This window comes from Apodemus sylvaticus, chromosome 15 (genome assembly GCF_947179515.1).
Source record: "Apodemus sylvaticus chromosome 15, mApoSyl1.1, whole genome shotgun sequence".
NCBI classification, from domain to species: Eukaryota; Metazoa; Chordata; class Mammalia; order Rodentia; family Muridae; genus Apodemus; species Apodemus sylvaticus.
In genome coordinates, this window is record NC_067486.1 from 54,711,364 (window position 1) to 54,781,231 (window position 69,868).

The 69,868-nt window shown below is 39.3% G+C and overlaps 1 protein-coding gene and 1 pseudogene across 1 annotated transcript; both read left to right on the forward strand.

The window, feature by feature from the left end:
• Nucleotides 1-1,856, forward strand: part of LOC127665638 (uncharacterized) — a 2,891-nt pseudogene extending 1,035 nt beyond the window's left edge.
• An 18,328-nt stretch (nt 1,857-20,184) lies between these two features.
• Nucleotides 20,185-57,612, forward strand: LOC127666344 (OX-2 membrane glycoprotein-like). Its single transcript, XM_052159168.1, has 5 exons — nt 20,185-20,212; nt 26,991-27,329; nt 28,502-28,801; nt 55,848-55,962; nt 57,495-57,612. Exons 1-5 carry the CDS (start codon nt 20,185-20,187, stop codon nt 57,610-57,612), a joined length of 900 nt encoding a protein of 299 aa, XP_052015128.1.
• The last annotated feature ends 12,256 nt before the right edge of the window (nt 57,613-69,868 follow it).

Here is a 69,868-nt window from a genome sequence, read left to right on the forward strand (position 1 = left end):
TTTGCCATTCTGATAGTGATGTAAGATGGAATATCAGAGTCATTTTGATTTGCATTTCCCTGATGACTAAGGATGCTGAACATTTCTTTGTGCTTCTTGGCCATTTGAGATTCCGCTATAGAAAATTCTATGTTTAGCTCTATACTCCATTTTTAATTGGGTCATCTGGCTTTTTTTTAATGGAGCATAAGAAGCAACTAACATGGTAATCATAAGGCAGAGAGACAAGTGTTATTAGAATACTGCACAGAAGTATGTGACTATATATCTGTATATCTCTTAACAATTGATCTCATTTTCAGAGTCTTCACAGGGGATAAAGCATAACACTGGAGGAATGGCTGTCCTGGTTGGGGGACAACATTTGGAATGTAACAAATAAATAATTAACTCAAAGAGAGGGAGAAGGAGAGAGAGAGAGGGAGAGAGAGAGGGAGAGGGAGAGGGAGAGGGAGAGGGAGAGGGAGAGGGAGAGGGAGAGGGAGAGGGAGAGGAGAGAGAGAGAGAGAGAGAGAGAGAGAGAGAGAGAGAGAGAGAGGAGAGGTGTCCTGTCCCGGGAGGAAAGGTGACCATCTTCAGCAACTTCACAAGTCTAGCATATGTTGAGCAAATCACCTGGCAGAAAATCCAAGGCACTTTTGCTCAAAATATTGCCACTTACAGCCATAAATATGGAGAAATGATTCTCACACTATAAATAAATAGGCAGCAGTACAAGATCCTGGAATCCAGTGCCTCCTTCACGATTATCCAAGGAGTGACATTTGAAGATGAAACCTGCTACAGGAGTCTAGTTAACATTTTTCCACAAGGCAGCCATGGAGGATAAATCTGCCTTAACATTTTAAGCAAATAACCCCTCCTCAAGAGTCCCATAGTAGAGGGGTAGACATTGTAGAGTTATAGTGTTCAAGAGTTTCCATTGTCAAGAGAAAGAAAGTTAGATAATAAAATACTGATGATGATGAGTCCAAGTAACTTAGACAGGACAGAAACAATGGCGGCCACTGGACAGGGTGTGCTCAGGCAGCGCCTTCTCTCGCGTCATGGCATCTCTTTACATTATGCTTCACTGACTTCCATTCAAAGGGGGAAAAGCAGGAAGAGTATCATAGCATTGTCACTAAGCAAAGGCAGAGATATGAGAAAAGAAAGAGAAAGCAGTCAAGCACAGGAAAGGTAGGGTTCTCCAGTCTTCAAACAAGCAACATATCACAGTACTAGTGGGAACCTTAGAGTTCCTCCTTATGCCTCTGTAATTATGAAGTGCTGGGTTGTATATAATTTATAGATGTGTGGAACTTGAGACAGCAGTCAATGGACAGAGAAAAGATATTGGAAGTTTTTGACATCCATCAGGAGGTATCAGATAGAGATATGTTTTCAGCATTTGTGTGTCATATATTGTGGGAATCACACCCTCTCACAGCAGAGAATTTGGTATGACTTGCTTTTGTAATAATTTTGTTTCCCTCTCTTTGCCTCAGCTGTATCTGAGCTGGTAACTGAACTCCAGTCTACTCCTGGCTCTGAAGATCTTCATGACCTTCATTATTCAGCCTGCCCCTGGAATCTCCATTTACCTTTTACAAGTCACATTACATCTACCACAAGAGTACTGTGCTCCAAATACCAGTGGCACAGAGACTAAAATCTACAACATCTCTTTGAAAACTGTGAGGTCTCTGGGTCTCTAGAACCTGGTAGTGTCCACGATGCAACCTGAAAGATATGAAGAGAAGATAGTCCTTTGTCAGTCAAACAAGGAGGTAAGTAAAAGTGTCAGTGAAGTTGAAGGGTGCTACTGGTGCTGGGAAAACAGCTTAGTCTGTGAAACGCTTGCCATGAAAGCATGAATCCAAGTTTGATGCCCAGCCCCAACATGAAAAGCCAAGCGTGAGTGTTTCCTCATCATCTTAGTGCTGGGGAGGCAAAGACAGGCAATCCCTGTGGTTCATTGCCTAGGCAGCCTAGAATAATCAGAGACCCTCTGCTCTCAGGGAAAGTCTCTAGGATAAAATAATGATAACAAAAACACAACTCAGACATCTCTGCTTGATATCTGGCTTTCATAGCATATAAATTGACAAAAACACATGCAGACATGTAAGCACACAGACATATAAGTACATACAGAAGCACAACCAATATAGTGTCCACACATGATTAAGGAATCATACAAAGACAATGGGTAGCACTCAGGAGGTAGAAGTACAGGGAGCTATGTGAGATCAGGGACAGCCTGGTCTGCATATGTATATAAAGGAAAGAGTATCTGTAAAAAAAATTGTCATTCATACTTTTTTTCACTGTTAGTAACCTTTCTTTATTGTTTAAAAGTCCTACAAATTGCTCTACAATTATTTACATTCTGTCAGACTTTTTTTGCAATTTTTTATTAGGTATATTCTTTATTTACATTTCAAATGCTATCCCCTTTTCTGGTTCCCTCCTCCCCCGAAAATCCCATAAACCATATCCCCTTCCCCAATCAACCCTCCCCCACTTCCCTGTCCTGGTATTCCTCTACACTAAGGCATCAAATCTTTCCAGGACCAAGGGCTTCTCCTCCCTTTGGTGTCTAACAAGACCATCCTCTGCTGCCGATGTGTCTGGAGCCATGGGTAACTCCATGTGTACTCTTTGGTTGATGGTTTTGTTCCTGGGAGCTCTGAAAGTACTGAGTGACTCATATTGTTGTTCCTCCTGTGAGGCTGCAAACCCCTTCAGCTCCTTAGATCCTTTCTCTAGCTCCCCTACTGGGGACCCTGTGCTCACTTCAATGGCTGGCTAAGAGTGTTCCCCTCTGTATTTGTCATGTACTAGGAGAGTCTCCCAGGTGATAGCTATTTGCAGCTCTGGTCTGCCAGCACTTGTGGGCATCCACAATAGTGTCTGGATTTTGTAACTGTATATAGGATGCATCCCTGGGTGGGATAGTCTCTGGATTGTCTTTCCCTCAGACTGCTCAAACTTTTGTCTTTGTATCTCCTTCTGTGGGTATTTTTTTCCCTTTCTACAAAGGACCCAAGGATCCATACTTTGTTCTTCCTACTTCTTGGGCATCATTTGATATGTGAATTGTGTTGTGGGTATTCCAAGCTTCTAGGCTAATATCCACTTATCAATGAGTGCATACCATGGGTGTTCTTTCGTGATTGGGTCACCTCACTCAGGATGATATTCTCTAGATCCATCCATTTGTCTAAGAATTTCATGAATTCATTGTTTTTAATGGTTGAATAGTACTCCATTGTATATATATACCACATTTACTGTATCCATTCCTCCTTTGAAGGGCATCTGGGTTCTTTCCAGATTCTGGCTATTATAAATAGGGCTGCTATGAACATAGTGGCGCATGAGTCCTTGTTACATGCTGGAGAATCCTCTGGGTATGCCCAAAAGTCGTATAGCTGGGTTCTCTGGTAGTTTTATGCCCAGTTTTCTGAGGAACCACCAAACTGATTTCTAGAGTAGTTGTACTAGCTTGCAACCCCACCAGCAGTGGAGGAGTGTTCCCTTTTCTCCACATCCTCACCAGCACCTGCTGTCTCCTGAGTTTTTCATCTTAGCCATTTTATTTCATTCATACTTTTTTGTTTTGTTTTTCCTTTATTTGAGGCTTGTTAATAGCCATTCTCTCTCTCTCTCTCTCTCTCTCTCTCTCTCTCTCTCTCTCTCTCTCTCTCTCACACACACACACACACACACACACACGATAGACAGATAGATAGATGATAGATAGACAGACAGACAAACAGACAGATAGATTGAAAGAAAGAAAGAAAGAAAAAAGAAAGAAAGAAAGAAAGAAAGAAAGAAAGAAAGAAAGAAAGAAAGAAAGAAAGAAAGAAAGAAAGAAAGAAAGAAAGAAAGAAAGAAAGAAAGAAAGAAAGGTAGAGGATAGATAGATCATAGATAGATAGAGGATAGATGGATGTATGGATAGATAGATAGATAGATAGATAGATAGATAGATAGATAGATAGATAGATAGAGATAGATAGAGAGGGGAACTCTCATCCCAGTCCCTCCTCTGCACCCCACCCAATTCGTTTACTCAGAAAAGGGATGGCCTCCCATGCCATGCCAGCTTTGGCATATCAAGTTACGGTAAGACAAGTATCATCTTTTACTCTTGAGATTAGACAAGGCATCCCAGTAGGGGGAAAGGGTCCTAAAGGCAGGGAACAGAGTCAAAGACAGCCCCTGCTCTAGCTGTTAGGTGTCCTACATAAAGACCAAGCTACACAACTGTTGCAGAGGTGCTATGTCAGTCAGTCCCATGCATGCTCCTGGTTAGCAGTTCAGTCTCTGTGAGTCCAGGTTAGTAGATTCTGAAGGTTGTCTTGTGGTGTTCTTGATACATTTTGATACTTCAATCCTTCTTCCCCCCCTTCCATAGGATTTTCCCAAACTCTGACTAATGTTTGGGTGTGGGTCTCTGCATCAATTTCCATCAGTTGCTGTGCAAAAGTCTTTTTGATCATGGTAGGCTTCTGTCTGCAAGTGTAGCAGAATATCACTAACAGTGTCAGGGATGGGCTCCATCTCATGGCATGGGTCTCAATCTGGACAAGTCACTGGTTGGCCCCTCCCTCAATAGCTGCTCAATCTTTACCTCTGCACATTTTGTAGTCTAGAAAAATTGTAGGTCAAAGGTTTTGTGGTTGGGTTGGTGTCCAAATCCTTCCACTGGAAGTTTTAACTGGTTACAAGAGATGGACTGTTCAGGCTCCATAACTTCCATTTCCCAAAGTTTTATCTAGAGTCATCCACATATATTCCTGGGAAATGTATTGCCCTAGGTTTCTAGCTTGTATCAGAGATGCCAGCCCGTTCTAGTTGTCTTTTCCAGTAATCTCTCCCTCCATCCTTCTCCAACCTTGCATTCTTAGTAAAAAAATCAAGTGTCATCCTGTTCCCACACCCAACCCCATCCAGTGTCTCTGAATTCCTGCCTGATGTCTATTCTATTTCTTATTCTCAGTGAAATTCATGTGGCCCCATGCACACTTGGGTCCTTGTTGTTAAGTAGCTTTTTGGGGGTTCATGGATTATATCATGTTTGTCCTTCTGAGTCTGGGTTACCTCCCTTGGAAAGGTCTTTTCTAGTTCCATCTATTTGCCTGCAAATGTAATGATTTTGTTCTTTTTAATAGCTGAGTGATATAACATTGTGTAAATGGTCCACATTTACTTTGTCTATTTTCTGGTTAAGGGGTTTTGAAATGTTATTTCTGCTTTCTGGCTATTACAAAAAAGAATCTGTGATGAACATAGTTGAGTGTTTTGTGGTATATGGAAGATTGTTTGGGTATATGCTCAGGAATGGCATCTCTGGATATTGGGGTAGAACTATTCCCAATACTTTTAAGGGAGTGCTATAATTATTTTCAAAAAGGTCTTAGCCATTCTAATTGGTATGAGATGGAATCACAGGGTTGTTTTGATTTGCATTTCCCTGATGACTAACATTTCTTTAGGTGCTTCTCAGCCATTTGGTATTCCTCAGTTGAGAATTCTTTGTTTAATTCTGTATCCTATTTTTAATAGGGTTATTTGGTTCTCTGGAATCTATCTTCCTGAGTTCTTTGTATGTATTGGATATTAGCCCTTTGTGAGATGTAGGTTTTTAAAGATCTTTCCCCAATCTGTTGGTTACTTTTTGTCCTGTTGACAATTTGCATTACATAATTTGCAATTTTATGAGGTCCTATTTGTAGATTCTTGATCTTAGAACATAAGCCATTGCTGTTATGTTCAGGAAATTTTCTCTATTTCCATGTGGTCGAGGGTCTTCCCCACTTTCTTTTCTATTAGCTTCAGTGTACCTGGTTTTATGTGGAAGTCCTTGATCCATTTGGACTTGAGCTTTGTACAAGGAGATAAGAATGGATATTGATTTGTATTCTTCAACATGCTGACCTCTAGTTGAACCAGCACCATTTTTTTTGAAAATGCTGTCTTTTTTTTTCCCACATAAGCAAATGCAACCAAGAGGAGTAGATGGTAGGGAATAATCAAACACATGGCTGAAATCAACCAAGTAGAAAAATCAAAGAACTATATAAAGAATCAACAAAACCAGGATCTGGTTCTTTGTTAAATCAATAAGATAGATGAACCCTTAGCCAGACTATCTAGAGGGCACAGAGACAGTAGCCAAATTAAAAAAAAATCAGAAATGAAAAGGGAGACATAACAAGAGAAACTGAGGAAATCTGAAAAATAATCAGATCATACTACAAAAGTCTATATTCAATAAAACTGGAAAATTTGGATGAAAAGGACAATTTTCTGGGCAGATACTAAATACCAAAGTTAAATCAGGATCAGATAAACCATCTAAAGAGTCCCATAACCCCTAAAGAAATAGAAGCAAACTTTAAGAGTGTCCCAACTAGATAAAGCTCAGGAACAGATGAGTTCAGTGCAGAATTCAATCTGATCTTCAAAAAAGACTTAGTAATACTTCTCAAACTATTCCACAAAATAGAAACAGAAAGAAAACTACCCAGTTCGTTCTCTGGAGCCACTTTTATGCTAATACCAAAACCTTACATAGACCCAACAAAGAAAGAGAATGTCAGACTAATTTCTCTTATAATTATTGATGCAAAAATACTTTACAAAATTCAAAAAGTGAATCCAAGAACACATCAAAAATGATCATCCATCATATTCAAGTGGGCTTCATTCCAGGAATGTAGGAATGATTCAATATGCAGAAATCCATCAATGTAATCCACTGTATTAAAAAACTCAAAGGAAAAAAAACACATGATCATTTCATTAGATGCGAAGAAATCATTTGAGAATATTCAACACCCCTTCATGGTATAAGTCTTGGAAAGATCAGAAATTCAAGGCCCACACCTAAACATAGTAAAAGCAATATACAGCAAACCAGTAGCCAACATCAAACTAAATGGAGAGAAACTTGAAGCAATCCTGCTAAAATAAGGGACTACACAAGGCTGCCCACTCTCTCCCTACCTATTCAATATAGTAAAGGCTGCCCACTCTCTCCCTACCTATTCAATATAGTAATAGAAGTCCTAGCCAGAGCAATTATACAACAAAAGGAGGCCAAAAGGATACAAATTGGAAAGGAAAAAGTCAAGTGGTTTTTATTACAATTATAATACAGCTTGTATGTATAATTGCACTATAGCTTGAAATCAGGAATTGGGATACATCCAGAAGTTCTTTTAATGTACAGGATTGTTTTAGCTATCCAGGATTTTTTTTTCAATATGAACCTGTTTATTGTTATTTAAATATCTATAAAGAATTGTTTTGAAATTTTGATGATAATTGCATTCAATCAGTAGAATGCTTTTCATAAGATGGCCATTTTTACTATGTTAATTCTAAAGATCGATGGGCAGGGGAATTCTTTCCATCTTCATATGACCTCTTTAATTTTTTCTTCAAAAGCTTGAAATTATTACATATAGGTCTTTTATTTGCTTTGTTGGAGTTACACCAAGATATTATATATTATCTGTAGCTATTTTGAAGGGTGTTGCTCCCTTAATTTCTTTCTCATCCTGGTAATCATTTGTATATAGGAAAGATTTTTTGGTTGTTGTTAATTTTGTCTCTAGCCATATAGCTGAAGATCTTTATCAAATGTAGGATTTCTCTAGTAAAATTATTGGAGACACTTATGTATGCTATCATATCATTTGTGAATAATGATATGTAGACATCTTCCTTTCTAATTTTTAACCTCTTGATCTTTTTTAGTTGTCTTGTTGCTCTAGCTAAAACTGCAAGCACTGTATTGAACAGATATGGAGAGAGTGGGCAGCTTTGTATTGTCTTTGATTTTAGAGGATTTACTTGAAGTTACTCTCCATTCAATTTGTTGTTGGCTATCAGCTTGCTATAAATTGGGTTTATTTTTTTCAGGAATGTGGCTTGTATCCCTGATCTCTACATGCAAGTTTGTTTGGTTTTATCAAAGTCATTTTCAGAATCTGATGAGATGATTGTGTGGTTTTGTTCCTTCAGTGGGTTTATATGGTGAATTCCATTGATAGATTTTTGTATGTTGAACCATCCCTGAATCTCTGGAATAAATATCCTACTTGATCATGGTGGTTCATCATTTTTATTCTAGGATTTAGTTTGAGAGTATCTAATTGCGTATTTTGCATTAATGTTCATGAGGGAAATTGATCTGAAATTCTCTTTCTTGGTTGAGACTTTGTGCAGCTTAGGTATAAGAATGACTGTAACCTGATAAAATAAATTTGTCAGTGATTCTTCTGTTAGTTTTGTGAAATAATTATCACACTATTGGTAATACTTTTTTGAAATTCTGGTATGATTCTGTGCTAATACCAACTGGCTGTGAGCTTGCTTTTGTTTTTGAGACTTTTAATGACAACTTCTATTTCTTAGCTGTTATAGGTCTATTTAGCTTGTTTTTCTGATCTTGATTGACCTTTGCTAACTGATATCTAGACACATACCAGGTGCCAAAGTTAAAACAGGATCAGATAAATCATCTGAATAGTCCCGTAACCCCTAAAGAAATAGAAGTGGTCATTGAAAGTCTTCCAACCAAATCAAGCACAGGAGGAAATAGTTTTAGTGCAGAATTCTATCAGATCTTCAAAGAAGACCTAATACCAATACTCTTCAAACTATTCCACAAAATAGAAACACAAAGAACACTACGCAATTCATTCTTTGAAGCCACAATTACACTTACACCTAAACCTAACAAAGGTCAAACAAAGAATGAGAACTTCAGACCAATTTCCTTTATGAATATCAAAGCAAAAACATTCAATAAAATTCTTGCCAACCAAATCCAAGAACACATCAAAATGATTATTCACCATGATCAGGTAGGCTTCATGACAGGGATGCAGGGATGGTTCAATATACAGAAATCCATCAATGCAATCCACTACATAAATAAACTCAAAGGAAAAAAACCACATGGTCATTTCATTAGATGCTGAAAAAGCATTTGACAAAATTCAGCATCCTCTCAAGTTAAAAGTCTTGGAAAGATCAGGAAGTCAAGGCCCATACCTAAACATAGTAAAAGCAATATACAGCAAACCAGTAGCCAACATCAAACTAAATGGAAAGAAACTTGAAGCAATCTTACTAAAATCAGGGACTAGACAAGGCTGCCCCCTCTCTCCATATCTTTTCAATATAGTACTTGACATTCTAGTTAGAGAAATTAGACAACAAAAGGAAGTCAAAGGGATTCAAGTTGGAAAGGAAGAAGTCAAACTATCACTATTTGCAGATGATATGATAGTAAACATAAATGACCACAAAATCTCCACCAGAGAACACCTACAGCTGATAAACAACTTCAGCAAAGTGGCCAGATATAAAATTAACTCAAATGAATCAATAACCTTCCAATACTCAAAGGATAAATAGACTGAGAAAGAAATTAGGGCAATGACACCCTTCACAATAGTCACAAAAATTATAAAGTATCTTGGTGTAACTCTAACCAAACAAGTAAAAGATCTGTATGACAAGAACTTCAAGTCTCTGAAGAAAGAAATTGAAGAAGACCTCAGAAGATGGAAAGATCTCCCATGCTCATGGATTGGTAGGATTAATATAGTAAAAACGGCCATCTTGCCAAAAGCAATATGCAGTTTAATGTGATCCCCATCAAAATTCCAAATCAACTCTTCATAGAATTAGAAAGAGCAATTCTCAAATTCATCTGGAATAACAAAAAACCCAGGATAGCAAAAACTATTCTCAACAGTAAAAGTATTTCTGTGGGAATCAGTATACCAGACCTCAAGCAGTACTACAGAGCAATAGTGTTAAAAAAACCTGCATGGCATTGGTACAGTGGCAGACAGGTAGATCAATGGAATAGAATTAAAGAACCAGAAATGAACCTACACACCTATGGTCTCTTGATCTTTGACAAAAGAGCTAAAACCATCCAGTGGAAAAAAGATAGCCTTTTCAACAAATGGTGCTGGTTCAACTGGTGGCTAGCATGCAGAAGAATGCAAATCAATCCATTCTTTTCTCCTTGAACTAAGCTCAAGTCCAAGTGGATCAAGGACCTCCACATAAAACCAGACACACTAAAACTAATAGAAAAGAAACTGGGGAAGAGCCTTGAGCACATGGCACAGGTGAAATTTTCCTGAACAGAATACCAATAGCTTATGCTCTAAGATCAAGAATTGACAAATGGGACCTCAAAAAATTACATAGCTTCTGTAAGGTAAATGACACTGTCAATAGAACAAAACAGCAACCAACAAATTGGGAAAAGATTTTTACCAACCCTACATCCAACAGAGGGATAATATCTAATATATACAAAGAACTCAAGAACTTAAACTCCAGAGAACCAAATAACCCTATTAAAAATGGGGCACAATGCTAAACAAAGAATTTTCAACTGAGGAATATTGAATGACTGAGAAACACCTTAGTCATTCAGGGAAATGCAAATCAAAACAACCCTGAGATTTCACCTCACACGAGTCAGAATGGCTAACATCAAAAACTCAGGAGAAAACAGGTGCTGGTGAGGATGTGGAGAAAGAATTTCAGCTTCTTGTTGGATTTATTTGCTTTCTGAAAATTGTCATTCGGTCCTTCTCCCCCTTGTGGCTTGTTCTTGAACTGCTTCACACCCTTCCTGCCAGGTTTTGTGGAGCCTTTCTCATTGTTCTTAGATGTGACTTTAGGTCTGCCTTCCTTAACAGCTTTCCTTGGGAATATCTTTGAAGAACTAGACTTTTTTTTTTTATCAAATCTATTCTTTCATTGTGATGTCTGTGGCCTCTTTCCTGTAAATTTTTCCTTCCCTTTGACTTCCATCATTTCCTACCCAGCATAACTCCTCTCTCTGCATCTATTATTTTCTGAAATCACCTGGGAGCTATAATGATGTTGAGGAGTATGCCCAGAGATCCCTTTCATTTCCTACGTGATTTTAATATGTAGCTATTTAACAATCAATGCAACTCTCCCTGGTCAAGGGAAATAACTGCTCAGTTTTAAGACTTAAAGCCAAGCTCTGATTTTGATTAGATTTTGTGACAAAAATGCCTATAATCATAAATACATGTGTTGTCAGCAGATAATATTATTAGTAGAAGTAAATATATGTATTTTACTAGAGATAGAATTATATTACTAATTGTAATAACCTGTGTGTGTTTATGGTTGTAGAAAGATTATTGATACAGACAGGTGCTCCATTGTGTGGGTCTCATAAAAGCATTTCTTTTGAGCAGACCATGAAATTCATCCACATCATCACTGATAACCTGATCTTTCTCTTTTTTAGCTCTTTACCATTCCCTTCATTATCATAGACTCCTGCTTTCAAATAAAAACATATGATTTATTTGTGTATAAAAAATCTAGGACACGAGTCTGGGAGCTCGCAGCTCGGCTTGCTCCTGCGGCCCAGGGCCTTGGCGCTCAGTCTCCAGGGAGTGCGGGAGACACGCGTGAACCCAGAGGCAGTCTGGGAGATCACAGCACTGCTTGCTCCTGCTGCCCAGAGCTTGGGTCCCAGTCCTGAGGCCTCTGGCCTTCAGCTCAACTCACTCCACTTCCAGATCCAGATCAGCCTAGGCGGCAACACCACATCTCCAGGTCCTGCAAGAGGCAAGAGGGGCTTCCGGGCGGCCAGCGGGGAGAAGTCAGTGTGCTCCAGTGAATCCAGTGGGCCCCAGCGGGAGCCTTCGGGTGTCTACTTCGGGATCTGAACAGCCTGGGCAACAGCACCCTGTCTCCAGGCAGTGTAGTAGGTAAGCTGTGCACCAAAGGCCACCTGGGAAGGGGCAGCTTGCACTGGTGAGTCCAGCACTGACAAGACCACTAACACCAGTGAGAACTAGATGGCAAAAGGCAAACGCAGGAACGTCACTAACAGAAATCAAGGCAATATGGCAACATCTGAACCCAATTCTCCTCTACCAGCATGTCCTGGATACCCCATCACACCAGTAAAACAAGAATTGGATTTAAAATCACTGGTCATGATGCTGCTACAGGAACACATGAAGGACATACTTAAAGAAATTCAGGAGAAAATGGATCAAAAGTTAGAAGCCCTTGCAAGGGAAACACAAAAATCATTGAAAGAAATCCAAGAGAATACAAAAGTCAATAAGGAGGAAACGCAAAAAACACTTAAAGAAATACAGGAGAACTTTGGTCAACAGGCTGAGGTCATTAAAGAGGAAACACAAAAATCTCTTAAAGAATTACAGGAAAGCACAAACAAGCAAGTGAAGGAGCTAAGCAAAACCATCCAGGATCTAAAATCAGAAGTAGAAACAACTAAGAAAACTCAAAGGGAGACAACTTTGGAGATAGAAAGCCTTGGGAAGAAATCAGGGGACAGAGATGCAAATATCAACAACAGAATACAAGAGATAGAAGAAAGAATCTCAGATGCTGAAGATTCCATAGAAACCATGGACTCAACAGTTAAAGAAAATGCAAAATGCAAAAAGCTTGTAACCCAAAATATCCAGGAAATCCAGGACACAATGAGAAGACCAAACCTAAGGATTATAGGCATAGATGAGAGTGAAGATTTACAACTGAAAGGGCCAGCAAATATCTTCAATAAAATTATGGAAGAAAACTTCCCTAACCTAAAGAGAGAGATGCCCATGAATATACAAGAAGCCTACAGAACTCCAAACAGACTGGACCAGAACAGAAATACTTCCTGTCACATAATAATCAAAACACCAAATGTTCTAAACAAAGAAAGAATATTAAAGGCAGTAAGAGAAAAAGGCCAAGTAACATACAAAGGAAGACCTATCAGAATCACAGCAGACTTTTCACCTGAGACTATGAAGGCTAGAAGGTCCTGGGCAGATCTCATGCAGACTCTAAGAGAACACAAATGCCAGCCAAAACTACTATATCCAGCAAAACTCTCAATCACCATAGATGGAGAAACTAAGGTATTTCATGACAAAACCAACTTTACCCAATATCTATCCACAAACCCAGCCCTACAAAGGATAATGGGAGGAAAACACCTATACAAGGAGGGAAACTTCACCCTGGAAAAAGCAAGATAGTAACCTTTCATCAAACGCAAAAGAAGTTAAGCAATCAAATTTAAAAAATAACGTCAAAAATGATAGGAAGTAACAATCACTATTCCTTAATATCTCTTAACATCAATGGACTTAATGCCCCAATAAAAAGACACAGACTAACTGACTGGATATGTAAACAGGACCCTACATTTTGCTGCTTACAGGAAACACACCTCAGGATAAAAGACAAACACTACCTTAGAGTAAAAGGCTGGAAGACAATTTTACAAGCAAATGGTCTCAGGAAACAAGCTGGAGTAGCCATTTTAATATCAGATAAAATTGACTTTCAACCCAAAGTCATCAAAAGAGACTCTAACGGACACTTCTTGCTGGTCAAAGGAAAAATACAACAAGAAGAACTCTCAATCCTGAACATTTATGCTCCAAATGCAAGGGAACCCTCATTCGTAAAAGAAACTTTATCAAAGCTCAAAGCACACATTGCACCTAACACAATAATTGTGGGTGACATCAACACTGCACTTTCCTCAATGGACCAATCAGGAAAACAGAAACTAAACAGGGACACAATGAAACTAATTGAAGCTTTGGACCAATTAGATTTAACAGATATATATAGAACATTCTATCCTAAAGCAAAAGAATATACCTTTTTCTCAGCACCTCATGGTACCTTCTCCAAAATCGACCATATAATTGGTCGGAAGACAGACCTCAACAAATATAAGAAGATCAAACTAATCCCATGCCTCCTGTCAGATCACTATGGAGTAAAAGTGGTCTTCAATAGCAACAAAAACAACAGAAAACCCACATACACGTGGAAACTGAACAATATTCTACTCAATGATACCTTGGTCAAGGAAGAAATAAAGAAAGAAATTAAAGACTTTTTAGAATTTAATGAAAATGAAGACACAACATACCCAAATCTATTGGACACAATGAAAGCAGTGCTAAGAGGAAAACTCATAGCCCTGAGTGCCTCCAAAAAGAAAATGGAGAGAGCATACACTACCAGCTTAATGACACACCTGAAAGCCCTGGAACAAAAAGAAGCTATTTCACCCAGGAGGAGTAGAAGGCAGGAAATCATCAAACTCAGAGCTGAAATCAATCAAGTAGAAACAAAGAGAACCATACAAAGAATCAAAAAACCAGGAGCTGGTTCTTTGAGAAAATCAAGATAGATAAACCCTTAGCCAGACTGACCAAAGGGCACAGAGAAAGTATCCAAATTAACAAACTTAGAAATGAAAAGGGAGATATAACAACGGAAACTGAGGAAATCCAAAAAATCATCAGATCCTACTACAAGAGCCTGTACTCAACACAACTGGAGAATCTGGAGGAAATGGACAATTTCCTTGACAGATACCAAATACCAAAATTAAATCAGGACCAACTAGACCATCTAAACAGTCCCATAATGCCTAAAGAAATAGAAGGAGTCATAGAAAGACTTCCAACCAAAAAAAGCACAGGACCAGATGGTTTCAGGGCAGAATTCTATCAGATCTTCAAAGAAGAGTTAACACCAATACTCTTCAAACTATTCCACAAAATAGAAACAGAAGGAACACTACCCAATTCCTTCTACGAAGCCACAATTACGCCGATACCAAAACCACACAATGATCCAACAAAGAAAGAGAACTTCAGACCAATTTCCCTTATGAACATCAATGCAAAAATACTCAATAAAATTCTTGCCAACCGAATCCAAGAACACATCAAAACGATCATCCACCATGATCAAGTAGGCTTTATCCCGGGAATGCAGGGTTGGTTCAATATACGGAAATCCATCAATGCAATCCACTACATAAACAAACTCAAGAAAAAAAAACCACATGGTCATTTCATTGGATGCTGAAAAAGCTTTGACAAAATTCAGCATCCTTTCATGCTTAAAGTCTTGGAGAGAACAGGAATTCAAGGCCCATACCTAAACATAGTAAAAGCAATATACAGCAAACCGGTAGCCAGCATCAAACTAAATGGAGAGAAACTTGAAGCAATCCCACTGAAATCAGGGACCAGACAAGGCTGCCCCCTTTCTCCTTATCTTTTCAATATTGTACTTGAGGTACTAGCTCGGGCAATTCGACAACATAAGGAGGTCAAAGGGGTACAAATTGGAAAGGAAGAAGTCAAACTATCATTATTTGCAGACGACATGATCGTCTACCTAAGTGACCCAAAAAACTCCACTAGAGAGCTGCTGCAGCTGATAAACAACTTCAGCAAAGTGGCAGGTTATAAAATCAACTCAAGCAAATCAGTGGCCTTCCTATACTCAAAGGATAAGCAGGCTGAAAAAGAAATTAGGGAAATGACCCCCTTCACAATAGCCACAAACAGTATAAAGTATCCCGGGGTGACTCTTACCAAACATGTGAAAGATCTGTATGACAAGAACTTCAAGACTCCGAAGAAGGAAATGGAAGAAGACATCAAAAAATGGGAAAACCTCCCATGCTCATGGATCGGTAGAATCAATATAGTTAAAATGGCCATTTTGCCAAAAGCAATATACAGATTCAATGCAATACCCATCAAAATCCCAACTCAATTCTTCACAGAGTTAGAAAGAACAATTATCAAATTCATCTGGAACAACAAAAAAACCCAGGATAGCTAAAAATATTCTCAGCAACAAAAGAAAGTCTGGGGGAATGAGTATCCCTGACCTCAAGCAATACTACAGAGCAATAGTGTTAAAAACTGCATGGTATTGGTACAGTGACAGGCAGGAGGATCAATGGAACAGGATTGAAGATCCAGAAATGAACCCACACACCTATGGCCACTTGATCCTCGACAAAGAGGCTGAAAACATCCAATGGAAAAAAGATAGCCTTTTCAACAAATGGTGCTGGTTCAACTGGAGGTCAGCATGCAGAAGAATGTGAATTGATCCATCCTTGTCTCCTTGTACTAAGCTGAAATCCAAATGGATCAAGGACCTCCACATAAAGCCAGACACTCTGAAGCTAATAGAAAAGAAACTGGGGAAGACCCTTGAGGACATCGGTACAGGGAGAAAGTTTCTGAACAGAACACCAATAGCCTATGCTCTAAGAGCAAGAATTGACAAATGGGACCTCATAAAATTACAAAGTTTCTGTAAGGCAAAGGACACCATCAAGAGGACAAATCGGCAGCCAACAAATTGGGAAAAGATCTTCACCAATCCTACATCAGATAGAGGGCTAATATCCAATATATATAAAGAACTCAAGAAGTTAGACTCCAGAAAACCAAACAACCCTATTAAAAATGGGGTACAGAGTTAAACAAAGAATTCTCACCTGAAGAACTTCGGATGGCGGAGAAGCATCTTAAAAAATGCTCAACTTCATTAGTCATTAGGGAAATGCAAATCAAAACAACCCTGAGATTTCATCTTACACCAGTCAGAATGGCTAAGATTAAAAATTCAGGAGACAGCAGGTGTTGGAGAGGGTGTGGAGAAAGAGGAACACTCCTCCACTGCTGGTGGGGTTGCAAATTGGTACAACCACTCTGGAAATCAGTCTGGCGGTTCCTCCGAAAACTGGGCACCTCACTTCCAGAAGATCCTGCTATACCACTCCTGGGCATTTACCCAGAGGATTCCCCACCATGTAATAAGGATACATGCTCTACTATGTTCATAGCAGCCCTATTTATAATTGCCAGATACTGGAAAGAACCCAGGTATCCCTCAACAGAAGAGTGGATACAAAAAATGTGGGATATCTACACAATGGAGTACTATTCAGCCATTAGAAACAATGAATTCATGAAATTCCTAGGCAAATGGATGGAGCTAGAGAACATCATACTAAGTGAGGTAACCCAGACTCAAAAGGTGAATCATGGTATGCACTCACTAATAAGTGGATATTAACCTAGAAAACTGGAATACCCAAAACATAATCCACACATCAAATGAGGTACAGGAAGAAAGGAGGAGTGGCCCCTTGTTCTGGAAAGACTCAGTGAAGCAGTATTCGGCGAAACCAGAACAGGGAAGTGGGAAGGGGGGGTGGTAGGACAGGAGAAGAGTAGGGGGCTTACGGGACTTTCGGGGAGTGGGGGGATAGAAAAGGGGAAATCATTTGAAATGTAAATAAAAAATTATATCGAATAAAAAAAATCTAGGACACACAAATGAGAGAAAAGTTGACATTTGTCTTTCTGAGGCTGGCCTGTTTTGTTTATATGTTGATGGCCAGCTGCAGCCATCTTCCATCAAAGACATTCTTTATTTATTGATAATGCCTTCATGAACACATGGCACTGTACTTTGTATATATTCCATATTTTTATTATACATTCATCTCTTACCTAGGCTAATTCTACAGATTGGATTATAAATGATGCTATAATAAACACAATGCAAGTATTTCTGTGGGATATTGATTTAGAATCCTTTTCGTGGGGAGTTACACTATGAAAATGTCAATTCACAGGCCACTAACAGTGTCTAAGGATAGCCCTTTCCCTGAATAATTGCCACCATTTGTTATTATTCCTTTCATTCCAATTGATGTGAGGTGGAAATTCAACATAGTTTTAATTTGCACTTCCATGATATGAATATTGAGATTTGGGTTTTATTGTTGTTGCTGCTGTTTATGTTTATGAATATTTTATATAATCTTTAAAGTTTTTTATTCATTCTTTTGAAATTTTCTGCAATGTGTTTTGATCCTTTCATCACATCATCTAATAATTCCTCCCAGATCCAGGCCCTTCTTCCCTATGGACTCTTTGTATGCTATCGATTGTTGTTGGGTTGGTTGGCTGTTTGGCTGTTATTTGACTTTGATGTTAGATATTTTGGTTTGGTTGATTTTTGTTGCATATGTGGTTGGTTAGCTTGTCTGTCATTGATTACGGAGGAGAGCAGTGTAAACCTTCATGTTTATGAAATGCTCACTGAACACTGACACCAGTACAGAGAAGCCAAGGCCAATTGCATTCTTGAGAGAACATCATTATTTCCTGGGTTTAAGTTCTGGTATCTAGTTCCTCATAAATGGTCTGTCTGGGAAATTATATTTGCCTCTTCTTAGATAAAATTGAAATACAGGAAGCATGTTGTGTACATCAGAAGGGAAAGTGCAGCCTCATCCTGGAATCTTGTTGTAACCCTTCTTCAGCTCAGCATGAAGAATTTCAGGACAATTTGATATGAAGATTACTAGCAAAAAGAAACAAATCCTTTCAAATTTTATGATAAACTATCAACATATATGTCTGAACATATATGACTCTTAATAAGTCCATGTCCATTTGTTTCTGGACACTTTCTGAGAATCTCAAATGAGGCTATCGTTTAAATATCTTTCCTGCCAGGATGGACCTGATCACAAACTTCCCATAGGAGTGGAAGTATGAAAAGTTGTTCTACTGGGAATAGAATTGGTCATTGGAATAAATGGGCATTGTGGTTTGAATAGGTATGACTGCCATAGACTCGTGTGTTTGAATGCTTGGCCCACAGGAAGTGGCATTAGTAGGAGGTGAAGCCTTGTTGGAGGAAGTGTGTCACTGAGGAGGCAGGCTATAGGGTCTTATACATGCTCAAATCATGCTCAACAGAACAGTCTCTGCTTGTGGATCAAGATGTATAACTCTCGGCTCCTTCTCCAGCACTATGGTCACTGCCATGCTTCCCAGCAGGATGATAATAGACTAAGCTTCTGAAACTATAAGTCAGCCCCTCTCTTCACAGCAATGAAACCCTAAGACTGTAGGTAGGGAAGTTCTTCTCCTTTATATTCTGCCCTAAGACAAATAGATAGCAGTAAAACAGGATCACATATGTACCAGCCTTCTGAGCAAATATTTGTATTCTCCATAACAGATGCTGTAGAGATTTCTTTAATAACTTAAACTGTTTACAGCAATAGGATCTAACCCCCTGTTCCCCATTTTATGATAAGCTTACAGGAACTTAAGTTAATAGCCCATCTGTCACTCAAAATAAGAATCCATTTCATTCCTTCCTCTTAGTGCTTCACTTCACCTAGATTCATAATAGGAATCCCAAGAAAGAACTCATGGTTCTTGGATCACAGGTGAGCTTGACCCATTTTTCTACATGTGGGTAAACTTTCTGCTTTACTGTGCCATCAATAAATCTATCAGTTCACTACTGCTTTCCTGGGTCTCGTTCAATTCTCTGTCTCCAATACAAAGAACCTGGGAATTGCATGATAGAAGAACCCCACATCACCTCTGGAACATATGTTTATGAAAAAAAGACTAGAGAGTAGAAAAGCCAGAAAATTGAAAATTGTTGCAATGGGATATAATTTAAAATAATTTTTGAACATTTTTCTAAGAATTTCACACCATGAACACTGTGTTTGCATGATTTTCATTGCCCCATTCTCACTCCAATCCCTCCTCTCTCCTCCCTTCCTCTTTCCCTCTGAAATTAATCCTCTGAGTATCTGAATATCTGAAACTCTTTATGTAGTGCTTACTAGGGCAGACTCCAACTCACAGAGATCTGGCTGTCTTTGCCACCTGGGTGCTGAGGATAAAGATGAGCAGCACCACACCTTCACAGAAAATGCTTTTAAAAAATGAGGAAGGAGGTATCTTAGCTAGGGTTACTATTGCTAGGATAAAACACTATGAGCAGAAGCAACGTTGGGGAGGAAAGGGTTTATTTTATTCACAGTTCCATATAACAGTTCATCATAAAAAGCACTGAGGTAAGAACTTACACAGTGAAGAAACCTGGAGGCAGGAGCTGATGCAGAGGCCGTGGAGGGATTCTGCTGTCTGTTTTGTTTCCCAGGCTTGCTTAGCCTGCTTTCTCATAGACCTCAAGACCACCAGCTTAAGGATAGAACCAATCGCATGGGACTGGGCCCACTTCCCTTGCTTACTAAAGCAAACACAATATCCTGGTTAATGAATAAGGGCGTGCCTTATTTGAATTGGGATGGGGCGTGAATGTCAGCCTTATTTGAAATGGGATGGGGCATGAATGTCAGCCTTATTTGAAAGCTCAGCTAGGAAACACGATATTTTGACTGCTAGAAAAAGACTTTCATCATCAGATCCAATGGACTTTTCACCCCTTTGCATCCTCCATCTCTCAATGCTTTCTCTTTGTGCACAAGAATCAGGTAACTCTATTTTCCTTTATGGATGTTTAGCTGGAAATGAGTGGCAAATGAATGCTAGGTCACAGGACATTGACTTTCACTCCAGTAGGTAAAGAGGAAAGTATGCTAGATTCTGTGTGTTAACCATACACCTATACAATCACACAGCTAGCAAATCATGTAATGTGAGCATGTTTGAAACAATGACTATAGAGAATGGAAGAATGGTGTGAATGAAGGTGAGAACACAGCTTCTGACGTGTGCACAATTTGCTCAAATGAGACAGTTTCCTCTTTATCTGCTTTATGTAATGATGAAGGTAGAAGGCCAACTAGAGGATAAGGATCTCTGCACAGCCTCTTTTTGTCTTTGGATTATGCTCTGTGTCACAGTCAACAGGGCACATAGCTTTTAATGTTGAGAGAGGCTTCTTTTAAGCCTCTTCCTTGTCATTAAGACTCTTCTATTATATGGGCAATCCCATAAATAATTTGCCTTATGGATTTCTCCATTATTATAAGCTGAGCTAATGTAAGAATTCAACAAACGTCTTATTTTTTTCCTGATTATTTTGAATGATTGAATTAACAGCCTTTAATCCATCAGCTTTCTTCAGGTTACGGCCATATCCAAACTTCTTTCCCTTGTACTCTATATCCTATCTCCGCACACTATGGGTTTATGTTATCTGTTGTTGATTTAAAAAGCTAGATGACCACTTATCATCTGTTCATTTATGTCTGGTTTCTTTCATCTATTGATAGATTTAATTATATTTTTAGAGAAAATGTAGCTGCCTAAATCTCAATGTGTAATGAATTCCTCTATGTAATACTATTATTTATGTGATCTATTATTAATATATTTTATTAGTTATTTGAGAATTTCATACAATGCACTTAACCATATTGACCTCCTACTTCTATCTCTATTCCTCTCCAGATACATCCTCACCTATTCATGCCAGACAAATTTATGTTCTTTCTAAAAATTAAATTACTGAATCCAAATTATTTTGCTCCTTTACTGTGGATTCAGCACATCATGAAGTCTGCTCTTAATTTGCAATTTAGTTTTGACCATGATCCTATGTTCCTATGAACATCTTTGTTCATATTTTTGGAGAAAGCATGTGTGCGCATCTATTAGTTTGATGTTACGCTTAGTCTTACAGCTTTTGGAGAAGCTTCCGTTCAGTGACAAGAGAGCCCCAAGGATTTCCACCGAGTACCCAAGAGAATTCCATCTCCCTTCAGCAGTGTGTGTGAGGTGTATTATTTCCACACCTTGACCATCAAATGTGACTTTGTTCCCCTTTCATTTAGACATCTGGTATATGTCTGGTATATGTCTGGTATATGTCTGGTATATGTCTGGTATATGTCTTTCATTTAGACATCTGGTATATGTCTGGTATATAAATAAACGCCTCAGTTTAACCTAAATTTTCTTGATAACCAAGTTGACCACTTTAAGAGCATAAACTATCCAGCTAGGTGTGGAATAATACACACTTTAGGGTACATAGGCACATACATACATTAGGTACATATATACATTAGGATTAAAATAGAAATTTTATCATATATATATCTATATGTGTATATATATATTATTTATTTTATATTGACTAATTTATAATTCTTATTTTGCTCCCCTAATAAATATTTATGAGGCAATATGTGTTGGGCACCATTTTAGAAACTTGATATTCAGTGCTGAAAAGCATGCTATAGAGTTCTCTGCCCCTTTCCTAGTTCTGAGGATCCAGTGTAGGGCTTTGAATGTGTTAGGCAAGCCTTCTGCCACAGATAATGTATATAGAGTCTCCAGCCATATTACTTTTTATTGAGACACAGTCTTACAATGTACCATAGGTTGGTCTTGAATGCATGATCCTCCTTCCTCAGTCTGCAGGAGTGTGTTACCTTCTATTGTTCAGAAAAGGCAAATAAAATGTTAATCATTAGGGATAGAGACAGGTTATATTTGAATAACCCACTGTCATATGAAAATAACATTGGCACTTGTTTTCAGAGTCTTCACAGAGAATAAAGCATAAGGATTATGAGATAGTTGTCCTGGGAAGAGTCAGTATTTGTCCTAATTTGATTGGCAGATGAAGACAGAAACCTATTCATCAATATTAAAGAGATCTAAAACTTTAAATTTGAGTTCATTTAAACATAATAAGAAACTAAAAAAAAAACCCAGAAATGGTATTTTTAATGTGCATTTCAGCTGTGGCATAGTGAGTTTCTGGCCACAAACTCATGGAACAGTGTTTTCTCTGCTTTCAAATAGGAAGAAGTCTTCTGGATAGGATAAGGTTGTAGATATTTTGAAATGTAAAAACTCCAGTTGGAATTATCAGCTTTGGGTAGGGAGGGATGCGAATCATGGGCACTTAAAAGAGTGCAACTAAGAATGATAGGAAAGCTTTTCATTCACTCTGAGACAAATGTGAAGATGGCTTCAGAAATAGTGATGCATCTGTGTACTCCTTGAAATTTATGTAAAGAATAATTCAATTGAAATTATTTAGCAGTATTATTGGGAAGTCAAGTTTTATATTATTGTATTTTTGTTTGTATGAGTCAGTGTTATCTAGAGAAACAGAACCTGTAGGATGAATGTGCTTCCTCTAATTTATGCCTAGTTGAGATTCCAATCAATCATAACAGTAGTCTAAGAAAAATTGTGTAATGTTTTCAAAATCTAGGTCATTTTTTGGTACGTAGGAGAGCACCTTAAATTCTGACTCACACAGGGATTTGTGAGGATATTTGGGTGCCAATGAGATGGAATGAACAAGAAATAAGAGACTTGGGACTGTAGGAGCAAATGCAGGAGCGCCTGTGACATTGTCCTCTTGGCTGAGTGAGAAGCATCCCTGGCCAAATACAGCCTGATGGCACCAAATGACACGGATCATTGAAGGGAATTATCTCAAGTTAACAATGTAAATCCATGTTAGCAAATGGCCAAAGAAACCATGAAAGTATTTTTAAAAACTGATAAACTAATATAAAGTTTCAATGAAATAAAGGTTAAGAATATTTCTGACAAGATGGAATTTATGAGGACGGAATACATATCTTCTATTAGGGATAATATTAGATTATTAAATGAAATAACCTCTGTATGTTTACACTTATAGAAAGATTGCTGTTACTGACATATATTCATTGACAATTATCTTTTGAGTGTTCCATGTAGTGTGTCCACATTCACTTCCCATAACCTCCCCTTCCACTCTCTTCTCCTGTTCTCCTTTTTGTCTTTTCACTATTACCACTCATTTTATGTTCTCATGTCATACGTGAAAATATATACATATACTTGACATATATCTACACAAAATCTAGGATTCCCAAATGACAGCAATCTTGACATTTGTCTCTCTGAAGCTGGCTTATTTTTCTTAATGTTGATGGATGGTTGGCTTTATCTTTGAACAAAGCCGTTTTAACTTTATTTTTAAGGTCATTCTTTACAAACAGGTAATACTTCATTATATATATATATATATATATATATATATATATATATATATTCACCTTTTCCTTATCCATTTGTCTGATGATTGGTACGAAGACTGCTTCAATGGGTTTGCTTTATCCATGATGCTTTAACAAACATGGATGTGCAAGTGTGCCTGTAGGACATTGACTTAGAATCTTTTCTGTGGTGAGATCTACCATGGATGTGCTAGTGTACAGTCCACCAACAGAGTCTTAGGGATACCTCTTCCCCTGAATAATTGCCAGCATTTGTTGTCATTCCAGCTAAGGTGAGATGGAGTTTCAGTGCAGTTTTAGTCTTCATATCCATCATGGCTAAGGATGTTTAGTATTTTTCCATAGGTTTATGGATTTTTATACTTTATATTTTAAAAAATTCAATGGTTCTTTTAGAATTTTGTGCAAAGAGTTTGAGCCATATTCATTCAATCCAAAACTCTTTCCAAATTGACCTTCCTCTTCCCTACTCACCCAGTTGTTAGCTCTATGGTATTCTTTACTTGGTTAATTATTTGGTTGGTTTGGGGATTGGAGGTTTTGGTTTCATTTGTTTTGATTGTATCTGTTGTTGTTTGTATGGTTGGTTGGTTTGGCTATAGAGGAGAGTAGTATGTATATCATTTTCTTGAAATGTAGTCTGTCTACTCACTCTAGTGCAGTGAATTTCAGTAATCTATCTAGGTTATTTATTATTTCTATTTATATAAGATAGAAGAATAGAAAGATGGATGGGTGGGAACATGGGAAGGAAAGGGAACCTTTCATCTTGGTGTCTTGCTGGGGTCATTCTCCAGTTGATAATGAAGCTTGAGAATTTACATTTGATAGTAAATGATACATTTGCTAGCATACAAGTATGATTCCTTTCCTATATAGGTATTTTATGGTAATAAACAGGTTTAAGGACTGAAAATATATGACTGAGAGTAGAATTTTATCCCCTTTTCTAGACAGTTTCTGGGAATCTCAAAAAAGATTCCTCACTTTTAAAAATCATTCCTACCAGGTTATGTCTATAAATAATTTGCCTTGTGGATTTCTCTATCATTACAAGCTTCCTTAATTTAAGAATTCAAGAAATATTGTCATTGAATTAACAGCATTTAGTCCATCAATTTTCTTCAGATTTGGGTGATAACTAGTGCTTGGGTGAGGAGTCTTGAGAGGTGGCTTAGTAAGAGTTAGGAGCATATTGTGTTCTATATGAGTACCCAAGTTCTTTCCCAAGCACCTACATAAGGAGGCTCACAAGAACCTATAAATCAAGCACCAGGGGATCCATAAACCTCTTGTATCCTCTGGGGGTGTATGCACTCAAGGACACATACCCCGTGGCACAAGCATAATTTAAAAATAGTAAATCCATAGTAATAGCATGGTTGCTATTTGTGTGTGTGTGTGTGTGTGTGTGTGTGTGTGTGTGTGTCTGTGTGTGTGTGTGTGTGTGGTTGCTAGTTTGTGTTTTCATGTGTTTTGTTTAATCTTTCCCTGAAGGCAAGGACCAAACTACCTATGGAAACTAAAATGTTTGTGGTGACTTGTAACTGTCAGATGACCGCATGTTCTCATTGTATTCAATGCTGTGAGTCAGGTAACGTTACTCGTGTTGTAAAGATGAAAATGGTGAGGTGCAGAAATGTAAAAGACTGTTAGAAGACCACAGTCTTGCAAATCAGCCCAGGCAAATCATGAACACAGAAGCAGCTGATGAACACAGGGTTTCTCTAACAAGAAGCTTGCTTCGTGCCTTTGAGAGGTTCATGATGCTTCTGCAGGCCACACCTAATTCCTCTTCTGTAGTCTCACTCCTTGAGGACCAACATTCAAATAGATGAGCCTCTGGGAGCCATTCTTATTTCAGACCCCATCACTCTTCATATCCTAGCTCCGTACACTATGTGTATTTTATTTGTTGACGATTTTGAAAAGTACGTGACCACGTAACATGCATTCATTTGCTACTGGTTCCTTAATACAGTGGTAGGATTTATCCATATTTTTAAAGGAAACATAGCTCATTAAATCTCATTTTCAATAATTTATTTTATGTAATACATTGTTTTAATATATTTTATTAATTATTTGAGATTTTCATATGATTTACTTTGATCATATATACTCCTTACTCCTCGATCCCCTCTCATATTCACCCTGACCTCCATATGACAAATTTATGGCTTTTTTTAAAAGAAAAAAACCTATCTAATGTGTCCTGCCGTGATACTTATAAATGTGGGCCTATCCACTGCAGTGTGGCATAAAATATATTCTTAATTGGCAATTCACTGTTCATCATGACAAATAATGCTCCTATGGACCTTTTTATTCATGTTTTTGGAGAACACATGCATGTACTTCTATTAGGTTTATGAGAAGACTCACTGCTTATAAAGAATGATTATGTTCCATGATCAGATAACATTAACAGTTTCTACTGAGTACAACAGAATTTGCACTCCAGTCAGCAGTGTGTACGTGAGGTGTATTGCTTCTGCACATTTCTAAATCACATTGGTTGCCTTTCATTTCAGATATTTGGTGCATATGTAGTCCTCAGGTTAGCCTGTATTTCCTTGATGAACAAGTAAAGTGACTTAATTACACCAAAAAAAAGAGAAATAATACCTACTTTAAGTTACACATGTACACATATTCATTAAAAATATAATAGACCTTTATTTGCATATATACATGATTATATATGATAATAAATTGATATATAAATGTAATATCTTATATTAGTTAATTTATAATTCTTAATTTTTATTTTAATAAGTATTTATTAGGCAATATATGCCAAAAACATTTTATAAAGTGAAAATTCATTGTTAAAAAACATACTATAGCTCTCTTTTCCCTGTCTTAGCTGTCGGTGTCTCTGAGTCTCTCTGTCTCTCTCTGTCTGTGTCTCTGTCTCTCTGTATCTCTGTCTCTGTCTCTCTGTCTCTCTCTCTTTCTCTCTCTCTTTCTCTCTTTTCTTTCTTATCAGGGTCTAATGCAGGCCTTCATATGTGCCAGGTAACTGATGATATACATAGGATATCTAGCATTTTTCCTTTTTAGTGAGAAACAGTGTCAACTATACATCATAGGTTGGCTTTGAATGCATAATCTTACTTCCTCAGACTGGACTGCATCATTACACATGCCTCATTTTTTACTGAGCATAATAAGCAACTAAAATGGCAATCATAAGACAGAGAGACAAGTGTTATTAGAATACTCCACAGAAGTATGGGAGAATATATCTCTTAACAGTGGATCTCATTTTCAGAGTCCTCACAGAGGATAAAGCACAATACTAATGAGACAGCTGTTCTGGGAGAAAATGTGACCCTCTTCTGCAACTTCACAAGCCTGGCAAATGTTGAGCAAATCACCTGGCAGAAAATCCAAGGCTCTTTGCCTCAAAATATTGGCACTTACAGCCACAAATATGGAGAAAAGATTCTCCCACCATACGTAAACAGACTGCAGTGCAAGATCCTGGAACCCAGCGCCTCCTTCATGACTATCCAAGGAGTGACATTTGAAGATGAAGCCTGCTACAAGTGTCTGTTTAATATTTTTCCACAAGGCAGCCACGGGGGACAAACCTGCCTTAACATTTTAAGTATATTACTCCTTCTTGAAGGGTTCTATAATGGGGGGGGGGGGGTATAATGGAGTTACAGTTTTTAAGAATGTTGTCCTGAAAATGAAAGATAATGAAAAGCTGATGGTGATGGGTCCAAGTTACTTAGACAGGAGAAAAGTAGCAGAGGCCAGTGGAGATTTTGTGCTAAGGTGGGATCTTTTCCCTCTGCACATCACTTCTTTACATCGTGCTGCATTAGCTTCCATTAAGTGGAGTAAACCCAGAAAAGTATCAGAATATTGTTACTAAGACAAGATAAACATATGAGAAAAGAGACATTGGAAAAAAAACAAACAAGGAGATGTGAAGCTAAAGGAATTAGGGTTGCCCAGTCTTCAAATGAGCAAAATGTCACAGTACCATTGAGAACACTAGAGTTCCTTATTATGTTGCTGTAAGGTGATTATTAATAATCTGTATATAATAGTTAATGCTGGAAATTAATATGGCAGCAGTTATTTCTTAGCCAGCTGGTTCCTCCAAATAGCCACACAGAGAGCTTTGCTTTCAAAGCAAAGGCCTTAGCTAGGCAGTCTCTCAGCTGGGCAAACTCTCAACTAGCTCATCTAAGTTAAACCAGCCACCTAACCCCAACCAACCACATGGCTAGCTATAGCATCCAGGCTAATAGTCACATCTTTCTACTGCCATATCTCTTGGAGAAAGGCCTTCCTCTTTTTTTCCCAGAGTTCCTTTCTCCCTCCCAGGAAGTCCCATCTTCCACTTCCTGCCCAGATGATTGGCCATTAGATTTTTTTTTTAAAGCCAGAGAATGTCTTAGGTAGTAAGGAAGAACAGAGAGACAACTTCACACAGTGTACCCCAACATCTCTCCATGAGTGTGACGGGCTGAGATATATATAATATAATTTATAGATGCATGGAAGTCAGCAGTCAATGGACAGAGGGAAAGATATTGGAAGTTTTGTGACATTTGTCAGAAAGTATCAGATAGAGATGTGTTTTCAGCATTCATGTGTCATATAGATATTGGAAGTTTTGTGACATCCATCAGAAGGTATCAGCTAGGGACATGTTTTCAACATTTGTGTGTCATATAGAAATTGGGGGAAATGCTACCCTCTCATAGTAGAGAATTTGGTGTAACTTGCTTTTGTGGTAAATTTGTTTCCCTCTCTTCGCCTCAGCTGTATCCGAGCTAGTAACTGAACTTCAGTCTGCTCCTGGCTCTGAAGATCTTCATAACCTTCATTGTTCAGCTGTGGGAAAGCCTGCCCCTGGAATCTCCATTTACCCTTCACAAGTCACATTACACCCACCACAAGAGTACTTTGCTCAGAACACCAATGCCACAGTGACTGTTATTAAAATCTACAACATCTCTTTGAAAACTACGAGGACCTTGGGTCTCCAGAACTTGGTTGTGTCCATGACTCACCCTGTAAGAAATGAAGAGAAGATAGTCTCTTTGCCAGTCAATCAAGAAAGTAAGTAAAAGTGACAGTGAAGTTAAAGGGGGCAGCTGGTGCTGGGAAAACAGCTTAGTCTGTGAAATGCTTGTCATGAAAGCCTGGAGTCCACGTCTGATGCCCAGCAACCTCATGAAAAGCCAGACATGGGAGTGTTCTCATAATCCCAACACAGCAAGAATAGACAAAGTTGGAGAGCACTTTTTGTTGATCTCTAGCATCCACAGCATATACATTTACACACACACACACACACACATGCACACACAAAGAGTGAAAGAGATTGCAGAGATATTTATCTTTTTTAAAAAAAAATCTACTATAAGAAATAATTGTATAAATCAGCTAATTTTAATAACATAAATCAATATAATACTGATGCGTGATTAAGAAATCAAACAATGAAGCCAATTGTAGGGTCCTATGTCTGCAATCCCAGTAGTTGGGAAGCAGAGGCTGGATGCTCTCTGTTAGCTCAAGGCCAGCCTGATCTACATAGTGAGTTTCAGGACAGCCATTAAAAACAACAAATTCATGAAATTCCTGTTGGACATCAAATGGAGGAGAGGCCCCTGGTTCTGGAAAGGCTCAATGCAGCAGTGTAGGGGAATACCAGGACAGGGAAGCGGGAGGGGGTTGATTGGGGAACAGGGGGAGGGGAGATGGCTTATGGGATTTTCAGGGGTGGGGGATCAGAAAAAGGGAAATCATTTTAAATGTAAATAAAGAATTTATCTAATTTAAAAGAACAAAAACAAACAAACAAAAACATGGCAGATGTAACTGACTCATCTTGAGACTCATATTGAGACCTCATTACATCTTATTGATTAAATAATTAAGAAAAATTCTTAGCTAAATCATTGTCTATATCCATAGAACATCCTCAGGATACATTCTTACAATTTGGTTTACTGCTTGTAAGAGAATCTGTATCAAGATTTACACTGTAGAATTGCTCTTTAATTTCCCAACCAAAGAATAATCAATAAAAATAACTATTTAAAAAAGCAAGCAAGAAAGAAACTATCATTCTGAGTGTAGTAATCCAATCACAAAAGAATACACATGGTATGCACTCACTGATAAGTGGATATTAGCTCAGAAATTCAGAATAAACAAGATACAATTCACAGACTACATGAAGCTCAAGAGAAGGAAGACCAAAGTGAAGGGAGATCAGCATGGCACTCAGTGCTAACACAGGCCTGGGACATCAACACAGCCCCCAGTTGCCATAGGACCACAGACCCAGACATGCTCTCAGAAGCAGCACGTCTTCAGATGGCAAGGCAGGCCAGTCAGATCAGTCAGATGCCACCCACCCTGAGGCAGCATGGCTCTCAGACATCCACATGATCTCTGGTCACAGACAGACCAGACCACAAACATCCACTTGGCTTTGGTGGTAATTTGGTGGTATTCTACCTTGGTGGCAGCCTGGACCACGGCCCCACCATGACCCTGTTGTTACCCAGGCTACGCACATCTGCCTGTTCCTTGCTGCTGCTGAGTCTCCGGTTCCACCTTTCTCTATAGAGTGCACACTTTTTCTCCCATCCCTCCAATGAGTATTCTATCTTTCCCATCTCTCCATCACATATTTGCCCATCACTGTGGGGTCCTTGGTGAGTGCTTGGGTGTTTTTCTTCAGGCCAACCTGACGTGACTATATTTTTAAAGGGACATTTCCATAGCACTCTAATTCATGTTAGGTAGTTTTTTCTTTCTTTTATCAATGTGGTGACACCACTGTCTTTCCCTCATTTTAAAATTTTATTTTTAAATTAGCATATAATGTGCTAGATAGCATAATGACAGTATTGAACAAAGTGACGTTTTATCATTTCCCCTCTGTCCAATGCACCCACATCCTGGCCATCCCATGCCTCTGCCACAGAGCATACTCATTCCCAGTTCATTTTCCTTTTCCATGACTTAACTGTTCTGGTGTTCACACTTCCCGCCACTATTGCTCTCTCTGTCTCCTTAACAGGTTTTTAGACTTTACCCACAGTTGGTCTTGTTTACACAGACACAGGGGCAGGCAGACAGGTAGGCAGACACACACACACACACACACACACACACACACACACACACACACACACAGAAACACATACACACTAAAGTCCACAAATGAGGCAGAACATATGGGTTTTGCCATTATGAGTTTGTTCTCACTTTGTTTAATGTTCATGCTTTCCAGATCCATTTTTTCTACAAATTTCATGACTTTGTTTTTATTTACAACTGAATAATATTACATTGTGGATATACATCACATTTTTTATTGTTAACTCATCTGTTGATGGACAGCTGATGGACATCAGGCTGTGAATATAGCAGCAGTAAGCACGGATGGAGTCCTTGGGGTAGAAGCCCAGGAGTGCACAACTGGATCATTTCATAATATTCTTTTTAGTTCCTTATAGAGCTGCCAAACCAATTTCCATAGTATGTGTATTAATAGCAGTGAGTAAACATGCCTTCCCCCTACATCCTCTTGACCATCTGTTGTCGGTTTCCTCCTTATTAGTCCTCTGATTGAGATGGTGTGGTGTTTTAAAATAACTAATTCACATTTCCCTGAATACTGGGAACATTAAGCACTCTTTAAAAAAATACTTACTGGAGGGCTGGAAAGATGGCTCACTGATTAAAAAGCATTGGCTACTCTTCCAGATGATGAGATTGGACTCCAGCACTTACATAGCAGCTGAAAACTCTGCAATTCCAATTCTAGCAGATCTGGCCTTTTCTCTGGACGATTTTTATAACTCTTCTTTTATAAGAGCTGTTGCAGTCATGGCATAGCTTTACAACAATGGACCAGTGACTAAGACAATTATAAGTAAAATAGATTTAATTGAATTAAAGTTCTAGTAAAAGGATAGGAAATCAAGCACTGGGGACCTGCATGTGTCAGTAACTGGAAGCTTTGCGTGGTAGGATGCACCAGGTAAACAGAAGGAAGCTGAAAATCCCCAGGGCCAACAACACTGTCACAATGACTCACCCCCCCCCCCATTACAATGACCTTAAGCTACTCAGAAGGGACTACCCAAATGACCTAAGCATGTCTTGTAGGTTGTACCTTTCGATATTGTTGCACTGGCAATTAAATTTTCTTTTTTCAAATTTAATTTTTAGGTTACCAAAAAAGTGCTAGACTTCCTTAGCATTTGTGTGTGTGTATGTGTGTGTGTGTGTGTGTGTGTGTATCATTATACTTTTTTCTCACCTGTCTCCCTCTTTTGCTGGCTTATCCCTATTGTAACTTATTGTAACTGTGTTTCCTTTTCACGAGTTCCATTACTATGTTCCTTAATGTCCAGCTTATTTATATTCCACTTAAAGTCCTAGGGTTTCCTACACTTCTACTTTCAGGTGACGAGGAGTGGGGCCTGAAGCCAGAGGCTGTGGTCATGCTAGGCAAGTGCAGAAACACTAAGATGGGCACATCTCCAGAGTCTGGTTTTCTTTCTTCCTTCCTTTCTTTCCTTTCTTTTTTCCTTTTACCTTTACTTTTCTTCCTCCCTCCTCTCTCTCTCTCTCTCTCTCTCTCTCTCTCTCTCTCTCTCTCTCTCTCTCTCTCTCTCTCTCTCTCTCTCTCTCTTTTTCAGGTTGTCCTTACACTTACTCAGCTCACTCTGTAGCCCAGGCTGGATTTTAATTTTCAGTCTTCCTGTCTCAGCCTCTCAAGTAGCTTACATGACAGTCTTATCCACTGACCCACCATTTCTAAACATCTTCCATCTGAAGTTTACAATTTTTCATTGTTTTTTGGGGAACAATGACTATTATCCCTTCAAAACATGATAGTATCCAATCTTCTTATAGTTTTCCTTACCCCTACAATGCCACATTGAATTTTATTATCTATTACATTACATATATCAGATATTAAAATCATTACATTACATATATAAGAAACTCTAATATTCACGCTTTTGGGTACCTTTCTTCATTCCTTTACCTGTAAGAATCTACATACATTGTTTTTCACTCTTCTAACTTCAGTCTTCATGCTGGTTGTTTTTGTCCATTAGAGCTTGTCTATGAGAAACTGCAATCATAAATGAGTCTTCAAGTTTGGTAACTTTATTTAAATGTCACTTAAACAGTGTATAGCTAAGTCATTGGAAGTTTACAAGTTAATTATTTTTAATATACTTACATTGTAGTCATCAGTAAATCCACCATGGAATATCTTTATCAGTTTTTATCAAAAAGACTCATAGTCTTTTTTTTTCCTTTGGCACTTTGTTTTTATTAAGATAGAACTTACCCTACTAAAAATCATAAAGTATATGATTTAAAATTTGCTGATATTTTCCAAGTACTTTGCAAAAGTCACTGATGTCTAATTATAGGACATTTCTACCATTCTCTGAAGAAACCAAACACCTTCTACCAGTGGCAAAATTTTCAATGTCTGGAAACGAGTGGCCTTCTCTTTTTTTTAAAGATTTATTTATTTATTATATGTAAGTACACTGTAGCTGTCTTTAGACACTCCAGGGTAGGGCATCTGATCTCATTACAGACGGTTGTGAGCCACCACAGGAAGAGCAGGAAGTGCTCTTAAACTGAGCCACCTTACCAGCCCATGAATGGCCTTCTCATCCCATGGTAGTCAGTAATTTGCTAACGAAAAGTGTTAAGTACTTTTTAGTATTTAAAAATTAAATTTGAAAGGAGAAAATTTAATTGCCAGTGCAACAATATTGAAAGGTACAACCTACAAGACATGCTTAGATCATGGCCATCAAGGGTGACAGGCCCTTGCGAGAAGCTTAAGGTCATCATAATGGGAAGGAGTCATTGTGATAGCATTTATTTTTTGTGGTTACTTCATGTAAATGCAATAATAGTATATGTTGTTAATTTGGGTGTGACTTTTTCATGTATCAGAATATCAAGGTTCATCCATTTGGTGATGTGTCTCTATACTTCAACTTTTATATAAGCAAAAATTATCCTACAGTATAAACATGCCATACTTCATTTATCTATGCTTCAGTTGGTGCATGTTTGGATTTTTTGCATTTTTGACTTTTTTGTAAAATTCCTCTTGAGCACAAGCTTTTACATAAACATTTATTTTCAGTTCCCTTGTAATAATACACTCAGAAGTGAATTTCATGAGAGTGAATTGTATATATGAACTTTTGTAATGAATGGTTTTGTAATATCTTCCTCCAAAGTATATTTGCTGTAGGTCTGTCTAAGTAGTAGACAGGTTCCTTACTCAGGTAAAAATAGATAGGAAAGGGCTGGGGCTATGCCTTAGTGGTACAGTATTTGGTTGCCAGGGGTGAGGCTCTATGTCTAATCTCTAGCACTGGCAAAAAAAAAAAAAAAAAAAAAAAAAAGGAAAGACTATAAATCATTTAACATATGCTCCCGTCTTAGAAAAGCCAGGACTGTTTCTGCTTAACACTTGGGATGTAACTATGGAGATTTAAGTCTGAGGCAGATGTCACAGCTCTTTGCCCTGGCAAATATTTACCTCCAATGTTTATTGTTCAATTTTACTGCTGACATTTCCACTCTGCTTTCAGCAGCTCAATTTTAAATTTGAATTTAATAATTCGTACTTTTGTTAGGTGAAATATGTTTCTAAATGTCAAGCTTGTCACCTGGACGCTTCCTCCTACTAGATCTAGGTCCCATGAACTCTTTATGGTTTGGTAAGTCTTTTATATTTTAAAAAAAAATATTAAAATAATTCATTCACATTTTCTTAATAGTCAAAAAGGAAGTGTGGTTTTAAACTAATTAGATCTTTTGGAGTGAAAGTATCCTGTATCATATAATTTTACACCAACCATAAGACTTTGGTTTTGTCTACAAATTTTTGTTAACATGTTCATCATCAATGTGCTCTGAACCCCAATTTCTGGAAGTTCAAAACTGATGCTTTCAATCTTCATCAGATCCTTAGATACCCTGTGGAAGTCGAGGAGATCCTGGCTTACTTGTTGTTTTCCATCTCTTCCCCTTGACAAGTGGCAGAAATGTTATTCTCAATCTATGTTTGGCATTACTTTCATAATCCCTTCATGTTACTGTAAATGCTATGAACATAATATGGATGTTCAGTTGTGGTAACTGTCTTAGCCTCAATTTTATTGCTGTGAAGAGACACCATGACTACAGCAAGTCTTATAACAGAAAGCATTTAACTGGGGCTTGCTTACAGTTTCAAAGATTTAGTTCATTATCATTATGTTTAGGAATGTGGGGACAAAGGCAAGCATGGTCTTGGGAAAGTGGCTGAGAATTCTACAGTAAGATCCACAGGCATCAGGATGAGAGACATTGGGCCTGATTTGGGCATTTGAAACCTCAAAGCCCAACCAACCCCTATGGACTTTTGCCAAATGAGGCCACACTTACTCCAAAAGGATCCATCTCCTATTTCTTGTTAGATAGTACTACTTCCTGATGACAAAGAATTCAAATATATGGCTCTATACACACTTTGCTGGATTGTGTCAACATGAAGTATTGTGTCAACATGAAGCAAGCTAATGTCATGTGGGCAGAGGTAACCTCACGGAAGAAAAGGCCTACATAACAGGCTATAGCCAAGCCTATGTGGCATTTTAATAATTAATGATGGGTGGGGTCCTGCCCAGCCCATGTGGGTAAGGCCATCCATGGTCTAGTAGCCCTTGGTTATATGGTAAACAGGTTTAGCTAGTTATGTACAGCATACCAGTAAGCAGCACCCCTCCACAGCTTCTGCATCAGCTCCTGCCATCAATTTCCCACCCCATTTGAGTTCTTGTCCCAACTTCATTTGATAACAAATAGTGAAATGGAACCTATATAACTTACTTTTTGATCATGGTGTTTCATTGGAGCAATAATAATCCTAACTAGGACAAGATGATATCAGGATAATAGGGTACCGTTGTGATAGAGCTGACCATGTTTTTCTGGGGGATTGTGGAAGCACTTTGGAACTTTGGGCTAACAAAGTCATTGAGTATTGAGGGCTCAGTGGGATATTTGTAGGAGCTTGGAACATCAGAATGTTGAGAGCAGTGCAGACAATGAAGACTGTGGCATGTAAAGTTTCAAAGGGAACATTAGAGTTTATATCAGGGCCATTTGCTATTTTGAGTTGACAATCTGTGGTTCTGGTTAGCTGGGACTGTGATGAACGAGACTGCAGAACCAATAAAGTAAAATCTTTGCACTACTGGGACAATAGATCCTGGTCAGCTTGAGCAAATAAATTAGTGATGATTAAGAAGAGACCAGCATCACTGAGTTGAAATCTTTTAGAAAATGTTTCCTCAGATTCTATACAAAGAAGCCGTCTTACAGACATGGCCAAGCTTGTACCCTGCACAGTCAAATGTAGCAATGTAACAGTCTCCCAGGTAGTTCTGGTTTTGAAGGCATGAAGGGGTCACAAAGACCTGATAGCACTGTGTGGCAGGATATTGCTATTGGTGAAAGTATACGCCAAACGTAGCAAGGGACCCCAGCATTTTGGAGATGCCAGTGCCATGGGATGACCACCAAGAACAGGAGGAGCAAAGGTACGGAGCCAGTGGACGCCTATAAGACAAACCATGTGTGCAGCAGATGGCAGAGGCTGAGAAGTAACCGAAGCTCTTTGGAGGAACACAGATTGTGAGTGAATCCCGGTCAGTGGATGTTGAATTATTTTGCATTTTGGAATTTGTTTTTGCTTTGATTTGATTGTGACTGTGTCTTCATCATTTTTTTCTTAAAATATGAAAGTATTTAATACATTTTTGCTTTTTAGGAGCTCATCATTTTGTTTTGGCCTTGAGCATTGGGTTTAGCTACATTACTCTTCCTGGTGCTTAGTCTCTCCTCAACTGTGCATGGTGCATATTTCCTTGTTAAGTTGGGTCCCTTTTGTTAGAGTTTTGCATAAAAAGTGATTATTAATAAGCACATCACAGAGTCAATACTAGGTACTCTTGAAATCTCTTCAAATCCATTAATCCAAACTCTTCAATTTAGCCTCAGACAGATTTGAAGGACAAGGGCAAAACCCAGCCACATTCTTTTCTAAAATATCACAATAATTATCTCTAAATCTCTTACTAATATTCTCCTCTGAAACTCCTTGAGCTGAGCTTCATTCCACATTGCCTCACCACCACTGTCTTCCCTGATCCTTTTAAGGCCGGCTTCAAGTGTCCAAGTGATTTTCTGGACTGAAGTCCCAAGGTCTTCCCTGTTCCTCTGAGAGATAGCATGGTCAGGCATATCACAACAATACCCTGCTCCCTAACACCTACTCTATCACAGCAACTGTTCTATAACTGTGAAAAGACACAAGGATAGGGAAACTCATGACAGAGAGCATTTAATCGGGTCCTGTTTACAGTTTCAGAGATGAGGTCCATTGCTGTAATGGCAGGGAGCATAAGGACACACATGTTGCTGGAGAGGTGGCTAAGATTTCTGTATTTAGACCTGCAGGAAGAATTAAAAGACACTGAGAGTGGTTTGAGCTAGTCTACACTAGTGACACACTTCTTTAAAATAAGCTACACTTCCTCTAACAAGGTCACAATTCCTATTTCTTTTTTTTTAATTTTTATTAGGTATATTCTTTATTTACGCTTCAAATGTTGTCCCTTTTCCTGGTTCCACCATCCCCTGAAAATCTGACAAGCCATCTCCCCTTCACCAATCAACCCACCCCTGCTTCCATGTCCTGGCCCTCCTCTACACTACAGTATCAAGTCTTTCGAAGAGCAAGGGCCTCTCCCCCATTTGGTGTCCAACCAGATCATCCTCTGCTGCCAATGTGTCTGGGGCCATGGGTAACTCCAAGTGTACTCTTTGGTTGATGGTTTTGTCCCTGGGAGCTCTGGGAGTACTTGGTGACTCATATTGTGCTTCCTCCTGTGGTGCTGCAAACCCCTTCAGCTCCTTGGGGCCTTTCTCTAGCTCCCCCATTGGGGACCCTGTGCTCAGTTCAATGGCTAACTGAGAGTGCCCCCCTCTATATTTGTCATGCACTACGAGAGCCTCCCAAGTGATAGCTATATCAGTTCCAGCTAGCCAGCACTTGTGGGCACCCATAATAGTACCTGGATTTTGTAAGTGTATATAGGATGCATTCCTGTAATTCACATATCAAATGATGCCCAAGAAGGAGGAAGAACAAAGCATGGATCCTTGGATTCCTTGTAGAAAAGGGGAAAATACCCGCAGAAGAAGATACAAAGACAAAAGGTTGAGCAGAGTCTGAGGGAAAGACCATCCAGAGAATATTCCTATTTCTTCTTAAGTGTTTGCACTGCTTGTTGACTAAGCATTTGGATATATGAGTCTCTGGAAACCACTTGTATTTAAAAGACATCTGTAAGGGATACACACTTGTATCTTGCTCACAAAGCACTCAAATATTATATTATAATCTCTCCAAGGGATTTATACATTAATGACCAGCCTATTCATTTCATATTTCATTGTCAATAGAATAATTTTTTCTATCAAGATTGCCATTGCTTTCAATCTATTTTTAATGTGTTTCAAGCATCTCAAGTTTTTTTTATTTATTTCTTTTTATTTGATATATTTTTTTATTTACATTTCAAATTATTTCCCCTTTTCTGGCCCCACACTACCCAAAAGTCACATAAGCCCACTTCCCTCCCCCTGTTCTCCCACCCATCCCTTCCCATTTCCCTGTTCTGGTTTTGCCCTATACTGCTTCACTGAGTCTTTCCAGAACAAGGGACCACTCCTCCGTTCTTCTTGTACCTCATTTGATATGTAGATTATGTTTTGGGTATTCCAGTTTTCTAGGTTAATATCCACTTATTAGTGAGTGCATACCATGATTGATCTTTTGAGACTGGGTTACCTCACTTAGTATGATGTTCTCTAGCTCCATCCATTTGCCTAGGAATTTCATGAATTCATTGTTTCTAATGGCAAAATAGTACTCCATTGTGTATGTATACCACATTTTTGCATCCACTCTTCTGTTGAGGGATACCTGGGCTCTTTCCAGCTTCTGGCTATTATAAATAGGGCTGCTATGAACATAATGGAGCATGTATCCTTATTACATGCTGGGGAATCCTCTGGGTATATGCCCAGGAGTGGTATAGCAGGATCTTCTGGAAGTGAGGTGCCCAGTTTTCGGGAGAACCACCAGACTGATTTCCAGAGTGGTTGTACCAATTTGCAACCCCACCAGCAGTGGAGGAGTGTTCCTCTTTCTCCACATCCTCACCAACACCTACTGTCTCCTGAGTTTTTAATCTTAGCTATTCTGACTGGTGTAAGGTGAAATCTCAGGGTTGTTTTGATTTGCATTTCCCTGGTGACTAATGAAGTTGAGCATTTTAAAAGATGCTTCTCCGCCATCCGAAGTTCTTCAGGTGAAAATTCTTTGTTTAACTCTGCACCCCATTTTTTAATAGGGTTAGTTGGTTTTCTGGAGTCTAACTTCTTGAGTTCTTTGTACATACTGAATATTAGCCCTCTATCTGATGTAGGGTTGGTGAAGATCTTTTCCCAATTTGTTGGTTGCCGATTTGTCCTTTTGATGGTGTCCTTTGCCTTACAGAAACTTTGTAATTTTATGAGGTCCCATTTGTCAATTCTTGATCTTAGAGCATATGCTATTGGTGATCTGTTCAGAAACTTTCCCCCTGTACCAATGTCCTCAAGGGTCTTCCCCAGTTTCTTTTCTATTAGCTTCAGAGTGTCTGGCATTATGTGTAGGTCCTTGATACATTTTGAGTTGAGCTTAGTACAAGGAAACAAGGATGGATCAATTCACATTCTTCTGCATGCTGACCTCCAGTTGAACCAGCACCATTTGTTGAAAAGACTATCTTTTTTCCATTGGATGTTTTCCGCTCCTTTGTCGAGGATCAAGTGGCTATAGATGTGTGGGTTCATTTCTGGACCTTCAATCCTGTTCCATTGATTCCCCCTGCCTGTCACTGTACCAACACCATGCAGTTTTTAATACTATTGCTCTGTAGTATTGCTTGAGGTCAGGGATACTGATTCCCCCAGAACTTCTTTTGTTGTTGAGAATAGTTTTAGCTATCCTGGTGCTTGCTTTGGGATCTGAACAGCCTGGGCCACAGCACTCGGTCTCCAGGAAGTGCGGGAGACCTGGTGTGCACCCAGAGGCAGTCTGGGAGAGCGCCCAGCTTGCTCCTGTGGCATGGAGTTTAGGTTCCAGTCCTGAGGCCTCTGGCAGGAGCCCTCAGATCTCCCTGCTTCCGGATCCAGATCAGCCAGGGCTGCAACACCACATCTCCAGGTCCTGCAAGAGGCAAGAGGGGCTTCCGGGCGGCCAGCGGGGAGAAGTCAGTGTGTTCTGGTGAATCCAGCAGGCCTCGGCAGGAGCCCTCAGGTGCCTGCTTTGGGATCTGAACAGCCTGGACCACAGCACTCTTTCTCCAGGAAGTGAAGGAGACCTGGTATGCACCCAGAGGCAGTCTGGGAGAGCGCTCAGATTGCTCCTGGTGGCACGGAACTTAGGTTCCAGTTCTGAGGCCTCTGGTAGGAGCCCTCAGATCTCCCCACTTCCAGATCCAGATCAGCCTGGGCAGCAACACCACATCTCCAGGTCCTGCAAGAGGCAAGAGGGGCTTCCGGGAGGTCGGCTGGGAGGAGTCAGTGTACTCTGATGAATCCAGCAGGCCCCAGCAGGAGCCTTCAGGTGTCTGCTTCAGGATCTGAACAGCCTGGGCAACAGCACCCTGTCTCCAGGCAGTGCAGGAGGTAAGCTGTGCACCAGAGGCCACCTGGGAAGGGGCAGCTTGCACTGGTGAGTCCAGCACTGACAGGACCAACTAACACCAGTGAGAACTAGATGGCAAAAGGCAAACGCAGGAACGTCACTAACAGAAATCAAGGCAATATGGCAACATCTGAACCCAATTCTCCTTTACCAGCATGTCCTGGATACCCCATCACACCAGTAAAACAAGATTTGGATTTAAAATCACTGGTCATGATGCTGGTACAGGAACACATGAAGGACATACTTAAAGAAATTCAGGAGAAAATGGATCAAAAGTTAGAAGCCCTTGCAAGGGAAACACAAAAAATCATTGAAAGAAATCCAGGAGAATACAAAAGCCAATAATGAGGAAACGCAAAAAACACTTAAAGAAATACAGGAGAACTTTGGTCAATAGGCTGAGGTCATGAAAGAGGAAACATAAAAATCTCTTAAAGAATTACAGGAAAGCAAAAACAAGCAAGTGAAGGAGCTAAGCAAAACCATCCAGGATCTAAGATCAGAAGTAGAAACAACTAAGAAAACTCAAAGGGAGACAACTTTGGAGATAGAAAGCCTTGGGAAGAAATCAGGGGACATAGATCCAAATATCAACAACAGAATACAAGAGATAGAAGAAAGAATCTCAGATGCTGAAGATAACATAGAAACCATGGACTCAACAGTTAAAGAAAATGCAAAATGCAAAAAGCATGTAACCCAAAATATCCAGGAAATCCAGGACACACTGAGAAGACCAAACCTAAGGATTATAGGCATAGATGAGAGTGAAGATCTACAACGTAAAGGGCCAGCAAATATTTTCAATAAAATTATGGAAGAAAACTTCCCTAACCTAAAGAGAGAGATGCCCATGAATATACAAGAAGCCTACAGAACTCCAAAAAGACAGGACCAGAACAGAAATACTTCCCATCACATAATAATCAAAACACCAAATGTACTAAACAAAGAAAGAATATTAAAGGCAGTAAGAGAAAAAGGCCAAGTAACATATAAAGGAAGACCTATCAGAATCACAGCAGACTTTTTACCTGAGACTATGAAGGCCAGAAGATCCTGGGCGGATCTCATGCAGACTCTAAGAGAACACAAATGCCAGCCAAAACTACTATATCCAGCAAAGCTCTCAATCACCATAGATGGAGAAACTAAGATATTCCATGACAAAACCAAGTTTACTCAATATTTATCCACAAACCCAGCCCTACAAAGGATAATAGGAGGAAAACACCAATACAAGGAGGGAAAATTCACCCTGGAAAAAGCAAGATAGTAACCTTTCATCAAACCCAAAAGAAGTTAACCAATCAAATTTAAAAAATAATGTCAAAAATGACAGGAAGTAACAATCACTATTCCTTAATATCTCTTAACATCAATGGACTCAATGCCCCAATAAAAAGACATAGACTAACTGACTGGATATGTAAACAGGACCCTACATTTTGCTGCTTGCAGGAAACACACCTCAGGGTCAAAGACAAACACTACCTTAGAGTAAAAGCCTGGAAGACAATTTTACAAGCAAATGGTCTCAGGAAACAAGCTGGAGTAGCCATTCTAATATCAGATAAAATTGACTTTCAACCCAAAGTCATCAAAAGAGACTCTGACGGACACTTCTTGCTGGTCAAAGGAAAAATTCAACAAGAAGAACTCTCGATCCTGAACATCTATTCTCCAAATGCAAGGGCACCCTCTTTCGTAAAAGAAACTTTATTAAAGCTCAAAGCACACATTGCACCTAACACAATAATTGTGGGTGACTTCAAACTGCACTTTCTTCAATGAACCGATCAGGAAAACAGAAACTAAACAAGGACACAATGAAATTAATTGAAGCTTTGGATGAATTAGATTTAACAGATATATATAGAACATTCTATCCTAAAGCAAAAGAATATACCTTTTTCTCAGCACCTCATGGTACCTTCTCCAAAATCGACCACATAATTGGTCACAAGACAGACCTCAACAAATATAAGAAGATCAGACTAATCCCATGCCTCCTATCAGATCACTATGGAGTAAAAGTGGTCTTCAATAGCAACAAAAACAATAGAAAACCCACATACACATGGAAACTGAACAATATTCTACTCAATGATACCTTGGTCAAGGAAGAAATAAAGAAATTAAAGACTTTTTAGAACACAATGAAAATGAAGACACAACATATCCAAATCTATGGGACACAATGAAAGCAGTGCTAAGAGGAAAACTCATAGCCCTGAGTGCCTCCAAAAAGAAAATGGAGAGAGCATACACTACCAGCTTAATGACACACCTGAAAGCCCTGGAACAAAAAGAAGCTATTTCACCCAGGAGGAGCAGAAGGCACAATTACGCTGATACCAAAACCACACAAAGATCCAACAAAGAAAGAGAACTTCAGGCCAATTTCTCTTATAAATATTGATGCAAAATTACTTAATAAAATTCTTGCCAACCGAATCCAAGAACACATCAAAACGATCATCCACCATGATCAAGTAGGCTTCATCCCAGGGATGCAGGGATGGTTCAATATAAGGAAATCCATCAATGCTAGCCACTACATAAATAAACTCAAAGAAAAAAAACCATATGATCATCTCATTAGATGCAAAAAAAGCATTTGACAAAATCCAGCATCCTTTCATGCTAAAAGTCTTGGAAAGAACAGGAATTCAAGGCCCATACCTAAACATAGTTAAAGCAATATATGTCAAACCCGTAGCCAACATCAAACTAAATGGAGAGAAACTTGAAGCAATCCCACTAAAATAAGGGACTAGACAAGGCTGTCCTCTATCTCCATATCTTTTCAATATATTACTTGAAGTTCTAGCTAGAGCAATTAGACAACATAAGGAGGTCAAGGGGATACAAATTGGAAAGGAAGAAGTCAGATTATCACTATTTGCAGATGGCATGATAGTCTAAAGTGACCCGAAAACCTCCACCAGAGAACTACTACAGCTGATAAACAACTTCAGCAAAGTGGCTGGTTATAAAAACAACTCAAGCAAATCAGTAGCCTTTCTATACTCAAAGGATAAGCAGGCTGAGAAAGAAGTTAGGGAAACGACACCCTTCAAAATAGCCACAAACAATATAAGGTATCCTGGTGTGACTCTAACCAAACAAGTGAAACATCTATATGACAAGAACTTCAGGTCTCTGAAGAAGGAAATCAAAGAAGACCTCAGAAAATGGAAAAATCTGCCATGCTCGTGGATTGTCAGGATTAATATAGTTAAAATGGACATCTTGCCAAAAGTGATCTACAGATTCAATGCAATCCCCATCAAAATCCCAACTCAGTTCTTCACAGAGTTAGAAAAAGCAATTCTCAAATTCATCTGGAATAACAAGAAACCCAGGATAGTTAAAACTATTCTCAACAACAAAAGAAATTCTGGGGGAATCAGTATCCCTGACTTCAAGCAATACTACAGAGCAATAGTATTAAAAACTGCATGGTATTGGCACAGTGACAGAAAAGTTCACCAATGGAATAGAATTGAAGATCCAGAAGTGAATCCACACACCTATGGTCACTTGATCTTCGACAAAGGAGCCAAAAACATCCAGTGGAAAAAAGATAGCCTTTTCAACAAATGGTGCTGAATCAATTGTAGGTCAGCATGCAGAAGAATGCGCATTGATCCATTCTTATCTCCATGTACTAAACTTCACTCCAAGTGGATCAAGGACCTCCATGTAAAACCAGACACACTGAAACTAATAGAAAAGAAACTGTGGAAGACCCTTGAGGACATGGGCACAGGGGAAAAGTTCCTGAACAGATCACCAATAGCTTAAGCTTTAAGATCAAGAATTGACAAATGGGACCTCATAAATTTACAAAGTTTCTGTAAGGCAAAGGACACTGTTAAAAGGACAAACGGCAACCATCAAATTGGGAAAGGATATTCACCAACCCCATATCAGATAGAGGGCTAATATCCAATATATACAAAGAACTCAAGAAGTTAGACCCCAGGGAACCAAATAACCCTATTAAAAATTGGGGTACAGATCTAAACAAAGAATTTTCACCTGAAGAAATTCGGATGGCCGAGAGATACCTTAAGAAGTGCTCAACATCATTAGTCATTAGGGAAATGCAGATCAGAACAACCCTGAGATTTCACCTTACACCAGTCAGAATGGCTAAGGTCAAAAACTCAGGAGACAGCAGGTGTTGGCGAGTATGTGGAGAAAGAGGAACACTCCTCCACTGCTGGTGGGGCTGTAAGATGGTACAACCACTGTGGAAATCAGTCTGGAGGTTCCTCAGAAAACTGGACATGAGACTTCCAGAGGACCCTGCTATACCTCTCCTTGGCATATACCCAAAGGATTCCCCAGCATGCAATAAAGACACATGCTCCATTATGTTCATAGCAGCCTTATTTATAATAGCCAGAAGCTGGAAAGAACCCAGATGCCCCTCAAAGGAGGAATGGATACAGAAAATGTGGTATATTTACACAATGGAAAAGTACTCAGCAATTAGAAACAATGAATTCACAATTTTTTTAAATATTTATTTATTTATTATATGTAAGTACACTGTAGGTGTCAGATCTTTATGGATGGTTGTGAGCCACCATGTGGATGCTGGGATTCGAACTCATGACCTTTGGAAGAGCAGTCAGTGCTCTTACCTGCTGAGCCATCTCTCCAGCCCCAATTCACAAAATTTTTAGGCAAATGGTTTGATCTGGAAAATATCATCCTAAGTGAGGTAACCCAATCACAAAAAGAATACACATGGAATGCAATCTCTGATAAGTGGATATTAATTAGCCCAGAAGCCCTGAATACCCAAGGCACAAATTGCATAACAAATGACTCCCATGAAGAAGTATGGAGAGGGTCCAGATCCTGGAAAGGATTGATCTAGCATGGGAAGGGAATATAAGGACAGAGAAAGGAGGGAGGTGATTGGAGAAGGGATGGAGAGAAGAAAGTTTATGGGACATATGGGGAGGGGGGATCTGGGAAAGGGGAAATCATTTGGAATGTAAACAAAGAACATAGAAAATAAAAATATTAAAAAAACATAAGCTCTATAGTTATACAAAGCTTTTACCCAGCCTCAATCATGTGAAAGAAAGTTTTAACTTATAGAAAAAGAGCAGAGCAATTACACACATGATATGAGAAATTAATTTAAAAACTGAGTGTTTGATACTCCATGAAATTTTTCATGCTTATATGGCTTCTTTAAAAATAGTGGCATTTCCTATCTGATCACTATGGAATAAAAGTGGTCTTCAATAGCAACAGAAACAACAGAAAACCCACATACACGTGGAAATTGAACAATACTCTACTCAATGATACCTTGGTCAAGGAAGAAATAAAGAAAGAAATTAAAGACTTTTTAGAACACAATGAAAATGAAAACACAACATACCCAAATCTATGGGACACAATGAAAGCAGTGCTCAGAGGAAAACTCATAGCCCTGAGTGCCTCCAAAAAGAAAATGGAGAGAGCATACATTACCAACTTAATGACACACCTGAAAGCCCTAGAACAAAAAGAAGCTATTTCACCCAGGAGGAGTAGAAGGCAGGAAATCATCAAACTCAGGGCTGAAATCAATCAAGTAGAAACAAAGAGAACCATACAAAAAATCAACAAAACCAGGAGCTGGTTCTTTGAGAAAATCAACAAGACAGATAAACCCTTAGCCAGACTGACCAAAGGGCACAGAGAAAGTATCCAAATTAACAAACTTAGAAATGAAAAGGGAGACATAACAACGGAAACTGAGGAAATCCAAAAAATCATCAGATCCTACTACAAGAGCCTGTACTCAACACAACTGGAGAATCTGGAGGAAATGGACAATTTCCTTGACAGATACCAAATACCAAAATTAAATCAGGACCAACTAGACCATCTGAACAGTCCCATAAAGCCTAAAGAAATAGAAGGAGTCATAGAAAGTCTTCCAACCAAAAAAAGCACAGGACCAGATGGTTTCAGTGCAGAATTCTACCAGACCTTCAAAGAAGAGTTAACACCAATACTCTTCAAACTATTCCACAAAATAGAAACAGAAGGAACACTACCCAATTCCTTCTACGAAGCCACAATTACGCTGATACCAAAGCCACACAAAGATCCAACAAAGAAAGAGAACTTCAGACCAATTTCCCTTATGAACATCGATGCAAAAATACTCAATAAAATTCTTGCCAACCGAATCCAAGAACACATCAAAACGATCATCCACTATGATCAAGTAGGCTTTATCCCGGGAATGCAGGGTTGGTTCAATATACAGAAATCCATCAATACAATCCACTACATAAACAAACTCAAAGAACAAAACCACATGGTCATTTCATTGGATGCTGAAAAAGCATTTGACAAAATTCAGCATCCTTTCATGCTTAAAGTCTTGGAGAGAACAGGAATTCAAGGCCCATACCTAAACATAGTAAAAGCAATATACAGCAAACCGGTAGCCAGCATCAAACTAAATGGAGAGAAACTTGAAGCAATCCCACTGAAATCAGGGACCAGACAAGGCTGCCCCCTTTCTCCTTATCTTTTCAATATTGTACTTGAGGTACTAGCTCGGGCAATTCGACAACATAAGGAGGTCAAAGGGATACAAATTGGAAAGGTGGAAGTCAAACTATCATTATTTGCAGACGACATGATAGTCTACCTAAGTGACCCAAAAAACTCCACTAGAGAGCTCCTACAGCTGATAAAGAACTTCAGCAAAGTGGCAGGTTATAAAATCAACTCAAGCAAATCAGTGGCCTTCCTATACTCAAAGGATAAGCAGGCTGAGAAAGAAATTAGGGAAATGATCCCCTTCACAATAGCCACAAACAGTATAAAGTATCTTGGGGTGACTCTTGCCAAACATGCGAAAGATCTGTATGACAAGAACTTCAAGACTCTGAAGAAGGAAATGGAAGAAGACCTCAAAAAATGGGAAAACCTCCCATGCTCATGGATCGGTAGAATCAATATAGTTAAAATGGCCATTTTGCCTAAAGCACTATACAGATTCAATGCAATACCCATCAAAATCCCAACTCAATTCTTCACAGAGTTAGAAAGAGCAATTATCAAATTCATCTGGAACAACAAAAAACCCAGGATAGCTAAAGCTATTCTCAGCAACAAAAGAAAATCTGGGGGAATCAGTATCCCTGACCTCAAGCAATACTACAGAGCAATAGTGTTAAAAACTGCATGGTATTGGTACAGTGACAGGCAGGAGGATCAATGGAACAGGATTGAAGATCCAGAAATGAACCCACACACCTATGGCCACTTGATCCTCGACAAAGAGGCTGAAAACATCCAATGGAAAAAAGATAGCCTTTTCAACAAATGGTGCTGGTTCAACTGGAGGTCAGCATGCAGAAGAATGCGAATTGATCCATCCTTGTCTCCTTGTACTAAGCTCAAATCCAAATGGATCAAGGACCTCCACATAAAGCCAGACACTCTGAAGCTAATAGAAAAGAAACTGGGGAAGACCCTTGAGGACATCGGTACAGGGAGAAAGTTTCTGAACAGAACACCAATAGCGTATGCTCTAAGAGCAAGAATTGACAAATGGGACCTCATAAGGTTACAGAGTTTCTGTAAGGCAAAGGACACCATCAAGAGGACAGATCGGCAACCAACAAATTGGGAAAAGATCTTCACCAATCCTACATCAGATAGAGGGCTAATATCCAATATATATAAAGAACTCAAGAAGTTAGACTCCAGAAAACCGAACAACCCTATTAAAAAATGGGATACAGAGTTAAACAAAGAATTCTCACCTCTTCGGATGGGGGAGAAGCATCTTAAAAAATGCTCAACTTCATTAGTCATTAGGGAAATGCAAATCAAAACAACCCTGAGATTTCATCTTACACCAGTCAGAATGGCTAAGATTAAAAATTCAGGAGACAGCAGGTGTTGGAGAGGGTGCGGAGAAAGAGGAACACTCCTCCACTGCTGGTGGGGTTGCAAATTGGTACAACCACTCTGGAAAGCAGTCTGGCGGTTCCTCCGAAAACTGGGCACCTCACTTCCAGAAGATCCTGCTATACCACTCCTGGGCATATACCCAGAGGATTCCCCACCATGTAATAAGGATACATGCTCTACTATGTTCATAGCAGCCCTATTTATAATTGCCAGATGCTGGAAAGAACCCAGGTATCCCTCAACAGAAGAGTGGATGCAAAAAATGTGGTATATCTACACAATGGAGTACTATTCAGCCATTAGAAACAATGAATTCATGAAATTCTTAGGCAAATGGATGGAGCTAGAGAACATCATACTAAGTGAGGTAACCCAGACTCAAATGGTGAATCATGGTATGCACTCACTAATAAGTGGTTATTAACCTAGAAAACTGGAATACCCAAAACATAATCCACACATCAAATGAGATACAAGAAGAAAGCAGGAGTGGTCCCTGGTTCTGGAAAGACTCAGTGAAACAGTATTTGGCAAAACCAGAACGGGGAACTGGGAAGGGGTGGGAGGGAGGACAGGGGAAGAGAAGGGGGCTTACGGGACTTTCGGGGAGTGGGCGGGGGCTAGAAAAGGGGAAATCATTTGAAATGTAAATAAATTATATCGAATAAAAAAAATAGTGGCATTACTATTATTCTTCAACTCATATTAGAACCATTCTGGGCTTCTGTCTTTAGTCATTTTTTTCCATGGTACATATTTTCATTTTCATTAAATTCTAAAAAGTCTCTGATTTCTTTCTTTATTTCTTCTTTGGCCAAGGTGTCATTAAGTAGAGTATTTTTCAGCCTCCATGAGTATGTGGGCTTTCTGTTGTTTTTGTTGCTATTGAAAATCACTCTTACTCCATAGTGATCTGATAGGAGGCATGGGATTAGTTCGATCTTCTTATATTTGTTGAGGTCTGTCTTGTGACCAATTATACAGTCAGTTTTGGAGAAGGTACCATGAGGTGCTGAGAAAAAGGTATATTTTTTTGCTTTAGGGTGAAATGCTCTATAAATATCAGTCAAATCCAATTGGTCCAAAGCTTCAATTAGTTTTACTGTGTCCCTGTTTAGTTTCTGTTTTCCTGATCGGTCCATTGAGGAGAGTGGAGTGTTGAAGTCCCCCACAATTATTGTGTTAGGTGCAACGTGTGCGTTGAGCTTTAGTAAAGTTTCTTTTACGAATGAGGGTGCCCTTGCATTTGGTGCATAGATGTTCAGAATTGAAAGTTCTTGGTGGATTTTTCCTTTGACCAGCAAGAAGTGTCCTTCTGTGTCTCTTTTGATGACTTTAGGTTGAAAGTCAATTTTATCTGATATTAGAATGGCTACTCCGGCTCGTTTCCTGAGACCATTGGCTTGTAAAATTGTCTTCCAGCCTTTTACTCTAAGGTAGTTTTTGTCTTTGACACTGAGGTGTGTCTCCTGTATGCAGCAAAATGTAGGGTCCTGTTTCCTTATCCAGTCTGTTAGTCTTTGTCTTTTTATTGGGGAATTGAGTCCATTGATGTTAAGAGATATTAAGGAATAGGGATTATTATTCCTGTCATTTTTGATGTTATTTTTATATTTGAGTGGTTATCTTCTTTTGGGTTTGATGAAAGAAAGTAACTATCTTGCTTTTTCCAGGGTGTAGTTTCCCTCCTTGTATTGGAGTTTTCCTGCTATTATTCTTTGCAGAGCTGGGTTTGTGGAAAGATATTGTGTAAATTTGGTTTTGTCATGGAATATCTTGGTTTCTCCATCTATGGTGAATGAGAGTTTTGCCGGGTATAGTAGTCTTGGCTGACATTTGTGTTCTCTTAGAGGCTGCATGATATCTGCCCAGGATCTTCTAGCTTTCATGGTCTCTGATGAGAAGTCTGGTGTAATTCTTGTTAGGTCTTCTTTTATATGTTACTTGGCCTTTTTCTCTTACTGCCTTTAATATTCTTTCTTTATTTAGTGCATTTGGGGTTTTGATTATTATGTGAGGAGATGCATTTCTGCTCAGGTCCAGTATGTTTGGAGTTCTGTAGGCTTCTTGTATATTCATGGGCATCTCTCTCTTTAAGTTGGGAAAGTTTTCTTCCATAATTTTGTTGAAGATATTTGCTGGCCCTTTCAGTTGTAAATCTTCACTCTCATCTATACCTATAATCCTTAGGTTTTGTCTTCTCATTGTATCCTGGCTTTCCTGGATGTTCTTGGATACAAGCTTTTTGCATTTTGCATTTTCTTTGACTGTTGAGTCAATGGTTTCTATGGTATCTTCGGCATCTGAGATTCTTTCTTCCATCTCTTGTATTCTGTTGTTGATATTTGCATCTATGGCCCCTGATTTCTTCTCAAGGTTTTCTATCTCCAAAGTTGTCTCCCTTTGTGATTTCTCAGTTGTTTCTACTTCTGTTTTTAGATCCAGGATGGTTTTGCACAGTTCCATCATTTGTTTGTTTGTGTTTTCCTTTAATTCTTTAAGAGATTTTTGTGTTTCCTCTTTCATGACTTCTGCCTGTTGACTCAAGTTCTCCTGCATTTCTTTAAGGTGTTTTTTTTTGGGGGGGGGGTTCTTCTTTATTGGCTTCTATCTATCGAGCCTTATTCTCCTGAATTTCTTTAAGTGATTTTTGTGTTTCCATTATACGGGTTCTTAGCTTATTCATGTTCCCCTGTATTTCTTTAAGAGATTCATTTATGTCCTTTTTGTGTTCTTCTAGCAGCATCATGACCAGTGATTTTAAATCCAAATCTTGTTTTTCTGGTGTGCTGGCATAACCAGGACTTGCTGATGCTGGAGAGTTTGGTTCAGATGCTGCCATATTGCCTAGATTTCTGTTAGTAGCGTTCCTGCATTTGCCCTTTGCCATCTTGTTCTCTGGCGTTAGATGGTCTTGTCTCTGGCTGGTGTTTGAGCCTCCTGTGAGGCTCTAGGGCTATTTCCACAACACTGGATGGTTGGGTTTCTCCTGTTTCAGATTACTGATGTGCTGTCCTCCTCTTGGGTGCCCTTGTAGCCCTAGTGTGCCTTGCCCCAGATTGTGTCTGTGAACCAGATGGTGCCTGTTTGCTCCTTCGGGGAGTGCTGATTATGTATGCTGTGGGATCTTTTCTGAGTGCTGATCACTCTGCTGGGAAGCCGATCTCCCAACCGGGTTGGTTCACACAAGGCTAGCCTAGCTGCTCAGGCCCTGAGTCTTGGCAAAAGCCTGGCAAGTCAAGGTCTGAGAAAAGTTCCTCTCGGGCTATGAGTATTAACTGGTTCTGTCAGGTGTGTGCATGCTCCCTGAAAGTGCCAGGAGAGTCTGCTGGGCTAACAACCTCCTGGCTGGGTTGGCACACAGATGGCCCACCAAGCAGCCCAGGACCTGGGGGCAGTCCAGGGCCTGTCGGGCCTAGACCCCCCACTATGTTAGTCTCGGGCTATGACTGTTAGCCGCCTTTGCCTGCTAGAACTCTCCGGCATCCGTAGGCAAAATGGAGGCACGAGCGCCGGCAAACAACCTACTGGCTGGGTTGGCACACCAATGCCCTCCCCCAACAGCCCAGGGCCTGGGTGCAGGCCAACGCCCGTAGGGCTTAGACCCCCGCGATGTTGGCCTCAGGTTATGTTTGCGTACCTTAGGTTGTCTGATCTCTCTGGCGTCCGAGAACCAAGATGGAGGCGAGTCTCCACATCTCAAGTTTTTATTCTGCTAGTTTGTTCTTTGTGTTCACTATCCAACAATGTACCATTAATGCAAATGGCATTGTCTCCATGCAGTCTTTAAGTCATTCATTCTTTCTATGAACATGGCTGTATCCATTAACATGCTTGAATACATCATGATGTGCTGATAAGTATTATTACCAGTAATATGGGCAATGTAGTAACATTTAAAATAATATAAAATTAGAATAACATTTGAATACATTAAGAACAGCCTGATGAAATGAAATCTCCAATCACAATGTTTTTACCAAGTAAGGGGTTTTTCTGAATTTTTTAAAAGCCAAGGGTATTAATCCATTCCTCTTTCAGCGTGATCATGTAAGATTCTCAACTCTACATTTTCTAAACTGGAAGAGAATTGTACTTTGTTTCTAGGTCCCTTCCATCCTGAGTTTTGCAGGCAAATGGATGGAACTAGAAAATACCATCCTGAGTGAGATAACTCAGACCCAAAAGGACATGCATGGTACGTAATCACTGATAAATGGATATTAGCCCCCCCAAAAGTACAGAATACCCAAGATATAGTCCACAGAATTCAAAAAGATCAACAAGCTGAAGGGCCCAAGTGAGGACTCCTCAGTCCCACTTTGGAGGGAGAAGAAAGCAATCACAAGTCTGGAGGAAGGGAGGTACCTGGGAGGGAAAGTGGACAGAGTGTGGGGAAGGAGAAGAGAACCTGATCTGGTATTGTGTGAGGAAAAAGGACTGAAGTCCTGAGGGCCAGCAGAAAGAATTGAAACAGGTAACCTAAGGAGGTAGGAGGTTGGGGGGGAGGGACCCTCCAGAAAGCACCAGAGACCTGGGAGGTAAGAAACTCTCAGGACCCAAAGGGGGAGACCTTAGATGAAATGCCCTACAGTAGGGAGCGGGAACTTATAGAGCCCACCTCCAGCAGGAAGACAGGACATCAAATGATGGTGGGGCTTGCCATCCCACAACCACAACTCTGACCCATAATTGTTCCTGTCTGAAAGAACTACAGGGATGGAAATGGAAAGGAACCTGAGGAAAAGAAGGTCCAGTGACAGGCCCCAAATAGGATCTAGCTCAAGGGCAGGTTTCAAGGCCTGACTGAGGCTATGGAGAGCTCACAAAAGGGGCCTAGCATGACCAAATTCCAGAAGACCCAACAAGCAGCTGAAAGAGTTGGATGCAGATATTTGCACCCAACCAATGGAGAGAAGCTGCTGACCCCTGTGGTTGAATTAGGGAAAGGCTGAAAAAAGCTGAGGAGGAGGGTGACCCTGTAGGAGGACCAGCATTCTCAATTAATCTGGACCCCCATGATCTCTTAAACACTGGACCACCAAACAGGCAGCATACACCAGCTGATATGAGGCCCCCAACACATATTCAGCAGAGGACTGCTGGGTCTGTGTTTAATCAGAGATGATGTACCTAACCCTCAAGAGTCTGGAGGCCCCAGGCAGTTTAGAGGTCAGGTGGGGTGGGGGTTGGGGTTGGGAGATGGGGGGTGGGGTGGGGAAATCCTCATGAAGACATAGGGTTGGGAGGAGTTATGGAATGTGAAAAAGTTGGAGGGTGTATGGAGGGGGGAGGAAATCTGGAGTGTAAAAAAAATTCAAGAAACAACATATGCTGGAAAGGATGTGGATAAAGGGGAACACTTGTCCATTGCTGGTGGGAATGCAAACTTGTATTACCACTCGGGTAATCAATCTGGAGCTTTTCAGAAAATTGGAAATAGTTCTACAGGAAGACCCAGCTATACTGCTCCTGGGCATATACCCAAAAGATGTTCCACCATACTACAAGGACATATGCTCTACTATACTCATAGCAGCTTAATTCATAATAGGCAGAATAGCCCAGATGTCCCTCAACTGAAAAATGGATACAGAAAATGTGGTTCATTTATCCAATGGAATACTATTCAGCTATTAAAAACAAGGATATCATGAATTTTGCAGGCATATAGATACAACTCTAAAAATTATCTTGAGTAGGTAACCTAGACTCAAAAGGACATGCTTAGTATGTACTCATTTATTTGTGGATATTAGCCATAAAGTACAGGATATTCACCATACACTCCATAAAGCCAAAGAAACTAAACAAGAAGGAAGGTCCAAATGAGGATGCTTGAATCTCACTTAGAAGGGGGAATAAAATAGTCATAGGAAGTAGAGGGAGGGAGAGACCTGGGTGGGAGCGAGAATGGGAAAGAGAATGAAGGGGTTCAAGATTGTGTAGGGGAGTGACAGGAGAGAGGGCCAGAGGACCAAGAGAATGAATCAAAATCTGCATCTGGTGGGGTAGGGGGCATCCACAGGAGGTATCAAAAAAGCAAGTTTTTAATTTACAAAATTTTTTGTCAACTTAAAATGAAAGTTGTTCTTTTTATGAATTAAGTTGTATGTTTGACAACTTCATGTATGTATATGATATATTCTGATTCTTTTCTGTTCTCTTCTCCTTTCTAATGTCCCTTCCAGTTCTATCACCTCACCCTCATGCCTCTTCTCCCCACGACTCATGCTCCTAGGTTCATGACTTTTTGATCTTGCCTTCTGACCCACTCAGTTTAACCAGGGCCATCAGTGGCAATATCCACTGGGGACTGGGTGTCACCAGGGGATGGGCATACAACTATAGGCAAGGTTACCCACTTTCCTTAGATGTATCAGTAGGAAATACTTCAGCACTGAGCCCCTGCTCCACCCAGGCTTGACAGACATTGGGCTAAAATTGCTTGTTCTTTTAAAGACTTTTCTTAATTACTGATTTTAATGAAGTTATATCTTTTCAAGTGTGTCTGAAAATAATATCTACAAAATCTTCAGTCATTTTTCCACTTCATTCATTGTTTTCGTTTGTCACCTTTGAAGCTCATCTTCTGTTCATGTTACACGTTTTCTAGAAGGTCATGTCAATATTCTTGCTGTTTTTAACTTATCAGTTTTTATTTTAATGAAATTTTTAAGGAGCCTCAGAAATTTAGAGGTAAGTATTTGTGTTCTGCTTGTTTCGTGAAACTGAATTTGGCCAACTCCTTTTTCTGGTCAATGTTTCCAACTGAAATGACTTGGTTATATGAGTTACATGCCATAAGTATCTTCTGTAAATCTATTGACTGCCTTATTATGGTCAATTTTAATTATTTATTAAAATGCAGGTGTCAATAATAGGCAGTTTATCAATGCAAAAGAAGGTTATGCCTTGCTTATTTTTATATTAAATATTAGGGATGTGAATTTCTCATTCTGGTAAAATGCCATATCTAATTTTTCTGCTTTGTTGGAATTACCTTCAGAAAAGAGTTCATTTTTCTGTGTAAAATTCTTTATGTTCAATCTCCTACCCTATCTAAAATGGCTATGTAGTGTCTTATTGAAAAAGAATAGTAAAAACTAGATAAAACCAGATTGATGCAGTTAAAGGTAAAGCCATAGTGCCTCATTGAAAAGCATGCACATTCCTAATTATATTCAAAGGAAGTAACAACTGCTTAGTAAATCTGAATGTCAATTAATCTGTGGCAAGTCAAGAAAACTTTAGAAATTTAAGGTCCCAAGATAACAGCACAGTGTAACCAGAGAAATAATGTGTCTGGTTTGTGTTTTTCAGGTACCACGAATCCTTGTTTAAACTGGAAGGTAACTGCAACTGCATTCATCATTTTGTTTTTAGTTTCATGCATCATCATTGGAGCCATTCTCTATATTCATTTCAAGAAGAAAAGGTAAGATATATATATATATATATATATATATATATATATATATATATATATATATATATATATCAACCTGATGTGACAGAGAAACTCCGTACAATAGAGGTAGATAGAAATATATTTTTTAAATTCCAGGGGTTCTGAAAAAATCCATTGAGAAAAGAATAGTGAAGGAAAACTTGTCTCCATGTGCTGAACAGTTCCTGACATTGAATGATTAAAAATTTGACTGTTGACAAGCATTTTATGTTATAGTTAATTGAGTGTAGTCTTTTTAATAACAAAAATGTTTATTTTTATATTATACGTGTCTTTTACCTGTGTGGTTCTGCATGCCACATGTGTGTTTGGTGCCTGTGGGGGCCTAAAGAGGGTGTTACAACTGGAGCTGCAGGCAGTTGTGAAATCTCCAGATGGGTGCTGGGTACTGAACCAGGGTCCTCTGATCAAGCAACATCTTGCCTTACCTCATGAGCCATGTCTCCACCACAAGTTTAAGATTCTTTATTGAGAATAAATTTTCATGGAAGAAAGCACAAGGTTCAGAGAAATTGGTGGGAGAGAGATGTAGAGCCAGGAAGCCCGAGCCAGATCCACCTGAGCCATAAGATAAAATGGAAATCTTATTTTATAGGATTAATATAATAAAATACACACCCATTTATCCAGCTCTCTTGTGGATACTGCAATGCATGACGGGAAGATAAATAGAAATAAGATGCTACGCAGTGGCAGCAAAAACTATAGACATAATTGGTAGCATGTAAAGACTGTAGACATAATGGTAGCATTGCTGTCATTGTATATTCTTTAAATTAAAAAAAAAAACCTTTGGCATATTTGTTCTGCAACTTCTCAATCCAAGGAAATCTATCAACCAAAGAAGCTTGAGAATCTAATCTATAATCTAGAAGGCTTTCTGACTAGGATATGGAAGATGTTCCTTATAAGACAAGAATGAAGGGGTGTTTTGGAGAGACTGCTGTACTAGTCAGGATGAAATATGTCTAGAATCAAGGGGTAGAAAAGAGGAGGAGGAATTAAAGCTATATACAGGATGGGATTTCCTACGTGACATCTGTGGAGCAAGAGTAAGAGGAAGGATTTATCTTACTCAAGGTAAATGTTTTATCACTAAAGAAAAGCTGTACAAACATGCAAATGAACAGAGAAATAGCAACCTTTGCAGGGAGGATTAAGAGTTCTGCTTAGAACATTGCCATTTTTAGATGTTTACTTTATACCCCAGGAAATATACTAATTAAATATCCACATGTATAACCCTGGATTCCTGGAGCAGATGATAAGTTTTGTAATATAGAAGATATGATTACCACTGAAATAGATTATTGCTTTCACAATTTAAGGCAAAAATAATACTCAGGTTCTACTACTTTGGTCAAACTTTCAAGGGGTTTTTCTGCATAAATCTCTCAAATTCTAACTAATAGTCTGCTCTTGCAATGTGCTGCTGTGGAGAGGGTGGGAATGTTTGGTCAGTATTCAGTTATTCCTATATCAGTGTCATGGTTCTGTAGGTCAGAGAGCACATCCGAGCCATCATCAACACAGATGCCTACCCGGCGGCTATCATCCACACCACCACCAACAGAGGCTGAGAACCTAATGAGACATCGTCGCCAGACAGAGACATAATTGGCTGTACGTGATTTTTTTTCTGTCACTACATCTTTAAATTTCAGAAGTTTCAAAAATTTGCACAAGCATTCGCTAGCAGCAATTATCATGTTAGAAATAAGTGGAGACAAGAATTTGTTTCAAGTGAGGTTTTATTTATGTTAATGTCTTTACATTTTGAAGTTAAAATTAGATTTAACTGATACATAATAATTATAGATATTTTTGGAGTATCATGTATATTTTGATAGCAAGTTAAAGATATCTGTTTACTCAGACATTTGTCATTTCTTTGTGCCTAAAACTTTTCAAATCCTGTAAGGTTTTAAAAATATGCAGCACATAGTCATTTTCTATAATTACCCTACTGTGCAGTAGCACAAAAAAGTTTCACTTCTAACTATAAACTCAGTCTTGACCACTTTTTCCTTATTTCTCCTACCCTCTGCTAACCCAGTCTCTAATCAATACCATTCTCCGCTCAACTCTGTGGCATGAAATCTGTATTCCTTATCTTGATCAGGTCATTTACTACTTGTCTTTAAGTACCTGGATTTTTTTTTTGGCTCCATATGGGTGAACCCCAAGTTCCATCCACATTGTTGCAAATGACAGAATTTCCTTTTATGGCCAAATAATATTCACACAGGTGTGTGAACCATGTTTTCTTACTCTGCTCATCAGTTCTATACAGGTAGTTGTTTTAGTCTTCATCTGTTGTGAATAGTGCTAGTGCTACAAAAAATGTGAAAGTCCAGATGTCTTCTCAACATTTTTAACATATTGATTTCTTTACCTTTTAGATATATATCCAACAATGGGGTAGCCTGATTATATAGTAGTTTTGTTTTTAACTTTTCAAGAATCCTTCATAGTGGTTTAAGTAATGGCCACATTGATTTATATTTCACCTGTGGTATGTTAAAATTCCCTTTTCCAAATGCATACATCAATTTTCTTCAGTGCCTTAAATAATAAATATTTCTATGGAGTAAGCTGCTACCTTTTGTTGGTTTTGATTTGCATTTCCATGATGACTAATGATATTAAGCCATTTTTCATGTCCCATTAAATGCTATTTTGCATGCCTTCTTTGAGATATGCCTATTTAAGTTTATTGCCCATAAAGTCAAGTAATTTTTATTAAGTTCTTAAGTTTCTGATATTTCTCTAAATATCAAAGCCTTGTCAGATGTAGACTTTCAAATATTTTCTTCTTTTCAGAAGATGGTCTTTCATGTTGTTGGCAACTGTTTTCCTTGTTGACCAGAAATGTTTTAGTATTGTGTAATTCACTTTTCTGTTTTAATTTTGTTGTCTGAGCTTTTGGGATATTATCTGAAATGTTCTTATTGATTCTACCTTCCTGAGTATTTTTCCCAAAATTTGTTCTAGTAGTTGTATAATTCTATATTTATAAAGTTTTATATTTATGTTTGATATTTATATTTAATGCTCACAATTCTATATTTATAGAATTTGATATTTATACTTAATATATATTTGAAAGCTATATTTGAAAGCTATGTAATGCAATATATTATATATCTTTTCAAAACAGTTATTTAAACCTTCCCTCTAGTTGGATTTGATTTTTGCAATTTCTGTGAGAGAGAGAGAGAGCTCTAGTTCCATCCTTTTGCATGTGAATTATCCAATATCCCCAACACTATATTCATCGACAACACTTTCTTTTCCCACTACTTGTATGTGTGTGTGAGAAGATTTCATCTCAGTGATGCTGGTCTCTTCTTAATCACCGCTAATTTTTTAGCTCCAGCTAACCAGCATCAATAGTCTCAGTAACACAAAAGTTTGCTTTAGTGGTTCTGGTATCTTGTTACTTACAGCTGGTTCTTCAGCCCCAGCTAACCAAAACCACAGAATCTTCATAATCAAAACATGGCCACTTTAAGAGTCTTTAATCTTCCCTCTGAAATTTCACAAGCCAGGCCTCCATCTTCTGCACTGTTTGTAACATTGTCTTCCAAGCTCCTACAGAACTTTCCACTGAGCTCTTAATATTCTAATGGCTTTTCTAGCTCAAAGTTCCAAAGTCCTTCCACAGTCCTCTCCAAAACATGGTCAGGTTGTCACAGGAATACCCCACTATGCTGGTACCAATTTGTCTTAGTCAGGGCTTCTATTCCTGTATAAACATCATGACCAAGAAGCAAGTTGAGGAGGAAAGGGGTTATTGAGCTTACACTTCCATGTTGCAGTTCATCACTAAAGGAAGTCAGGACTGGAACTCAAGCGGATCAGGAAGCAGGAGCTGTTGCAGAGGCCATGGAGGGATGTTTCTTACTGGCTTGCTTCCCCTGACTTGCTCAGCCTGCTCTCTTATAGAACCCAAGAACCCCAGCCCAAAGGTGGTACCACCCACAAGGGGCCCTCCCCACTTGATCACTAATTGAGAAAATGCCCCACAGCTGGATCTCATGGAGGCACTTCCCCAACTGAAACTCCTTTCTCTGTGATAACTCCAGCCTGTGTCAAGTTGACACACAAAACTAGCCAGTACAGTTACCTCAGTTAGGATGATATTTTCCAGTTCCAATCATTTGCCTAAGAATTTCATGAATTCATTGTTTTAAGTTGCTAAGTAGTATTCCATTGTGTAAATATACCACATTTTCTGTATCCATTCCTCCATTGACCGACAACTGGGTTCTTTCCAGCTTCTGGCTATTATAAATAAGGCTGCTATGAACATAGTGGAGCGTGTGTCCTTATTGCATGCCAGGGGACATAACACGTACGGAGGACCCTGCTATATCTCTCCTGGGAAGGATTTTACATGAGTCAGCACACAGAAGTTGTGTTCTAGTTGTGGTCACGGTTACAGCTGGTAGTGCCAACTGAATTTGGCAGTGTAAGAGTGGTACTGGTTTTGAAGGCATGAGGGGACCATGGAGAGCAGCTGAGGCTTGGCACCATAAGAGGTCAGGAGAGGACTTTGAAGGTGCAGAATTGAAGGGGTCATGCAGATAAGTAGATGCTTGGTTTGTCACCATGAAGAGAACCTAGAAGACACTGTTGGTGAAAGTATCGCCCAACTACAGCAGAAGATCCTAAAAGCATGAGGTGAACACCAAGAACAGCAACAGCAGAGGAGAGGAGCCAGCAGGGAGCCTAGAATACAAGTTGTGCATGCTGAGGAGAACAGAGCCAGAGAAGTGACCCAAGGCCTCAGGATAGCATAAGTAAACTGTCAATATTGGACATTGAGTCATTTATACTGTTGGAGTTCAGTTTTGCTTAGTTCAGATTGTGACTGTGCCTTGAATCTTCCTTCTTGAAATAAGAAAGTACTTCATTGATTTTTTTTTTATTTTATTTTACAGGAACATATAATTGAGAGATTTCATTTAAAAGAGACTTCAATTTTAAGAGACTCCAAAGTATCTTTTCTTAAATAGACTGAATATTAACAGGTTTTAATTTGTAAAGACTATGATACTTTTAAAGCTATTTGGGTATTTAATGTGATATCTTGGATGACTGAGAAAGAAAAGGTTGTGGTGTAATAATGATATAATTATGGGTTAAGTTGACAAGGGGTTAGTTGTGCTTGCTAGTTTTATGTCAACTAACCAGAAGAGGGCACACCTGAAGAGAGCATCAGACCCCATTAGAAATGGATGTGATTGGTGAAGAACTTTTCCCAATTTGTTGGTTGCCGATTTGTCCTCTTGATGGTATCCTTTGCCTTACAGAAACTTTGTAATTTTATGAGGTCCCATTTGTCAATTCTTGATCTTAGAGCATACGCTATTGGTGTTCTGTTCAGAAACTTTCTCCCTGTACCGATGTCCTCAAGGGTCTTCCCCAGTTTCTTTTCTATTAGCTTCAGAGTGTCTGGCTTTATGTGGAGGTCCTTGATCCATTTGGATTTGAGCTTAGTACAAGGAGACAAGGATGGATCAATTCGCATTCTTCTGCATGCTGACTTCCAGTTGAACCAGCACCATTTGTTGAAAAGGCTATCTTTTTTCCATTGGATGTTTTCAGCCTCTTTGTCGAGGACCAAGTGGCCATAGGTGTGTGGGTTCATTTCTGGATCTTCAGTCCTGTTCCATAGATCCTCCTGCCTGTCACTGTACCAATACCATGCAGTTTTTAACACTATTGCTCTGTAGTATTGCTTGAGGTCAGGGATACTTATTTCCCCAGACTTTCTTTTGTTGCTGAGAATAGTTTTCGATATCCTGGGTTTTTTGTTATTCCAGATGAATTTGATAATTGCTTTTTCTAACTCTGTGAAGAATTGAGTTGGGATTTTGATGGGTATTGCATTGAATCTGTAGAGGGCTAATATCCAATATATATAAAGAACTCAAGAAGTTAGACTCCAGAAAACCAAACAACCCTATTAAAAAATGGGGAACAGAGTTAAACAAAGAATTCTCACCTGAAGAACTTCGGATGGCGGAGAAGCATCTTAAAAAATGCTCAACTTCATTAGTCATTAGGGAAATGCAAATCAAAACAACCCTGAGATTTCACCTTACACCAGTCAGAATGGCTAAGACTAAAAATTCAGGAGACAGCAGGTGTTGGAGAGGGTATGGAGAAAGAGGAACACTCCTCCACTGCTGGTGGGGTTGCAAATTGGTACAACCACTCTGGAAAGCAGTCTGGCGCTTCCTCCGAAAACTGGGCACCTCACTTCCAGAAGATCCTGCTATACCACTCCTGGGCATATACCCAGAGGATTCCCCACCATGTAATAAGGATACATGCTCTACTATGTTCATAGCAGCCCTATTTATAATTGCCAGATGCTGGAAAGAACCCAGGTATCCCTCAACAGAAGAGTGGATGCAAAAAATGTGGTATATCTACACAATGGAGTACTATTCAGCCATTAGAAACAATGAATTCATGAAATTCTTAGGCAAATGGATGGAGCTAGAGAACATCATACTAAGTGAGGTAACCCAGACTCAAAAGGTGAATCATGGTATGCACTCACTAATAAGTGGATATTAACCTAGAAAACTGGAATACCCAAAACATAATCCACACATCAAATGAGGTACGAGAAGAAAAGAGGAGTGGCCCCTTGTTCTGGAAAGACTCAGTGAAGCAGTATTTGGCAAAACCAGAACGGGGAAGTGGGTGGGAGGACAGAGGGAGAGAAGGGGGCTTACGGGACTTTCGGGGAGTGGGGGGCTAAAAAAGGGGAAATCATTTGAAATGTAAATAAAAATATATTGAATAAAAAAATCTAAAAAAAAATATATGGAATCCCCAATTAAAAAAAACAAAAATATAAAAAAATAAAAAATAAAAATAAAAAAATTAAAAAAAAAAAAAAAGAAATGGATGTGAGCCACCATGTGGTTTCCTGGGAACTGAACTTAGTAACAGATGGTGAGCCCAAGCCTTTATGGCAGGTGGTCCTGGGTTCAAAGGAGTAGACTGAGCAAGTCATAAAGAGCAAGCCAGTAAGCAGTACTCATCCATGGCCTCTTCATCAGTCCCTTCCTCCAGGTCCTGACTCTGCTTTTGAATTCCTGTCCTGACCCAAGGAGCTGAAGAGCTTTGCAGCCCATAGGAGGAGCAATAATATGTACCAACCAGTACCCCCAGAGCTCCCAGGGACTAACCACCAACCAAAGAGTACACATGGAGGAACCCATGGCTCTGGCTACATATGTAGCAGAGGATGACCTTTTCAGACACCAATGAGAGGAAAGGCTTGTGAAGGCTCGATGTACCAGAGTCGGGGAATTCCAGGTCAGGAACGTGGGAGGGGGTTGGTAAGCAGAGGGAGGGGAGATGGGACAGAGTGTTTTCGAAGGTAAGGGGATAATTTTGAAATGTAAATAAAGCAAATATCTAATAACAATAAAAAAGAATTCCTGTTCTGACTTTCTTTGTTGATAAATAGTCATGTGGAAGTATAATGCCAAGAAACACTTTCTTCCCCAACTTTTCTTCATGGCATTTCCTCACAGCAGAGAGCCTGAACTGAGACAGATTCAAATTCTTGATAGATTCTGATAGTTCTCCATGCACAGGTTCATCTCTCACAAATAATACAGGATTTATGAATCTAAACATATTTATGTCATTTGATTAATGCTGGCTATTTAAGAATATTATTGGGAATGAGAAATGTCTTATTACTCTGATTTTTTAATTTTTTTATCATGAAAGGGTGATTGATGGCTGGGGAAATGAGATTATATGTAAACTGCTTATCTTGCAAGCATGGGGACTTGAGTTCTATCCCCAGAACCCATATAAAAATGTCAGGAATACTGCTGTATGCTTGTATTCCCAGAGTGTGCTGGAGAGGTAGAGACAGGATCCCGACATATACTAAAGGCCAGTTGAGGCATGCAGCTTTGTGGAGTGAACAGCTACTGGATGCTTGGGCCTTCTTTGGTAGACAATCATTGTTGGATGAGCTGCACCACAGCCTGTAAACTACTCTCTGAAAACCCCTGTCTCTCTCTAGATACACACTTATTCTCTCAGTTGCGTTCTTCTAGAGAACCCTGGCTAATAAGCAGCGTGTATTTACATTTTATTCTCCATATTCATATTTCATTTTCACATTTCTGTCCTACTTTCATTTTTTGGCTATCTTGAGACTCAGACATATAAACACGCGTTTATAGAATTTATTCCAATTTTCTTATTTACTAAAGACAATGCATATGCTCTTTTTTAGTATGTTTTTTAGATTTACTTATTTATTTTATGCATATGAGTACACTGTAGTTGTCTTCAGACAAACCAGAAGATAACATCGGATCCCATCACAGATGGTTGTGAGCCACCATGTGGTTGCTTGGAATTGAACTCAGGACCTCTGGAAAAGCAGTGAGTGCTCTTAAATGCTGAGCCATCTCACCAGTCCCCACATGCTCATTTTTTTTTAAATTTTTTTTTATTCGATATAATTTATTTACATTTCAAATGATTTCCCCTTTTCTAGCCCCCCCCACTCCCCGAAAGTCCCGTAAGCCCCCTTCTCTTCCCCTGTCCTCCCTCCCACCCCTTCCCAGTTCCCCGTTCTGGTTTTGCCGAATACTGTTTCACTGAGTCTTTCCAGAACCAGGGACCGCTCCTCCTTTCTTCTTGTATCTCATTTGATGTGTGGATTATGTTTTGGGTATTCCAGTTTTCTATGTTAATAACCACTTATTAGTGAGTGCATACCATGATTCACCTTTTGAGTCTGGGTTACCTCACTTAGTATGATGTTCTCTAGCTCCATCCATTTGCCTAAGAATTTCATGAATTCGTTGTTTCTAATGGCTGAATAGTACTCCATTGTGTAGATATACCACATTTTTTGCATCCACTCTTCTGTTGAGGGATACCTGGGTTCTTTCCAGCATCTGGCAATTATAAATAGGGCTGCTATGAACATAGTAGAGCATGTATCCTTATTACATGGTGGGGAATCCTCTGGGTATATGCCCAGGAGTGGTATAGCAGGATCTTCTGGAAGTGAGGTGCCCAGTTTTCGGAGGAAGCGCCAGACTGCTTTCCAGAGTGGTTGTACCAATTTGCAACCCCACCAGCAGTGGAGGAGTGTTCCTCTTTCTCCACACCCTCTCCAACACCTGCTGTCTCCTGAATTTTTAATCTTAGCCATTCTGAGTGGTGTAAGATGCACATGCTCATTTTTAATGCCATCTTTAAACATTTTCAAACATAGAGCTTAGCGTAATTTTCTGTACCTTTCATAACCTTACTTTCTAGTCGAGATTCCTTTCCATGTAGGTCTGTTTGAACTATTCAATAGTTGATATATGCAAATTTTACATAATAATAAATTTAGTAGTTTTTGAGCTTTCATACATCCTGTAGCCTACATATGGATTCATTTTTTCTATTTATTAGAATATTTATTTTTAAAATGTTTTCAGTTACTCTGTATATAATACATTTCCTAAGGCTCCTATGGTTCCCAATACCATTTTTCATTCTCTTGTTGTATAACCCACCTCTTGAAATCTCCTACTAAAACTTTAGTAGATTTAAGGCAAAACAATGCCTAGCAAAGTGTCATTTACATACTGATAAAATAAAAAGAGCAGAGGAAGTTTCAACATTAAACGAGAGAAAGATATATTCAAAGCTACCCCAATAGAATGACTTGCACACACAAACACACATGTGCACATGCATCCTTATGAAATGCCATCTATAAGAAAAGATTAGTGTTGGTACCAACATAAAAATTAACTTCCAAGCCAGGCACAGTTGCTCATGTCTGTAATCCCAGTACTTGAGAGGCTAAGGCGGTGATTTTCTGCTGTCTGGCCAGCAGACAGCCGTGAGGAGTAGGATGCAATCAGAGGGGAGGGACTTGAGGAAGACATAATGTCTGGCTGTGGGTCTCTGCACCAGAGTTTATCTGTTGCTGCTCTCTGAGGACAGCTGGACAAGGCACCAGTCTATTAGTATAGCAGAATGCCAGTAAGAATGTCATTCTCTTTCTTTTTTCCATTCTTCTTTTCTATTCTTTCTTTCTTCCTTTCATTCTTCTTTTCTATTCTTTCTTCCTTCCGTCCGTCCTTTCTTTTTCTTTCTTTCTTTCTTTCTTTCTTTCTTTCTTTCTTTCTTTCTTTCTTTCTTTCTTTCTTTCTTTCTTTCTCTCACTAGCTGTATTTGGTTCTACTCTAGCCTATCCAATATCTGGTTCTTGACCATCCAGGCAGTGTAGGCACAGGCTCCCTCTTACTGGGTGGGCCTCGGGTTAAACTAAACACTAAACTGGGTGGGTTATACAATAAATTGGTTGGCTACTCCCTCTTGTTTTCTGCTAACATCTTGTAGGCAGGACATATGATAGGTAGAAGATTAAGAGGCAGGTTAAGTGTCCAGATTTGTCTTTCCATGGTCTGTAGAGTACCTTCTCACACCAGAGAGACTAGAGTGTAGAGGTGCAGGTTCCAAACCTCAGCTCTACTCTATGTTCTGTGAGCTAAATGCATCTGCCCTCAGCAATGGGTCCCACTGTCTGGTTTAGAGGGCTACCTTCAGTCCTAGCATTGTTTGGGGATCTCCACTGTATGTCCTCTACCAAAAACTCAACTGGATATAACCCAGTCCACTGATAGAAGCCCTTGCTGGCTACCAAAGATGGCCAGTTCAAACTCCATATCCTCTAACATTAGGAGTCCTCATTAGAGTCACCCTCATAGATTCCGAGAAGTTTCCACTGCACTGGATTTCCATACTACCTCCCAAATGTTCCCCAACTCCAACAGTCTCTCTCCTCAGTTTCTCACTCCATCCCCCAAAATATGATCCCACCCCTTCCTATCCCCACCTACCCCCAATCCACCCACAATATCTATTTTACCTTCCCAGGAAAATCCATGTTTTCCCCTATAGCCCGACTTGTATAAACCTCCTCTTTACTGAACCTTGTGGGTTTATGGACTGTAGACTATCATTTACTTAACATTCCTTATGAGCACACATACACACACACACACACACACACACACACACACACAGGGGTGGCTTCATCCCTTATAAAACTTGTGCTTTATTCGCCGCCTAGTGGTTATAAAATGTAAGTGGCAGTGTCTCAATGGACAAGATGAGCAGAATACTTACATTTCATGGACTTGCCACTGAATATATAAACTATTATTGCCTCCAGCAGGAAGCAAAAGGTCTGATGTGGTATGCATATCATCGCATTCTGGAAGACAGAAAAGGAGACAGGTTTTGAGGAAGCTTTCCTTTGCATTCTTCTTCAAAAACCAGTCAGTTGAGTAGTGCTTCTGTCATTAGAGGGCTCTATCAGAGATTTATTTATTTATTTACTTATTTATTTATTTATTTATTTTAAATGATCTTTAGTCTTTTTTAACAGTCCAGTTTTTATCCCCTTCCCAGTCCACCCTCTGATAGTTCCTCATCCCATTCATCCTTCCCTGTCTTTGAGAGGATGTCCACCCCACCCCATCCCAACCCTCCAGCTCTCCCCACTCCCTCGAGCCTCAAGTCTCTCAAGGGTTAGGTGCATCTTCTCTCATCGAGGCCAAACCAGGCAGTCCTCTGCTGTATATGTGTCAGGGGCCTCAGTCCATCTCCTGTATGCTGCCTGGTTGGTGGCTCAGTGTCTGAGAGATCTCGGGGGTCCAGGTTAGCTGAGACTGCTGGTCTTCCTATGGGGTCACCCTCCTCCTTAGCTTCTTCCAGCCTCTCCCTAATTCAACCACAGGGGTCCTCGACTTCAGTTCATTGGTTGCATATAAGTATCTGCATCTGTCTCAGTCAACTGCCCATTGCTGGTGGGATTACAAACTGGTACAACTCTGTCAATCTGAGGTTCCTCAGAAAATTGGAACTACATCTACCAGAAGACCCAGCTATACCACTCTTGGGCAGGGCATATACCCAAAAGATGCCCCACAGGGGCACGTGTCCATAATGTTTATAGCAGCCGTATCTGTGGTAGCCAGAAGATGGAAACAATCCAGATGCTCCACAGCAGAAGAATGGATTCAGAAAATGTGGGGCTCCAAGGCCTGATACTATTACTGATGCTGTGGTGTGCTTACAGACAGGAGCTAGCGTGGCTGTACCCCAAGAGGGACAAACAGCTGACCGAGACAGATGAAGAGACTTGTTGGGAGAGAGCTTTATTCTAGCAAGTTGGCAGTCAGAGTGCCTATTGAATGGTGGCCCTGGAATTTAATATGTTCTTTAATAATCACAGAAACAGCAGAATATATATATATATATATATATATATATATATATATATTGTTTTCAATTTCTTAAAATTTTTATTTTATATGTATAGGTGTTTTGCCTGTGTGTATGTCTTAGTACCATATGAGTTTGTGGTAACTGCAGATACCAAAGAGTCCATTGTCCTGTTGGATCTTTAGTTACAAAAGGTTAATAGCATCTATGTGTTTACTGAGAATTGAACATGTGTCCTGTGGAAAGCAGTCAGTATTCTTAACCTAGTATTCTTTACAAAAGGTTAATAGCATATATATATATATATATATATATATATATATATATATATATATGCTCACATATCCGTGTGTGCGCACATGTGTGTACATGTGTGTTTATATACATGTGTGTGTTCTTATAGTCCAGGATTTCCCTGCCACAGATTGATAGGATCAAGACTGACCATGTGACCAAAGGGGAAATGACTGTCTCACTTCCCCATACCATCTGGCTAAAGATGACAGGAAAGGTAGATTGTTAGGATCTGAAACACTTCCTTTTGTGATCAACAGTCTCTGTATTAAACATGGATTAAGTGCTCAACTTCTGGAGTTTGCCTGTGTGCCAGATAACACAGACCTGATTTCAGGTAAAGATATTTTCTTTTGGAAAAAAAAATAGTTATGCTTCTCTGATAGGTAATACATGGTTTCTACACCGGGTTACTTGAGATAGGGAGACCCACCCCTTGAGTAGGGGAGGGACCATGTCATGGACTAGACCCCAAACTGAATAAAATGGAGGAAGCGAGCTGAGTGCCAGCACTGCCTCTGTCTACCTCCTGACTGTAGATTAAGTGTGACCAGAGTTGATGTTTCCAGTGCTGTACCTTCTTAACCGTGATTTGCCACACCTGCCAGATCTAAAGCCATCTTCCTTCCTTATGTTGCCTTGATCGTGTTCTATGTCACAGCAATGAGAAAAGCAACCCATACAGCTTCCAAATTTAAAAAAAAAAATCTCCCAGAAGCTCCTCTTGTACTTTATTTTCATTGTACAGCCTTCCCAGAATACTAATGTTGGCACCTGCTTACCTACTCTTAACCACATACGAGGCTTGGGAGGGACTAATATTACAATAGTTATAGGAAGAGGTCAACTAGAATGGAGTTAGTCAGAGACTTGGAGGAGAAACCAGGAGGTGTTTATGAGAAAAGAAGACACACTTGGTTTTGCAAGTTGAGTAATTCTCCAGTGCCTACGACTGTGTTGTATGCTTAAGATTTTGCTTTGAGAATTGATGTGCTAGCTAAGGTTAATTGTCAACTTTAAATAGCTTAGGTCATCTGAGGGGAAATTGAGGAATTGGCTAGGTCACATGGGCCAATGGGCCCTGTGTGATATTATTTTGACTGCTAATTGATGAAGGAGGGCCCAGTCCACTGTGGGCAGCACCATTCCCTGGGAAGGTGGCTCTAGCATTGAGAAGAAACCTATCTAAACATGTCTCAATTGGGAGTTAGAAAAGTCTTCCGGGAGCCAGGTTTTAAACTCATGGTCCCCCGTTAATGGCATTGTTTAGGGAATGTTATGG

Bases quoted from the DNA above. Each gene is read 5' to 3' on its own strand.
- LOC127666344 (XM_052159168.1), top strand. From the start codon at position 20,185: ATGCTTTCTCTTTGTGCACAAGAATCAG. The intron at 20,213-26,990 runs GTAACTCTATTT...TCTCATTTTCAG, and splicing joins TCTTTGTGCACAAGAATCAG to AGTCCTCACAGAGGATAAAG. The intron at 27,330-28,501 runs GTATATTACTCC...TCTTCGCCTCAG, and splicing joins AACCTGCCTTAACATTTTAA to CTGTATCCGAGCTAGTAACT.